Source organism: Helianthus annuus, chromosome 17 (genome assembly GCF_002127325.2).
Source record: "Helianthus annuus cultivar XRQ/B chromosome 17, HanXRQr2.0-SUNRISE, whole genome shotgun sequence".
NCBI lineage: Eukaryota > Viridiplantae > Streptophyta > Magnoliopsida > Asterales > Asteraceae > Helianthus > Helianthus annuus.
The window spans coordinates 77,708,930-77,769,877 of NC_035449.2; the positions used below are offsets into that span (position 1 = coordinate 77,708,930).

The window sequence follows — 60,948 nt, forward strand, 5'->3', positions numbered from 1 at the left end:
ATTTATTTATTTTTTTGATCTCCTTTATATATTTATCAATTAGTTCACGTTTTATTAAATTTTTATTAATAGGTACCTTAATGTTTATCTCACTTTGTGAGGAGATTATGCGGTGCAAATGTCAAAGTTTATGGATAAGAACCCGAGTGATGTTTTTATGATACTGCAGTTTGGAAGATATAGTTTTCATGAAGGTTTATACTTAATTAATAACTCTTATCTTGCTCATTAAAATTCTATATAGTTTACATTCTATTGTTGTACTTATCAATGCTTAACTGTTTGTATATAATTTTCTTCTTAACCATCTAGGTAAGGCATACATGTCCAGTTCTTTTTCAAAACAACACTTTGTATCTTAACGAAAGCATTGATGAGCTAATGGATTTCCAAAAGAGTTAAGACATACATTTTTTTAAATTAATTGTTTGATTTTAGTATTTTATGTCACAACTTTGAAAGGTTTCATAATTTATAAACTAATTATATTTATAATCATTTGAAGATTACTTGAAAAAAGAACGGATCTTGGTTCTTCAAGTCGTCCTTTTGGTTCATCTCAACCTAGCAAAACTATTCATGATGATTTTTTGGTTGAAACTGAATTCAAGAACATAGATGAGGTTAATAAAATTGATGAGGAAAAGAATGTGATTGTGCTTGGTACAGTGATAAGTTTCCCTCCCGGTGTTGAATGGTATTACAATTCTTGCAAGGATTGTAAGAAGAAGGTTACTGTTTTGTATTTTATAAGCGATGGAGAGGATGGATTAGATTTAAGTGAGGAGAAGCAGACAATTTGATGCATAAATGATGTTTGTAATTAAAAAGGTGTTTCTGTGATTCCCAGGTAAATTCCTAACTTTATGATAACTTTAAAATGTTATTTTTCAATACTATACTAATAACAATATTTCAAACATGTATAAGTTAACTTTATTATTAATCTGTTTTAGGTTGAAACTTCAAATTAGGTTACAAGATAGTACTAGTATTGCATCTCTAACTTTGTTAGACCATGTATCTCGAAAATTACTTGGAAAGAGTGCTCAAGAGTTGGTTGATAAACTTCTTGATGTATGTGCTTTGGCTTTATTATTTTCCCATATTTTATAATTTATACAATCTCATATTGTACCACTGTTTTTATATCTTAATTATTATATAGGGTGAAACAGATAATTTGCTCCCGCATGAAATTTGTAATTTGGTTGGCAAAAAGATGGCGTTTAAGATTGAGATTGCTCACTTTAATGTGAAGAATAACTACAAGTCATTCACTGTCAAAAGATTTTCTGATGATCCTGCAATCATTTCTCAGCTTGAAACAAAGTTAGGGATTGACCATGTAATTATCTAACATTATTGATATTAAGTTGTTACAATTATACCGTATTTCATCTACATTCTTGCTTTAACAATTTAACACTGCATGCTTTGTTTACAATGTAGGTTGACCTTTCAAACTCTATGAATATCACATTTGGTGATTTTGCAAGTGTTGATACTGTCGATCTGGACGTATTATTTTTAAACAAGCTATAGGATAAAATCTATTTATTCATTTACTTTTATTCATCACTATTATCATTACAAATATTGTTTATAATAATATATTATATTCATTTCAATTCATTTCAATATTAAGGATGATACCCCGATGTTACTGATTGGTTCTAGCACTGGATAAATATCTTTGGCTACAAAAAATGCTGAAAAGATAAGGGTAAACTCCGAGTTGAAGCGTAATCTTGTGGACTCTTATGATCATGACGAGTCAGCAACAAAAGCTCCTTTAGGTTGCAATGAAGGTCTGCATTTTGTTTCTATTGTTTTTTCAATCTTTTGGATTTTGTAATTCCACATTTCTAATCCAGCTTTTCTATTTAAATTAGAATTCAACATTTATAGCAAAGAGAAACGCAAGACGAGAAAACATACTACTAACCAGAAGGTATTATCTTTTTTTTTTAAACACATTCATATTTCAAAATACAAACCTTTGTGTATATTAACAAATCTATTTACTTTTATGTGAAGGATTCTATACCAGTTAACACTGATTATGAAACCCCGGTTTCACTGATTGATTCAAGTGCTGGTGGTATGACTTTATATAACAAAAGGCCAGGAAAGATGAAGCCACCAACTGAGCTGAAGCGTATTCTTGTGGAAGATTATGATTCTGACGATTCTGGAAGTAAAAATCCTTTATTTGTGAATGAAAGCTTCCTGGGTAGGTTGAAGGGTTGCAATTCCTCCCTTGGTGGGGAACTTGACAATGCCTTGGCCAACAGAAACAGCCATACTAAACTTGCTTTGGCCTGGCCTTCCTATGATAACATCGTAGGTAGAAGGCATGTTGATTACAATGAAGGTGAGTGGCTTGGTTCTCTCCATTTCACTCTCTTGAAACAAACGTCAAGTGTTAGTTGGCCCAAAGGCTTGATAGGATGTCAGCGATACCTGACTCAGCTGGCTGAAGCCTTGAACGCTCCTGGTCGCTGAGTTGGTTGAAATATTTTTCGAACATTATCTCCGTTGCTGCTCCCGTGTCGATATAAGCTTTGCTCGTTTTCAGGGTTCCCACCATGGCTTCAACTACCAAGCTTCTCTTTTTTGGTGGTGGGAAGCACAAGCATTGAAGTTCCCAAGCTTCTAAACATTGTCGCTTGGTGGGGGTTTCTTCACCAATATTCACCATATTTAATTCCTTGTTTTTTCCATCACTCATTTTGTCTTTTACCTCTTTAACAAGGTGGGCAAGCTCTCCGGATTTAACAGTTTCCTCAATTCTCTTTTTGAGTTAGAAACGGTCATTGGTGTGATGGCCTTTTTCTTCATGGAACTCACAAAACTGAGTAGAATTCTCATTTCTTTTGCTCTTGGGCAAGGGTCTGGTCGGTCGGAAGCTATGGTTAACCTCTTCGGTGGCAAGGATTTCCGAGGAGTTTTGGTTAAGGCTGTGAAGTTCACAACCTTGTCCCTGCTCGAAGGGTTCCTGCCTTCAGACCTTCGAGGGTCTGAGCCCCTGGACTATCTATCGTAAGAACCATAGTTGCTTCTCTTTCTGTTGGGGCTGTTATTCCTCCAGCTAGGACCCCTCTTTCTTTGCTCCTTGATGTCAACCGCCCCTTTCCCCCCTGATGTGAGCTTCAAACCTTTCAAGGGCTTCTTCTAAGGTTTGTAGCAGACACTTGTTAAAGTTCGTGGTAAGATACTTAGAGGTGATTGCATTCATGAAGCCTGCAACTCTCATCTTCTCGTCGGCTCTCACGTATGTCAAACCTTCTTTTTTGTACCTCTCGATGAAATCCCTGAGGCTTTAATCGTCCTTTTATTTGATTTGTAAGATCACAGTTACATCCTTAACATACCTCCTTTGTTGTGAGAAATTAGCCAAGAAGCCTTTTCATAAGTTATCGAAGGTTCGAATGCTTCGGGCTAGCAGGTCACTGAAGCAAATTCGAGCAGACCCTACGAGGATTTGCATAAAGCAAATTCGAGCAGACCATAAGGTAACACTTAGCGTTGGACCACTTCTCATTTTATTTGAATTGCTTTTACGACTTTGGACCATAGCGTAACACATTAATATGCTATTTTTATGTCTAACCATGTTAATGTCTAAATTCCTTTTACGACTTTACACAGTTGTCTAAAATATTGTTACAACTTTTCACCGCAATGAGCGAGCCATACCTTTATATATATATATATATATAGGTGATGGTTCAAATGAAAACCACTTTTATTGTGAAAACTCGAAAACTAATTAAAAAAGCCTAAAAAACACACAAAAAAAAATTTCAAATTTTTTTTATAAAAATCGCTGGTTTTTATAAATGAAAAAAAACTTTTTTTTTTCAAAAAAAAAATGTAGTATTACACATGTGTAGTACACATACACATGTGTAGTATTACACATGTGCACTACACAAATATTTTTAAAAATTTTTTTTTATATAAAAAACCTGCGAAAATTATTATGCAAAAAAAAAAATTAGTATGTTTTTTTGGCTTTTTTAGTTAGTTTTCGAGTTTTCACAATAACTAGTGGTTTTCATTTGAACCTTCCCTATAGATATATATGTATGTATATATATATATATAGAGAGAGAAAGAGAGGAGGAGTTGGGTAGAAAGTGGATTTTCCTAGAAAGTCTAGGAAGCAATCAGAATGCGGCACATGGCATTGAAGGATTTTAAATAGAAGGGAAATTATGTACTTTCACAACCTATTTTTATTTTAGGACATTATCTTCAATAACTAACTATCCATGATGAAACCGATTTCCTCCATAATTTTCGGATTTTTTTGTTTTCGAATTCTGATCTCATCTAAATATCAATCTTTCATTCGTTTTCTTGCTCACAAGATTCATCGCTGATCATAGTTTTATACGGAGAAAAAATCATGGCATCTGGAATCTATCAGCATGTTCTTGGTATTGTGTTTTAACAGTTAAAGGGTTAAAGTCAATGTTTTTATAGATCCCATAATATGAATGATGTTTGGTAACGTTGGATGATTTCTTGTCATTGTGTTTAACAACAAGCAGATTAATACTGTTGTGTTTTAACATTCATGATGGTAATGCTGGAGGATTTCTTGACGATGTGTTTTACCATTCATGTTGGTAATGCTGGATGATTTCTTGACATTGTGTTTTAACAGCAAGCAGATTAATATAGTTGTGTTATAGCATTCATGCTGGTAATGCTAGAGGATTTCTTGACGCTGTGTTTTACCATCCATGCTGGTAATGCTGGAGGATTTCGTGACATTGTGTTTTAACAGCGAGCAGATTAATACATTTGTGTTTTAGCATTCATGTTGGTAATGCTAGAGAATTTCTTGACGATTTGTTTTACCATTCATGCTGGTAATGCTGGAGGATTTCTTGACATTGTGTTTTAACAGCAAGCAGATTAATACAGTTGTGTTTTAGCATTCATGTTGGTAATGCTGGAGAATTTCTTGACGCTGTGTTTTAGCATTCATGTTGGTAATGCTGGAGGATTTCTTGACATTGTGTTTTAACACCAAGCAGATTAATACAGTTGTCTTTTAGCATTCATGTTGGTAATGCTGGAGAATTTCTTGACGTTGTGTTTTACCATTCATGCTATTACGATGTGTGACATTTGTCACGATGTGTTTTCTTGATGTTGTGTTTCTTCATGGAGGATAGAAGAAAGAGAGAGAGACGAGAGAAAGGGAGAGAGAGAGAAAAAAATCGCAAGAAATGTGGGGTGGTTCATGGAATGACATTTATTTCCAGATTTAAAACAAGTTAAATGACATATCTACCCCTGATTAATTAAATAATCCTATTTTTAAGAAACACATATTTCCAAAATGTCACCAAGATGATCTCAACCATTAAACACACCCATTGGATGACCCAGATCGATTCCTAGACTTTCTAGGAAAAACACACTTTCCGCAGGATCCCCACTATATATATATATATATATATATATATATATATATATATAAGATCATAAAAATCATTACAGAACACTAACTATTGCAAGAACAAAAATAACTCTAAATCACTATATTTTGAGATTTAAGGTTCATATTTCTTAAATTTTATATTTCTTACATTCATATGTGTATTATAAATACATAAAAAAATCATATATTTTTCCCGACACATAGTCTACATACATGTAGGCAATTTAGTTTACACATAAACTACTTGTTTTTTTTTTTTTGAACGGTCAACAAACTCAATTCCGAGCACTCTCGGGGCACCCACTGGACAAAGGGAGTACTCCGAGAGTAACCCGGTAACCCACCCGCCCGTAGGCACGACAGTGAAATTACCGGTAAAACCCGTTTGGCTCAAGGATCCAACCCAGGTTTCCCTGGGTCTCCTATCATTGTCCACCAGCGCCTCACTCTGCACCAAGTGAGAGTTGAACTTGCATCTCTCAAGAGAAATGCAAGCCCTCCACCACTTGATCTAGAGATCATTGGCACACATAAACTACTTGTGTATAGGTTATTTAAAAACTGAAGATTTTTCATATTTTGTTTTAAATTCTAGTATGAGAAACAATAAATCTTACATTTATAACATTTTCATTTACTTTTTAGGTTCTTAGGATTGAAAAAATGAGGGATTCATTTTGTTCTGCGTGTTCTCGCAATATTATCTAATGACGTTAATGTCACGAACGTACCGTGTGTAACAAAGTCAAACACGTGTAATGTCATGTGCGGACGTCACACGTTATTGTCATCATTGTACATTGTAACCACAATGTTTATACAGGTTACACTGAGTTTGATCGGATACGTCAAACACATGTTTTATGTGGTCAACGCATCACATAACGTACCGTCAAGTATAAAAAACTAAAGTGTCGCGGACGTAACGCTCTGTGTATCATAGTTTTAACGTACCTGTTATTTTAAATTCACGTTTCAACGTAAATAAATATGAAGGTGTATGGTGTTCAAGCGCGCATTAATACCTTCCCGAGCTGAATCTGACTTTAACCCTTTGTCTCGGGCCTTGACCAGATCTAGCTAGTTGACCAGGTTGACTAGTTGACTGTCGTTGACCAAAGCTTAGTACCCGAACACCCAAATACCTACCAAATCAATTCCAAGTGCCTCAATATGCACCAACTGAATCAAGAACCATCACCATCATCGTTGCCAGAGAACTCCAATAGTCGGGTTTAGTACTATATAGCGTAGATTGGGTTAGAGAAGTGACATACAATGTGGGTTTTAAGTCATCAGAGCAAACCTTTGCTGGAGACACAAAGTGTCGGAAAACTATAAAAAATAAGAAGCCTGAGACTTACCAAGCTGTCGGGTCTAACCTTTGTGGTTATGGATCTAAGTGAAAAAGAAGATGTACCTGAAAAGGAATACACTAGAACTTGGCCGGAGAGTCGTATCTGGCCACTGGAGGCGACAAAGATGCAACCTCAAACCTTAGCGCCGCCGCTGCCCCGGTTCGCGTCGTATCAACACCGCATCTTGTCGGGCTTGAAAGTCGTCTTTTCATACACTAAGCAACCAACGCTGCTGAGTTTTAGTTGGAAGCAACCAACCACCCTCGTGTGGTGCGTCAGGCCATGAACTGGCTGTCATGATGAACCAACACTACGTGTAGATTAACTCTAGGTTATTTGAGCTCCTGGATAATTGTTCAATGCTGCTGTGAAAAACATGGATAATGAGATGTTGGAATGTTGATACAAACCTCAGGTATATGAAAGATTCTAAGTGTGAAAATGATGAAAATGAAGTGTGTCATGGCTTACCATATGAGTGTTGTTCAAGAGTAACCTGAGGTACCGATTGTAAACCATGTAGGGTGTCAAAATGGTGTGCAAGATACTGCCAGGAGGGTGGTAAAGGTGTTAGAAGCAACACAACAGAGATGTAGTTGAAACTTACAAAAACGAGTGACGGTCTCCACCACCAAACAGTGAATGGGCGATGATCCAAGCCTATTTCTTGAACACCAGTAAGTATTGTCCAGCCATGTTTAAAGTGTTCTTGAGTTGCAAATGAAGAATTTAGAGAGAGACGGAGAAACCGATAGAAAGAGAGCGGGTAGTTGGAATTCTGAAATTATGCATTTAATGTGAAGAGTAAATTACAAGTTTTGTCCTTTATGTTTACATCAAATTGCATGCGCTGTCCTTTTGGGCAAAAGTTTACAGTCGGTGTCCTTAACCTTTCAAAATCTTGCACGTTTTGTCCTTTAAGCCAAACCTGGTTAGAAATCTCAGTTAATTCTTGTCATGTGCAATGCACATGGGGGTACAATAGTCTTTAAATAAATAACCACCTCTCCAATCTAATTATCAACAATAAAAATAAATTTAACAATATAAATTTAGGAAAATAAAACTAAAGCAAATCCCAACAGAGTTGTCGGAACCACACCGGTTAAAGATCTGCCGGCGGCGCTTGGTAACGGTGGAGTTGGTGTCGTGTCAGCAGTGGGAGATGGAGTGGTGCCGGAAGGCGATGGGCCGGATGTGGTAGGTGACGGCGGGCTTGATTCGGTTGGAGTAGGTGCCTCGGAGGAAGTGGGTGGTGTGGCTGGGGTGGGGGGGTGCAGCGGCTGGTGGAGGGGTGGTGGGTGCAGCGGCAGGGGCGGTTTGCTGCCGGCCACTCTACTTTCCCGAAACCTGAAATTCATCCACAATTCCAACAGATCCGTAAGTCAATCGGCCCTAGAACTCCAGCTGTTTCAGTTTGCGTTCGCTTCCGTTTATGTTGCCGTCATGGCTGCCACCAGTAATGAAGAACTGGAATTCAATTTGGTCAATTTCTGAAGATTTTAGGAAATTTGGTGTATACCCAGATGCTTCATCTTGTTGTAGATTGATCAGTAGTTGTATTAAAGCTAAAAGATTCAAACTTGCTAATAATTTGCTTCATATTTTGAAAGTTGAGAAAGAAGTTGTTTTGAGCTTTAATGCTGCCATGAGAAGCTATAACAAGCTTCATATGTGTAGTAGTTCTGTTAAGGTGTTTGATATCATGTCATCTTCTGGTATGCAATTAGATTGTGAGTGTTATGGACACATCATGGAAGCTTATCTAAAACTGGGGAAGAATGACAAAGTTGTTTTATTATTCAAATAGTTTGAAGTCAGGGAAACCGTTTCAAGCTCTAGATTTCTTCAGGGAAATGATCAAAAAGGGTTTTTAGAAGACCCTTCTTTTTGAAGCTTGTGCTGATGTACATTGAAAGGGTTGAGAGGGAAAAAGACTATTGTACTCTCATGTGCATTGCACATGACAAGAATTAACTGAGATTTTTAACCAGGTTTGGCCTAAAGGACAAAACATGCAAGATTTTGAAAGGTTAAGGACACCGCCCGTAAACTTTTGATCAAAAGGACACCACCTGCAATTTGATGTAAACATAAAGGACAAAACTTGTAATTTACTCTAATGTGAAGTGAGGAAATGATGGTATCAAAGGACTTGTAGATTGAAGAAAATGCAACTTCCTAACATAGTTGAGTGAACTCTAGCCATATGATTTGAAAAGTAAAAGTGCTGTGTGTGTACGGTCAAAGAGAGGAAAAAGGGGAGTGATGTTCAATAAAATATTTTTGAGTTAACTCTTATTTTGCTTTTTATGATTTGGTTATTTTAATGGTTTTGTCACAGTAGTTTAAAAATAGATATTTTTCTCTCTAATTTTTCTAACTTATCGTCATTAACTAGAAGGGTATTTTGGTAATTTTATAGATAAAAGCAAGGGCATGTAAGTCTTTTCACTAAATAAACCTATAACTTGTTTATTTACATGTATATAAGTAATTCTTTTCTGATCCCGCATCTTTCCAACCACTCTTTCTACCGGCCACCACCATCCACCACAAACTGCAACTACCACCTGCCGACCATGACTACCGCGACTTTTAACTAAACGTTTTAATTGAGTTAGAGCCAAGGAGTAAACTACCGAAATACCTCTACTTTTAATTGAACGTTTTAACTGAGTTAAAGCCAGGGAGCAAACTGGCGACATACTCGAAAAATCAAAGAGAAAAATGGCTATTTTTAAACTATTGGAGCAAAACCGTTAAAATGAACAAACCACATAGAGCAAAACAAAAGTTAACTCAACATTTTTTTTTTGTCTTGTGTTGGACATGTGAGTATAGCAGACATAATACATGTGCTAATACATAAAGTTCATACCTTTAAGTATTGCGACCCCTTAAGTATTATTATACACAAGAGTTATTATAGTAGGTTTCTACGAATGCATAGGATTATTTGATGTATTCGATAATATTTGAAATGTTTATTGCTCATTTTGTTGTCTGCGTGGAAAAACTTAAGTTTTCTTTTAATCTAGATGTAACAATATTTGCATTAGAATTTGGAGTAGGATTTGGAATAGAGTTCGAAGGAACACGAATGGGCAAACAGGATGTTGTAGGACTTGAGAAGTTGGATGCAAAATGGATATATAACGGTATTATTTTGCATGATACATCACTAATATGTATATATAGAGAGATTAGTTTCAAGAGTTAATACTAGTGTATTTACGAATTGGGCGAACTAATGCTGGCCATACATGTGTAAATCAATGGTCAGGATTTGATGATGAAATCCTAGTCATCCACGTGTGTAAATCAATGGTCGGGATTTATTCACTCAGTTCGCAAATACACTGGTGTTCACTCTGGAACCCAACCCTATATATATACACACACACACACACACACATATATATATAGGGTTAGGATTTAGAGAAAACGGTGGAAAGTGTGAGAACGATTATGGATCGTCCGATCAAAACAATCTATGGACTAGATTGGCGCGGTGGCGTTTTCATAAATAACATCAATTTTATTACGTGGACGCGCTTCATTAAGGGTAAAAAAGGTAAAACATCATTTCTCACATAAAACGCCATTGAAAATATAAAATGCCAAATAAATACAAAATGCCAATTTTCTCACTGCGTAGTTTTTTCTGTGTTTTTATTTAAACTCTCAGGCTACAAAAACGCCACAAAATGTGAAATGCCATAATATATAACGCCAAGCCTTACATCCGGATAAATGTTAATTACATTTTTTATTATAAAAATAATATCCCACCTAAACTACGCGCCAACAAAAAATCCTATAAATAGAAACATCTCACCACCTTCCGTTTATCACACAAAAAAAAACTACACAAAAAAACAGAGTGGTTCCTAAAAAAATACAACTCAATGTAAAACGCCAAAAAATACAACGATTGTAAACATCTTTTCTTTGATACTTAGTAATGTTCTGCATGAAGTTTCGCTGAATGATTTGTTAGGTGGATGTAGTAAGATTTTGCTGCATGAGATGGACAAAATTCAAGAAAGAGGTACTGACTATATGTCAATCTGTCTTCTTTGTTCTTGAAGAAGGTTTGTGTGATTAGAAGAGACCTATCCCAGTGTAGATGCTACTTTGGACTCGATGATTATAATGAAGACGACGGACAGATAGCATCCACCCACACGGGGTCGATCTATGTCTCCAACATCCACAAAGACACTTCAACACATGAACAAATAAAATAAACCACGCCAAACCCAAAACGCCATTTATTTGTGACGATTCTTGTAGTTTCAAAAGAAGAAAAAGACTGATGACACTGAAGATTTAGATTATAAATTGCTTCTATTTGTTTTTTTTAATTTTCTTTATCTGTTGTTTGTTATGTAATTTCAGCTAAGAAACAACAAAGTACATTAATCCTATAATGAAAAATATAATAAAACGCCAAAACGAGCAACTGCTTGTAAAACGCCATCATGTCATAAAAACGCCCCAAAAAACTACCAAACTATAATAAAATTACTTTGAACAAGTACTTTTATAAAAAGCTTAAAACAATGTGCAAAGAAAATAAAACAAAAAAAGATTCATTGTTATCTAAACGCCATTGGAAAACAAAACTCCATAATTACAGCCGTCAATGTCACACCCCCAAAATCCACCCGCGGAGTACCACCGCTTGGAGGCGTGACATGACCAGGATCAAGCCATCAATCATATCAAACATAGCATTCAATAATAATAAAAGTAATTAAGGTAGTTCATCATGACATGATTGATGTTTCAAAACCAAACATTGTTTAAGTAGCGGAAGCATAGTAATGTAATCTCAAAATAGTTATAAGTTCGATATCGTTCATGACCCGTATCCCACAACGACCTGCTCCTCCCTGTGCAAGCTCCATAATGTACCTAAGGTCCTGCAAGGCATGCAGCAAATAATCAACAACTAGTTGAGCGAGTTCACATAAAGTAAGTTCATAACAGTAATGCGTAAGTTCATCTAGTGGGGGCTTCCCATACATGTATATATTACTGGTGAGGGATTCTCACGTTTATTCTTTATAATGGGGGATTCCCATTATAGTACTTACTAGACTAGTGCAACCATGTGTTCTTCATAAACCGAGAACAGGAATACGTACTGGGTCACGTAGGCTTTACGTGACGTGCCCTTCCCCGAGGACAGTGGTACGCGTGGGGGCTACGTAGGCTTTACGCAGCGTGTCCTTCTGACCCGGAAGACAGTAGATGGTATTTGGTTACGTAGGCTTTACGTAACGTGTCCTCCCGACCCGGGAGACAAATGGCAAATACTGGGTTACGTAGGCTTTACGTAACGTGTCCTGACTATCCTGAGGACGATGGTCTATAGTCTAGTGAATGCGTAAGTACGAGTAACTCTTTCAATATCAACTTATCCAACCCAATTCCCAACCCGGGAATCCCATGCCTTGGCTGTGTGAACTCACCTTGGTTTGCTCGGCAGATACACAAAGAGTACAGGTAGCAAGTAAATGGTCAACCTCGTCCTATCATGGTTATTATACAAGTCAGGTTTTGACTTCACGTAATGCACGTATAAAACATACAAGTTAACATGTTTCGAGCACGCATAGAACATGGTAACACTTAACAGTCACGAGCATAACTTGTGCGATCCAATATCTAAGTCCAAAAGACAATCAGCCCAAATACATACTACCAAATAACATATCGGCCCAACCAGATAAGCAGTCCAATAACATACAGTCATAAGTCCAATTATTTGGCCCAATTGATTGGGCTCGTGACAGGCAGGGTCCAATACAGTGTACGTGCATAGCTGGTCTCGAGTCGCAACGGAGGGTTACGAGTCGCAACGGGGGTTACGAGTCGCAACAGCTGGTCTCGGCTCGTCATGGTCTGGTTTCGAGTCGCAACAGGACTCGCAACTATGGTTTTGGTTCGTGCTGCTGTGTGTGAGGTTCCGAGTCGCAATGGGACTCGCAACGCCGGTCTCGAGTTATCATGCATAGGTCGAGATCACACGGTTTCGACTCGCAACCGTGTTGGTCTATCAATTGTAACCATTATCCTGATTTCATGCAGATTGGTTACACGCATTTATGCAAATCAATTATCATTATCAGTTTCCATGTTTATCAAATCAATTAACAGAATCCCCAAAACAGTTAACCCAAATATCGATCAAACATGGCAATTTCATCAAGAACTCTTATGAACCCTAATCCATAACAACATGAACAACATTATCACATTCATACGGATCAATCATATCATCCAAGTATATCATTCGAGTTCAACACATCTCAGCCGATTACATCTTTTCCATCCTAATCATGACGCAATAACCTAATCAATCATAGTAACTATACATGTGAGCCGATTAACAATCATTCACTTTCATATATCAAACAGTCCGATTATTAATGCAGAACACATATAAGCCGATTCATCTTGACATTAGCTATAACACATCATCAAACAACAACAACAAACACTTAATCATACTAACCGAATTGGAGAAGGAACAAGGATGATCCGAATGAGAATGATCTTCGGTTGTAAGGTGTGTGTGTCGTCGGGTTCCAAGCAAACAAGAGAGAGAGCAAAAGTTGTCTAGGGTTTTGTGTGTTTTGAAGTGTTGTAACTAGAATGAGAGAACAACCCCTAAATGGGTGTTTGTTCGCGTGCAAGTGGAGTGGGCCGAGCCCAACTCGGTGCTTACTAATCCGAATGCAAAGTGTAGAGCCCAATAGGCTTGTGCGGTCCGAAAGGTGTTGTGCGGTTCGGATTGGGCTTGATTAATACACACATAATAAACACACATATTAAACATAGCACATATCAAATAATCATTCGCTTAGCAAGTCAAGTTCATATAGTCATAACATGTTCATAAACGTTACACAAAGATAGGTCTAAAGTTCGAGTTGTCACAGTCAAGATTAGACGTGTTACACCATAAAAACATATGAGTCTGAAAACAAAACACGGTAACTGCAAAAACAGTAAAATGAAACGCCGAAAACATAATTACTAACATTTATTATATTGAAAGCTAAATACTTGGGGAATTGAATTTATTTATCTTTTTCAAAACGCCATAATTACCTGTCATGCGCAGGAAAAAAGTCAATATAAAAAAAGACCATGAGAACACAAGCTCAAACACGCCAAAAACATTGACTAAAAACACCACATATTGTCCAAAACGCCAAAACTTCAAAAATGGCTAAGGTTATTGCATGGAGGTTTGAAAGGAAAGAGAAACGATTCATCATAAAGTTCTCTGATAAGAGAAGGGTGAAGGTAAGGACAATCAAAGTCATGCTTGGTATGAATGAAGGGGTTCAGAGGGATATCCTGGCCCTTAGGGTTCCAACGGCCAACGATTGTGAAAGAACCCGAACTGTAATAAAAAGATTGAAGAGAAAATTTCCGGCAGAAGATGATAATGAAGATGATGATGATATTGACGATACTCCTCTACCAACACTTAGCAGTTGGGTGATGCATGAAGAAGCAGGAACGGTTGAAGTGACTAATCAACATGGGGTGCAATATTCATTGCCAATGGAGGAAATATTGAAGACAGGGAGGCTATATCTCATTGAACAACTCTGTGCTTTAGCACCTTCGAATGATCCAAAATCTAGGGATGAACTGATATTCAAGAATAGGTGGCAGCAAAAAAGAGACGAGCTAATGACGTTATACGCCAATCTAAAATTTGATGATGATTAATCTGAAGAAACTGATGAACAAAGCGATGGGTACATCTCTGATGTAATCCCATCCACGGAGACTATTAGTTTATTTTGATTTCGTATTATTGTAATTTTATAAAATATTAATTTATGGTAATCAATTATTAACAAAAAGACCCAGAACGCCAAAAAATGACCTGGAAAACGACATAACGCCAAAAAAATTAACTATGTGACACAAAAAGAATTAATTCAACGAGAAGAAATATGGGAAAACAGTAAAACGCAAAGTAATTAATGATTCTAGTTAACGCCAAAATTATCTTGCACGCCAAAAATGAAGCAGTATATTATACGCAAAAATCGGGAAAGGAGAAAAATATTGAAAAGACAAAAAAACCCCTCTAACCGTGATCATGTCCCGCGCCACGTGTTGGGCCAGGATGCGTTCTCACCGTTCTCACACTTTTGGCTGTTTTCTTCTGATCCTGTTTCTCTCTCTCTCTCTCTCTCTCTATATATATATATATATATATATATATATATATATATATATATTTAGAGGAGAATGCTAAATATTGTGAGAACCGTGAGAACAAATGAAAAAACCGCGAGAACTTGGTCAAAAACGAATCAAATTCAAAAAAAAATTCTACACTTATCATTATTATTCGAATACAATGTTAAAAATTTAATTTAGACGTTTAAATTTACATTAATTCGTAAATAAAGAAAACTTACACATGTGTAAGTTTTCCATTTACATATGTGTAAATCTGTTATATTTACACATGTGTAAAAAATCTAAAAATATTGACTTTGAAAGGAGAAATGAATTATTTGATGTAAATTTTTTTTATGCTGTATCTTAATTACAATGAGGTTTGTATTAAAAGTTGGTTTTGATTGGTCTTTTCATTCGTTCTCACCGTTCTCGCAATATTTAGCGTTCTCAAGATAACTCTCCCCGAGAGAGAGAGAGGAAGTGTAGAATACAATGCGTCTTATCCTACATTACATACGCGTCCACAGGATCAAAATGTGACACCCCAGGAAAACCAGTAAACGATACAACTTAACTAGCTTCCTCAGTAACCGCATGCTAAATTTCGGGACGGAATTTCTTTCAAGTTGGGGATAATGTGACAACTCGAGTTTCCGAGATTCCACTTTTGCATTTATTGCACGTTGACTGTTCAGTTGTTTACTTGCTTGACTTGCTTGCTTTGTAACTATACACTGGATTATAATTCAGATGATTGTTGATATGCTATGTGATTTATATTAAGTGTTTGGTTTGTGAACTTGTAAACTGATTAAGACTTGAACAACTCGACGAAACACAAGTGTGTTTCGCCATAACCCATACGACGAAACAGAAGGGGGGTTTCGCTATACCCCATGCTGACGAAACAGACTTGTTTCGTCATAAGCGTGTCCGACGAAACGGGTGATTCGCCGAGCCCAGTTTCGCCAAAGCCCAGTTCGGGCCCAATACGTAACGACGGATATTTAACGTGAAACGACTTCTTATTTCACACCTTTTGGCAAAAGTCGAAACCCTAGGAACCCCTAAGTGTGTCGGCAGCTCTGTGTTCTCCCAACCCCTCTCTAGCGATTAAACTATCGTCCCGGATATCTCGGTTAGTGCGTGTTCGTTAAATCGGTTTCTTTATCCTTTGATTTCTTTATACATGTTGTGTTAAGCTTGGTTTCTTGAACGAATATGAATATAGGTGCATGATGATTCTGGATTCGTAATGTACGGTTTAATCGGTTACAAGTTCTATGTATTGAAACGTGGATTGTATTGAATGGTGAACTAGATTGTACGATGTCCGGGAATTGTCGTGTTTAAATGTTGCTAGTGTAATCTAAACGCATGAGAGTATGCTAATAAAATTCGTTGATGTGATACGGTACGGTAATCGTTTTGTGGTACTCATAAACTAGGAATCATGATAAACGTATTATGACTATGATTTCATGATGTTTAGATGATGATCTCTGTGCTAATGTTTTCCGTATGATTGCTACTTGATGATGACGGCAATTAGGGTTTCTGTGATATTTCTGTAACTGATATGTATGTGACGTAACTGATGTTTTGACGAAACACCGGATGACGAAACACATTTGGCAAAACACAAGTGTTTCGCCGAAGACATCACGACGAAACAACAGGGGTTTCGTCGAAGGGGCTTAACGACGAAACAGGGGTGTTCGTCGGATGGTTAGTTTGCACAGTAACTTGATTTAACTCTGTTAAGTGTTTAACTGGATTGATTAACTGCTGTTAGATGATGAACATGACTTGTATGAACTTGTATAAGTGCTTTGTGTTATTCATGGTTGCTGAATTATCACCACTATGATTGAATATGCAAACGTGGGCTTAGTAAATATAAACTGATTGTGTATGGGTGTATACTCTAGGACTTGATTGATTAACTGTGAGCCCATATCTTAGCATACCGAGCAAACCAAGGTGAGTTCACACTCTTACCAAGGCATGGGATTCCCGGGGTAGGGAATGGGATTGGATGATTATCTGTACTTACCTTGTTATTGGGAATTATGGATTACTGACCTCGGTTGGGAAAGGTCACTTATAGATACTGCTAGACTAGTGATACATGGGGAAGCCCCCACTACTCTTTGCACACATGCCTGTAATGGCCGCGATACTGATACTGATCTTCGCACACATGCCTGGAATGGTCGCGATACTGATACTAAACTTCGCACACATGCCTGGAGGGCCGCGATACAAATAAAACTAGTCTACAATACATGGGAAATTCCCACTAATCTTCGCAAACATGCCTGGAGGGCCGCGATGTAATTACAAACGTTATACGGGTTACTAAACAAGCAAACGTTTTACGAAATGAACACCATTACTAAACAACCCACTGTGAACTCGCTCAACTAGTTGTTGACTCTCTGTTACATGCCTTGCAGGTCGTTAGGTATACATGGAGCTTGCACTGGGAGGCGCGGTCGTTGTGGACAAGGATCGTGAATGCTTTGTTAAACGTTTATGACATTACATACTTATACTTATGTTGAGTTTACTTTTATGCTTCCGCTAAATGTTGATATTATACTTATGTTTTAAACACCTTTCATATTGGTTTGGTTGAATTACATTTACTTTTACTTATCACTTACATGTTCAATATGATTGGTGGCTTGATCCATGTCATGTCACGCCTCCATGCGGTGATACTCCGCGTGTGGATTGTGGGGGTGTGACAGATTGGTATCAGAGCCATTGGTTAGAGAGAACTTGGTTTTAATTTGGGGAAAACGTTTTTATTAAAACCAGACTATAACCAGTAGAGTGCTCAATGATCCACAACGACGCTTCGCTCCACGTGCAAGGCTCAACACCATAGGTACTACTATTCATGTTTACTTTGCCTACTTGCTAGGATTACATAGAACTATGCTCGTGGTATGCTTAGATTACGTTGCCTACTATTCGTTATTGCTTGAGAACACTTGTGTGCTTACTCTCTTCTGTCATCGCACCGTTCGCGAACGCTCTCTCACATATGTTACCTTTGCTATGAAGATCATGGCTGGACGCATTAACTTGACACAAGCCCAGTTGACGGCTCTCATTAACGAACAAGTTGCTGCGGCACTTGCAGCCGCACAAGCAGGAGGTATACCCTACAGTCGTAACTCACACTAGGATCTTTAGATCCTACACTCCTAAACTAACTCTTGTGTGTAACCTTGTCCCGTTCTTATACACAACAGGTCAACACGCTCATCCACCTGTTTGCACTTTCAAGAACTTCATGGACTGTCGTCCTAGCACATTCAGTGGCATGGAGGGAGCAGTGGGACTCCTCCATTAGTTTGGAAAGCTCGAGTCGGTGTTTGAGATGTGTGAATGCCCTGAGGATCGCAGGGTGAAATACGCCACTGGCACACTAGAAGGAATTGCGCTGGCTTGGTGGAATGCGCAAGTTCAGCTTTTAGGGTTGGCAGCTGCTAACGCCACCCCTTGGAATGATTTCAAAGAGCTGATCAAACGGGAATACTGCACACGTGACGACATGCACAAGTTAGAGGTGGAGTTCTTTCATTTGAAGATGACTGGGTCGGAAATTGAGGCATATACTAAAAGGTCAAATGAGCTGGCCGTCCTGTGTCCAACTATGGTGGACCCTCCTATCAGGCGTATAGAGTTGTATCTCAAAGGGCTAGCACCAGAAATCCAAAGCCATGTGACCTCGGCCAACCTTGATAATATCCAGGATATTCAACGCCTTGCTCATCGCCTCACAGATCAGGCAGTGGATCAGAACAGGCTGCCTAAACGTATCAGTGCTACCGATGCTACTACTTCCGCTACTCCCAGTGACAACAAGCGGAAATGGGATGGGGATTCCAGCAAGGGTTCAGCTACAGCTCAGTCTCAGGTTCAGCAGCGTAAGACTGATAACAACCAGAGCCCTGGTCAGCAAGCTTCGGGTAATCAAAGACAGGGAGGATATCGAGGAAACCTTCCAAGGTGCAATACTTGCAACAAGCACCACAACGGCCAGTGCAACAAGGGTCGCTGTCAGCGATGCCTCAAGTTTGGTCATGAGGCTAAAGATTGTAGGAGCTCACGGCCTGCGAATCAGAATCAACAACAACAACCACCTGCTCCACGAAACCAGCAACAGCAACAACAGCGAGGCAACAGGGGATGCTATTAATGTGGTGCTGAAGGCCACTTCAAGCGTGACTGCCCCCAGTTAAACCAGAACCAGAACAACAACAACAATAATCAGGGAAATGGAAACAACAACGGCAACGATGCTAGGGGTCGTGTGTTCGTGCTGGGGCAGGGTGACGCAAGGAATGATCCTAACGTGGTTATGGGTAAGTTTCTTCTCGACGAGTTTTATGTTACTGTTTTGTTTGATTCGGGTGCGGATACCAGTTATGTGTCTCTAAAAGTTAGTCAAATGTTAAAACGTACACCAACGCCCTTAAACACCAAACATGTCGTAGAGTTAGCCAACGGTAAAAGTTTAGAGGCCACACACGTAGTCAAGGGTTGTAACATCGTCTTAGCTGGTCAGACTTTCTCCATCGATCTCATTCCTATAGTTCTGGGTAGTTTCGACATCGTCATTGGTATGGATTGGTTATCCCAACAACAAGCAGAGATCTTATGCAAGGAGAAGATTGTTCGTATACCCCGTTCTGGTAAAGAACCTCTCGAGGTTCAAGGCAACAAGAGTGGTGCCGTGGTTGGCATCATCTCCTTTCTGAAGGCTCAAAAATGTTTGCGAAAGGGTCACACTGCCATTCTGGCACTTATTACAGACGCATCGACAAAAGAAAAGAGACTAGAGGATATACCAGTTGTACGCGATTTTCCTCAAGTGTTTCCTGAAGAGTTACCTGGGCTATCGCCACATCGCCAGGTCGAATTCCAGATTGAACTAGCTCCGGGAGCAGCACCGATAACTCGTGCACCATATCGCTTAGCCCCAACAGAACTTGAAGAACTGTCCAAACAACTACAAGAGCTCTTGGATAAGGGCTTTATTCGTCCTAGCTCTTCGCCCTGGGGAGCTCCAGTATTATTCGTGAAAAAAAGGACGGTACCTTCAGGATGTGCATAGATTATCGTGAACTCAACAAGGTGACAGTGAAGAACCGCTATCCTCTTCCACGTATAGATGACTTGTTCGACCAGCTGCAAGGGTCGAGCTATTATTCAAAAATAGATCTAAGGTCAGGTTACCATCAGCTGAGGGTCCGGGATGAGGACGTCTCCAAAACAGCATTTAGAACTCGCTACGGCCACTACGAGTTCCTCGTCATGCCTCTCAGGTTAACAAACCCACCGGCAGTCTTCATGGATCTTATGAACAGGGTGTGCAAGCTTTACTTAGACAAGTTTGTGATCGTTTTCATCGACGACATCCGGATTTATTCCAAGAGTCAGGAGGAACACGAATAGCACTTGCGACTCATTTTGGAACTTCTTCGAACAGAACAACTGTACGCCAAGTTTTCAAAATGCGACTTCTGGCTTCGTGAAGTCCACTTTCTAGGCCATGTGGTAAACAAGGATGGGATTCATGTCGATCCATCCAAGGTAGACTCGATCAGGAACTGGCCTGCACCGCGTACACCAACGGAAATACGCCAATTCTTGGGTTTGGCAAGTTATTACAGGCGGTTCATCAGAGACTTCTCAAAGAGTGCCCAGCCGCTTACATTACTGACACAGAAAGGTGTTACTTATCGATGGGGTAATACACATGAAACAGCTTTCCAACACTTAAAGGATAGATTATGCAGCGCACCTATTCTTTCATTGCCAGAGGGCACAGACGATTTTGTGGTCTACTGTGATGCGTCGATTCAGGGTCTTGTTTGTGTATTGATGCAAAGGGATAAAGTCATTGCCTACGCTTCGCGACAACTTAAAGTTCATGAACGGAACTATACTACGCACGATTTAGAACTGGGAGCTGTTGTTTTCGCGCTTAAGATATGGCGACACTACCTGTACGGTACCAAGTGCATTATTTACACCGATCACAGGAGTCTCGAGCATATCTTCAAGCAGAAGGAATTGAACATGCGTCAACGTCGATGGGTCGAGCTACTGAACGATTATGAATGCGCGATCAAGTACCATCCAGGCAAAGCCAATGTTGTGGCTGACGCTCTCAGTCGAAAGGATACTGTACCTAGACGCGTGCGAGCATTGCAACTTACTATTCAGTCTGGTCTTCCCGCACAGCTACGAGACGCTCAGGTAGAAGCACTGAAACCGGAAAACGTCAGGGCTGAAGCCCTACGCGGCTCACGGCAACGGTTAGAACGAAAAGAAGACGACGCCTATTACGTAACAGGACACATTTGGGTCCCACTATATGGCGGTTTACGCGAGCTTGTAATGGATGAAGCGCATAAGTCCCTTTACTCGGTACATCCAGGTTCGGATAAAATGTACCACGATCTCAGAACTACGTATTGGTGGCCTAGTATGAAGGCCCACATAGCAACTTACGTCGGCAAATGTTTGACCTGTGCGAGGGTAAAGACAGAATATCAGAAACCATCAGGCCTACTTCAGCAACCCAAGATACCGCAATGGAAATGGGAAGAAATTTCCATGGATTTTGTTACCGGCTTACCTAGATCCGAGCGTGGGAACGATACTATTTGGGTGATCGTGGATCGACTCACAAAGTCTGCTCACTTCTTGGCTATCAAAGAAATAGACAAATTCTCTACTTTAGCAGATGTGTACTTGAAAGAAGTTGTTTCGAGGCACGGAGTGCCAACCTCTATTATTTCGGATCATGATGCACGATTCACTTCAGAACTGTGGCAAGCAATGCACAAAGCTTTTGGCTCATGATTAGACATGAGCACAGCCTATCACCCTCAGACGGATGGGCAGTCTGAGCGCACTATTCAAACTCTTGAAGACATGCTTCGGCCATGTGTTATCGATTTCGGCAACAGCTGGGAAAAACATCTCCCGCTAGTGGAGTTCTCGTACAATAACAGTTACCACACCAGGATTCAAGCCACTCCATTCGAGGCATTATACGGACGTAAGTGCCGGTCACCTCTCTGTTGGGCAGAGGTGGGGGATAGTCAGATCACCGGCCCAGAAATGGTAGTTGATGCTACTGAACGGATTGCACAGATACGACAACACATGGCGGCGGCTCGTGACCGTCAGAAAAGCTACGCTGATAAGCGCAGGAAACCACTCGAGTTCCAAGTTGGGGATCGGGTGCTACTCAAAGTCTCACCCTGGAAGGGTGTGGTTCGTTTTGGTAAACGAGGCAAACTTAATCCGCGGTATGTCGGACCGTTCGAAATCATTGAAAGGATAGGCAAAGTGGCCTACAAACTGAACTTACCAGCCGAACTCGGTGCAGTTCACAATGTTTTCCACGTGTCGAATCTGAAGAAGTGTTTGTCAGATGAGACCCTCATAGTTCCTTTGAAGGAACTCACTATTGACGAACAGTTACGTTTCGTCGAGGAACCAGTTGAAATCACGGACCGGGATGTTAAGGTCCTCAAGAACACCAGAATACCTCTTGTTCGAGTTCGTTGGAACTCCCGTCGTGGCCCAGAGTTCACCTGGGAACGAGAAGACCAGATGGAACTCAAGTATCCCCAGTTATTCCAGAACAATGCAACTACTACTGAGGCTGAAGCTACTACAGAATTTCGGGACGAAATTCCAAATCAACGGGGGGATGATGTGACACCCCAGGAAAACCAGTAAACGATACAACTTAACTAGCTTCCTCAGTAACCGCATGCTAAATTTCGGGACGAAATTTCTTTCAAGTTGGGGATAATGTGACAACTCGAGTTTCCGAGATTCCACTTTTGCATTTATTGCACGTTGACTGTTCAGTTGTTTACTTGCTTGACTTGCTTGCTTTGTAACTATACACTGGATTATAATTCAGATCATTGTTGATATGCTATGTGATTTATATTAAGTGTTTGGTTTGTGAACTTGTAAACCGATTAAGACTTGAACAACTCGACGAAACACAAGTGTGTTTCGCCATAACCCATACGACGAAACAGAAGTGTGGTTCGCTATACCCCATGCTGACGAAACAGACTTGTTTCGTCATAAGCGTGTCCGACGAAACGGGTGATTCGCCGAGCCCAGTTTCGCCAAAGCCCAGTTCGGGCCCAATACGTAACGACGGATATTTAACGTGAAACGACTTCTTATTTCACACCTTTTGGCAAAAGTCGAAACCCTAGGAACCCCTAAGTGTGTTGGCAGCTCTGTGTTCTCCCAACCCCTCTCTAGTGATTAAACTATCGTCCCGGATATCTCGGTTAGTGCGTGTTCGTTAAATCGGTTTCTTTATCCTTTGATTTCTTTATACATGTTGTGTTATGCTTGGTTTCTTGAACGAATATGAATATAGGTGCATGATGATTCTGGATTCGTAATGTATGGTTTAATCGGTTACAAGTTCTATATATTGAAACGTGGATTGTATTGAATGGTGAACTAGATTGTACGATGTCCGGGAATTGTCGTGTTTAAATGTTGCTAGTGTAATCTGAACGCATGATAGTATGCTAATAAAATTCGTTTATGTGATGCGGTAAGGTCATCGTTTTGTGGTACTCATAAACTAGGAATCATGATAAACGTTAGTATGACTATGATTTCATGATGTTTAGATGATGATCTTTGTGCTAATGTTTTCCGTAAGATTGCTACTTGATGATGACGGCAATTAGGGTTTCTGTGACTGATATGTATGTGACGTAACTGATGTTTTGACGAAACACCGGACGACGAAACACATTTGGCGAAACACAAGTGTTTCGCCGAAGACATCACGACGAAACAACAGGGGTTTCGTCGAAGGGGCTTAACGACGAAACAGGGGTGTTCGTCGGATGGTTAATTTGCACAGTAACTTGATTTAACTCTGTTATGTGTTTAACTGGATTGATTAACTGCCGTTAGATGATGAACATGACTTGTATGAACTTGTATACGTGCTTTGTGTTATTCATGGTTGCTGAATTATCACCACTATGATTGAATATACAAACGTGTGCTTAGAATATAAACTGATTGTGTATGGGTGTATACTCTAGGACTTGATTGATTAACTGTGAGCCCATATCTTAGCATACCGAGCAAACCAAGGTGAGTTCACACTCTTACCAAGGCATGGGATTCCCGGGGTAGGGAATGGGATTGGATGATTATCTGTACTTACGTTGTTATTGGGAATTATGGATTACTGACCTCGGTTGGGAAAGGTCACTTATAGATACTGCTAGACTAGTGATACATGGGGAAGCCCCCACTACTCTTCGCACACATGCCTGTAATGGCCGCGATACTGATACTGATCTTCGCACACATGCCTGGAATGGCCGCGATACTGATACTAAACTTCGCACACATGCATGGAGGGCCGCGATACAAATAAAATTAGTCTACAATACATGGGAAATTCCCACTAATCTTCGCAAACATGCCTGGAGGGCCGCGATGTAATTACAAACGATATATGGGTTACTAAACAAGCAAACGTTTTACGAAATGACCACCATTACTAAACAACCCACTGTGAACTCGCTCAACTAGTTGTTGACTCTCTGTTACATGCCTTGCAGGTCGTTAGGTATACATGGAGCTTGCACTGGGAGGCGCGGTCGTTGTGGACAAGGATCGTGAATGCTTTGTTAAATGTTTATGACATTACATACTTATACTTATGTTGAGTTTACTTTTATGCTTCCGCTAAATGTTGATATTATACTTATGTTTTGAACACCTTTCATATTGGTTTGGTTGAATTACATTTACTTTTACTTATCACTTACATGTTCAATATGATTGGTGGCTTGATCCTGGTCATGTCACACCTCCATGCGGTGATACTCCACGTGTGGATTGTGGGGGTGTGACAGATTGGTATCAGAGCCATTGGTTATAGAGAACTTGGTTTTAATTTGGGGAAAACGTTTTTATTAAAACCAGACTATAACCAGTAGAGTGCTCAACGATCCACAACGACGCTTCGCTCCACGTGCAAGGCTCAACACCATAGGTACTACTATTCATGTTTACTTTGCCTACTTGCTAGGATTACATAGAACTATGCTCGTGGTATGCTTAGATTACATTGCCTACTATTCGTTATTGCTTGAGAACACTTGTGTGCTTACTCTCTTCTGTCATCGCACCGTTCGCGAACGCTCTCTCACATATGTTACCTTTGCTATGAAGATCATGGCTGGACGCATTAACTTGACACAAGCCCAGTTGACGGCTCTCATTAACGAACAAGTTGCTGCGGCACTTGCAGCCGCACAAGCAGGAGGTATACCCTGTAGTCGTAACTCACACTAGGATCTTTAGATCCTACACTCCTAAACCAACTCTTGTGTGTAACCTTGTCCCGTTCTTATACACAACAGGTCAACACGCTCAGCCACCTGTTTGCACTTTCAAGAACTTCATGGACTGTCGTCCTAGCACATTCAGTGGCACGGAGGGAGCAGTGGGACTCCTCCATTGGTTTGAAAAGCTCGAGTCGGTGTTTGAGATGTGCGAATGCCCTGAGGCTCGCAGGGTGAAATACGCCACTGGCACACTAGTAGGAATTGCGCTGACTTGGTGGAATGCGCAAGTTCAGTTTTTAGGGTTGGCAGCTGCTAACGCCACCCCTTGGAATGATTTCAAAGAGCTGATCAAATGGGAATACTGCACACGTGACGACATCCACAAGTTAGAGGTGGAGTTCTTTCATTTGAAGATGACTGGGTCGGAAATTGAGGCATATACTAAAAGGTCAAACGAGCTGGCCGTCCTGTGTCCAACTATGGTGGACCCTCCTATCAGGCGTATAGAGTTGTATCTCAAAGGGATAGCACCAGAAATCCAAAGCCATATGACCTCGGCCAACCTTGATAATATCCAGGATATTCAACGCCTTGCTCATCGCCTCACAGATCAGGCAGTGGATCAGAACAGGCTGCCTAAACGTATCAGTGCTACCGATGCTACTACTTCCGCTACTCCCAGTGACAACAAGCGGAAATGGGATGGGGATTCCAGCAAGGGTTCAGCTACAGCTCAGTCTCAGGTTCAGCAGTGCAAGACTGATAACAACCAGAGCCCTGGTCAGCAAGCTTCGGGTAATCAAAGACAGGGAGGATATCGAGGAAACCTTCCAAGGTGCAATACTTGCAACAAGCACCACAACGGCCAGTGCAACAAGGGTCGCTGTCAGCGATGCCTCAAGTTTGGTCATGAGGCTAAAGATTGTAGGAGCTTACGGCCTGCGAATCAGAATCAACAACAACAACCACCTGCTCCACGAAACCAGCAACAACAACAACAGCGAGGCAACAGGGGATGCTATCAATGTGGTGCTGAAGGCCACTTCAAGCGTGACTGCCCCCAGTTAAACCAGAACCAGAACCAGAACAACAACAACAATAATCAGGGAAATGGAAACAACAACGGGGGAAACAACAACGGCAACAATGCTAGGGGTCGTGTGTTCGTGCTGGGGCAGGGTGACGCAAGGAATGATCCTAACGTGGTTATGGGTAAGTTTCTTCTCGATGACTTTTATGTTACTGTTTTGTTTGATTCGGGTGCGGATACCAGTTATGTGTCTCTAAAAGTTAGTCAAATGTTAAAACGTACACCAACGCCCTTAAACACCAAACATGTCGTAGAGTTAGCCAACGGTAAAAGTTTAGAGGCCACACACGTAGTCAAGGGTTGTAACATCGTCTTAGCTGGTCAGACTTTCTCCATCAATCTTATTCCTATAGTTCTGGGTAGTTTTGACATTGTCATTGGTATGGATTGGTTATCCCAACAACAAGCAGAGATCTTATGCAAGGAGAAGATTGTTCGTATACCCCGTTCTGGTAAAGAACCTCTCGAGGTTCAAGGCGACAAGAGTGGTGCCGTGGTTGGCATCATCTCCTTTCTGAAGGCTCAGAAATGTTTGCAAAAGGGTCACACTGCCATTCTGGCACTTATTACAGACGCATCGATGAAAGAAAAGAGACTAGAGGATATACCAGTTGTACGCGATTTTCCTCAAGTGTTTCCTGAAGACTTACCTGGGCTATCGCCACATCGCCAGGTCGAATTCCAGATTGAACTAGCTCCGGGAGCAGCACCAATAGCTCTTGCACCCTATCGCTTAGCCCCAACAGAACTTGAAGAACTGTCCAAACAACTACAAGAGCTCTTGGATAAGGGCTTTATTCGTCCTAGCTCTTCGCCCTGGGGAGCTCCAGTATTATTCGTGAAAAAGAAGGACGGTACCTTCAGGATGTGCATAGATTATCGTGAACTCAACAAGGTGACTGTGAAGAACCGCTATCCTCTTCCACGTATAGATGACTTGGTCGACCAGCTGCAAGGGTCGAGCTACTATTCAAAAATGGCTTGCATGGGGAATGTGAAAAAATGGCATGGGTGTGTAGATGGTGAAATCGCATGGCGTAAACACGAAATCACACGTTGTTTTTTTATGGGATGAAATCGCATGGGAGATGAAGATCTGACGGCTGGGGTTATCGCGTACTAATGTACGATAAGCCCTATTGTACGTTAACTAGCCTATATATATAGATATATGTAAGTATCTATAGAAAACCCACTTTAGTTTAGAAAACCCGGGAAACTCAAAGCTCCCGATGTTTTTTTTTTTTGAAAAAATTTACACATGTTATATACATGTTTTTAAGGGTTTTGGGCAAAAAAATTCAAAAAGGCACCGAGTAGATATTTAAAAAAAAATAAACAAGTTTTGGTGTAACACATGTTACAAATATGTCAGAGGAAGGTAACATGTGTTACACCAAAACTTGTTTATTTTTTTTAAATATCTACTCGGCGCTTTATTGATTTTTTAACATGCGATTTCATCAAAATTACTACATGCGAAATTGTTACAAAAAACCAACATGCGATTTCATCAAAATTATCACATGCGAAATTGTTACAAAAACCAACATGCGATTCATCAAAATTATCACATGCGATTTCATCCATGCTATTTTATAACATGCGATTTCACATCGCGTACGTAGCGTACGTTAAGGAATATTGTAAAGTACACTTTCTATATATATATATATATATATATATATAGGGTTGAGTTATTGTAAAAAAGACCAAAAGTGTGAGAAAGGTAAGAAAGAATCTCAACCATTAGATCTAAATTAACTGAAAAGGGTAAGATTGTAAATGCATTAACAAATTCAAATATGGTAATCCTTGATTTAAGGATTTGGAGAGAGAAAATCCTTGATTTAAGGAACATAAACGTCCATAACATCATTCATTTTAATTTTTTTTGCATCATTCACAGAATCATAGCCATGTTCATGACATGGTGTTTTAAAAAATTCATAGTTCAATGTATGGTGTTTTTACGAAAATTATATAACACCATTCAGTAAACAAAAATATAACACCATTCAGTACACAAAATAACACCATTCAGTACAAGGTATAACACCATTCAGTAAACAAAAACATAACACCATTCAGAAACAAAATAACACCATACAGAAACAAAATAACACCATTCAGAAACATAAAAACACCATTCAGAAACAAAATAACACCATTCAGAAACAAAAAAAAAACATCCAGTAAACAAAAAATAACATCATTCAATAAACAATATAACACCATTCAGTCAATAATATAACACCATTCAGTACGAATAATATAACACCATTCAGTAAATAAATATAACACCAATCAGAAAAAGAAAATAACACCATTCAGAAACAAAATAACACCATTCAGAAACAAAATAACACCATTCAGAAAAGAAAATAACACCATTCAGAAAAGAAAAAAAAACACCATGACTGAAAGAAATATAACACCTATGTATCATCTTCTCCACTTCCGGCACCGTTCGATGTAGAGAGAGAGATCGCACGACCACCACCACTGCCATCCATCATCTCCGACATTCTCCGGCCGTCGTATGTTCAGTTTCATATCATACATCGCTCGATCCGCCGGATTACACAACGTAGCATAAGCATCATGAATCTCATTCTTATGATGAATCCATGTTCGTGTTCAATTATTGCAGTTGTTCTTCTCGTACTTCAAGGATTTAGTGGGCCGAGAAGTCACGGTGGAACTGAAGAACGATCTGGTGATACAAGGAACTCTTCATTCGGTCGATCAGTACCTTAATATTAAAGCTCGAGAACACCAGATGTCACGGCCCCCGACCCGGTTTGACCCGTTTCAGGAGCCGCGGGACAGGAATCCTGTGGTATTTAATTTAGGTGACAGCGGAAGTCTTTTTAAAACAGGATCTCTTAATAATTTAAACTGCTCGTTCATAATTTAGGGATAAATTCCCGAAATTTACAGTAATGTGATTTCTCAGGGAAATCTTTATTTTCAAAACATGTTCATTTATTTATTTACATTGAGCCACTTTTCTAAGCTGGGAGTGCTCCACGGCACGTTTCTTTGCTCATACCAGATCACCTGAAACATGTTTGAAAAAGGTTTTGTCAGCGGGGAAATACTGAGTGAATCATTCATTTTACTGAAAACGACACATTTGTTATAATCTACAGTATTAAGGGGAATTACAATGTTTCTGATATCAAACCAACTACCCACAGTATTTGTCACTCGACCATCCATTGGCTAGCCCATTTGTCCAATGGTGTCTGTGACTATGGTCAGATCACCCCTTGGCCACCCGTTTGTCCAAGTGTGACGGGAAATAAGTAATGTATACAAAACCCCACATACCGGCTGTAACTTGGTGATTACATAGACTTAATCACTGTAACTATAACTTTAAAAATAACTTGGAGTTTTGTAAAACAGTTTGATAAAAAGAGAATGACTCACATTGCAGATTTACGAGCAGAGTATAAGCTTTACCGATTAGCCTTATAACCTAATTTAAATAACAATGCACACACACAAACGGGATTAGTAACTAATTCAACAGTTACGTCAATTCACGAGATTAAACCCTCACAACTATTATCAAGTGCGATACTTAACAATTCAATGGATTCACAACGAATGACAGAGCATAGTCCGAATTCGAACAGCACTCAAACATTCAAGTCGAAATCACAATGAATAACAAAGTACAAGCTCAATTTGAGCAGCACTCGGACAATCGTTGGATAGTTATAATCGATTGGACGTTGAATCGTAATAGCGATCGAGTTATTACCCTGATTGCGGCAGCACCTCGTGATCGTGTGTGTGTGTGGTGAACTGATTTCAGAATATCTCAACATTCACAGAAGGTTTGTGCAACGTTTTAACACCTCTGTTCTAATGCCAAGGTCGGCTATTTATAGCAAGTTTTGGGACTCCCTTACGGACCGTAAGCCTGACCCTTTACGGTCCGTAAGCTAAGCAGTCTAATTCATAGGCTGCCTAGACTCGGGACTAGCCTTGGTGACTCAAGAATTCAACCAATCAGAACTGTGCAACGTTTTAATTTAGATAATTATCAGCTAGGGTTTGCCCCCCTCGAGTTTTAGGGGCCCTAATCCTGATTCTGATCATTCTGAAAATTTTAGGGCTAGTGCAGAATTAATTGGGTGTCTCAATTAGGGTTTTCTTATTGACTAATTATCGTCCTAATTATAGATTTTAGTGACAGTTGTTACATCCTCCCCACCTTAAGAAAAATCTCGTCCTCGAGATTTACTGAAATAGATAAGGGTACTTTCGCTTCATCTCTGATTCTAGTTCCCAAGTATACTCTGGTCCTCTCCTGGATTCCCATTTGACTTTTACTAGTACTAGTCGTTTGTGTTTGAGAAACTTGATCTTCCGGTCTTCTATTTGTAAGGGTTTCTCTACGAATTTCAGCTTTTCGTTTACCTCTATATCTTGAAGAGGTACTACCAGGGATTCGTCTGATAGACATTTCTTGAGATTGGATAAGCTACTGGTAGTTGTAAACGATAAGCTACTGGTCCTATTCGTTGGATCACTGGGAATGGTCCAACATATCTACATATCTGGGACTCAGTTTTCCTTTCTTACCAAATCGTACTACTCCTTTCCAAGGAGATACTTTTAATAGTACTTTGTCTCCGACTTGGAATTCTAATGGCTTGCGGCGATTGTCCGCATAGCTTTTCTGGCGATCTCTAGCAGTCTTCAGTCTTTCCATGATTTGCGATATCTTGTCAGTAGTTTCTTGTACAATCTCTAGACCTGATAACTGATTTTCTCCTATCTCTGCCCAACAAACGGGAGTTCTGCACTTGCGTCCATACAGTGCTTCGAATGGAGCAGCTTCGATGCTCGAATGATAACTATTGTTATAGGAGAATTCAATTAATGGTAAATGGCTATCCCAATTACCACCAAAGTCAATTACACATGATCGGAGCATGTCTTCCAGGGTTTGTATCGTCCTTTCACTTTGTCCGTCCGTTTGAGGATGATATGCAGTACTCAAAATAAGTCGAGTCCCATTGCTTCTTGGAAACTTGTCCAGAAACGGGAAGTAAAACGACTATCTCTATCCGATACAATGGAGAGTGGGACTCCATGTAAGGATACTACTTCATCTACATACAACTTGGCTAACCTTTCCATGCTAAAGGTTTCCTTCATTGGTAGAAAATGAGATGATTTGGTTAATCGATCCACAATTACCCAAATAGCATCATTACCTTTTCTGGTTTTGGGTAACTTAGTAACAAAATCCATTGTTATGAGTTCCCATTTCCATACAGGCATTTCTAACTGTTGTAGTAGTCCTGAAGGTTTCTGATGTTCGGCTTTAACTTGTGAACAGGTTAAACACTTAGATACGTATTTGGCTATATCCTTTTTCATTCCTATCCACCAAAAAATATTTCTTAAATCTTGGTACCTCTTATTATTTCCTGGATGTACAGTATACCTAGATTTATGAGATTCTTCTAAAATCTTATTTCTTAATTCTCCTTGCTTAGGTACCCAAATTCGTTTCTTGTGGAATCTCCATATTCCATCCTTTCCTTGTTCTAATTCCTTTAGGTAACCTTTCATTCCTTCGGCATCGTCCTTGATTGCCGTTCCCTAAACTTTCTTCAATTGTTCCATTAAATCTAATTGTAGATTTAACCTAAGAGCACGGACTCGCTTTTGCTTTTCATGATATTTACGACTTAAGGCGTCTGCGACTACGTTTGCCTTTCCTTCGTGATATTGAATATCACAGTCGTAATCACTTAGGATTTCCATCCACCTTCTTTGCCTCATATTTAACTCTTTTTGCCCAAATATATACCTTAAACTCTTATGGTCCGTATAGATAGTAAACTTACTTCCATACAGATAATGTCTCCAAATTTTAAGGGCGAAAATTATGGCTCCTAACTCTAGGTCATGAGTTGTATAATTTTCTTCGTGCTTTTTCAATTGCCTAGAGGCATACGCAATTACCTTTTTGCGTTGCATCAACACACATCCATATCCTAATTTTGAAGCATCACAGTATACTTCAAAATCCTCAGTTCCTTCGGGTAAAGCTAAAATTGGAGCATTTGTCAATTTATGCTTTAGAATTCTAAAAGCTTCCTCTTGTCTAGATCCCCATTCAAACTTAACGGCTTTACAGGTTAGCTTAGTTAAAGGTACAACTATCCTAGAGAAATCTTTAATAAATCGTCTATAATATCCAGCTAATCCTAGAAAACTTCTAACTTCCATAGCCGTTCGTGGAGCTTTCCAATTCGTGATTGCTTCTATTTTAGCAGGATCTACGTGAATTCCTTCGTGATTCACCATATGACCTAAAAATTGCACTTCTTGTAGCCAGAATTCACATTTCGAGAATTTGGCATAAAGCTTTTCCTTTCTTAACAAAGTTAAGAGTGCATGCAAGTGCTCACAATGTTCTTCCTGACTTTTGGAATAAATAAGTATATCGTCAATGAAAACGATCACAAATTTATCCAAGTAGGGTTTACAGATCCTATTCATCATGTCCATAAATGCGGCTGGAGCATTTGTTAATCCAAAGGGCATGACTGTAAACTCATAATGACCATACCTAGTTCTGAAAGCAGTTTTAGGTATGTCCTCCTCTTGTACTTTCAATTGGTGATATCCAGATCTTAAATCTATTTTAGAGAAATACCTAGCTCCTTGCAATTGATCAAAAAGATCATCAATCCTAGGTAATGGGTATCGGTTCTTAATTGTAACTTTATTCAATTCCCTATAATCGATACACATCCTCATTGATCCATCTTTCTTTTTCACAAACAACACTGGTGCACCCCAAGGGGATGAACTAGGTTGTATGAATCCTTTGCTTAGTAATTCATCTAATTGCTTTTTCAATTCTAGCATTTCGGTAGGTGCTAATCGATAAGGTGTCTTAGCTATTGGTGTAGTACCTGGAATTAAATGAATTCTAAACTCTACTTCCCTATCAGGTGGTAACCCAGGTAATTCTTCTGGAAAAACATCTGGGTATTCTAAAACTATAGGGATGTCCTGGAGTTCCTTACTTTAGTGTTAATGATTACAGAAATCATATACACCATTTCTTGTTTCCTTGAATAACTAGCCAATTTCATTACTGAAATGAATTTTAGTGGCTTCCGAGGTCTATCTCCTGTAATTAGAATTACTTCTCCTGTGGGGGTACGGATTTCTACGGAATTCTTATCACACAGGATTCGAGCATGGTTGGTTATTAACCAATCCATTCCTAATACCACATCGAATCCGGCTAAATTCATAGGTAACAGGTTTGCAGAAAACTTATGACCTAACAATTCTATCTTTACTTCTTGCAAAACCTTGTCTATGTTAACAGAATTCCCTTCTGCTGTTTCGACTGTATAAATCTGCCTAAGGGTAGTTAGAGGTAAGTTAAGAGCTTGGCAGAATGCAGTATTAATGAAACTTTGGTTTGCACCAGAATCAAATAATACTTTTGCATAGACGTTATGCACTAAGAACGTACCCGCTATCACGTCTGGAATGAGTTCGGCTTCTTGAGTGGTCAGCTGGAATGCTCGTGCATTTTTCTTAGTAGTTCCTTCAATCGTTTTAGCTCTACTGTCTGCTGGTTTAGCTAACTTAGGACATTCAGACTGGAAATGTCCTGTTTCTCTGCAGTTATAACAGACTCTTGTTTTCCTTCTGCAGTCTTCTTCCCGATGTCCTTTCGCCTTGCAGAAGTTGCAAAATATATTGCACTGTCCATAGTGTTTCTTTTTGCAATTTCTGCAGAAAGAGGTGATGAGGATTGCCATGTTCCCCTCTTTTTGAACTTATTGTTACTATTACCCACGCGAAGTCCTTGGGTAATCTTCTGAGCCAATTCCTTCTTGCGATCTTCTTCTCTGGTGCGGACTAGTTCATCGGTTAAGGTATTAGCTAATTCCACAGCATCGTCAATCGTGCGTGGTCTCGCAGCTTTAACGATGTTACGGATTTCTCCAATTAATCCCCAAATATAACGGGAAATAAGTACCGGTTCTGGCGAAGCCAGGGAAGGTACCACTCTCGCATATTCGAAGAATGTCGAAGTATATCCTCGACAGTCTACACCTAACATACGATGACTCAGGAACTTGTTTGCCATTTGTTCCTTCTCGTATTCGGGAGAGAATTTTCTTTCTACAAGACTCTTAAATTCTTCCCAATTCATTGCATAGGCCACCCTTCTTCCTTTTGCTTGTAGCACCGTGTTCCACCATTCTAGCGCCCCTTCTTTGAACAAGTTTGATGCATACATCACTTGATCTTCTTCAGCACATTTACTTATTGCAATTACTGCTTCGGTTTTCTCTAACCAACGCAGTGTTGCAGTTGCCCCTTCATTACCTGCAAATTCTGCGGGTTTACAGGCAAGAAATTCTTTGTAAGTGCAACCAGGCGTTGCAGCTTTCATTCTCTTAGGGAGTGGGGCCTGTTGCGGATCATGATCATCATGATTGCCGCCTCCATTTATGCTGTTACTGCCGTTATCTTCCGGAATACGTTTACTAGGAATTAATTGTGGTTCAGCAGGTTTCTGAACAGCAGCCACAATTTCTGGAATAGCATTGGCTATCCCTTGAGCAATAAAGTTCTCAATATCTTGTCTAGTTAGATATTGATCTTCCTGATTTTGCTCAGACTGATTTACTTCATTAACTGGTTCACTATTAGCGTTTTCCATCTGCTAATTAGTATTAATAGAAATTATTAGTGTCTAATTATTGATAACAAAATCACAGATAAATACACAGATCATTATAACATGCAAGCATAGCAAAATTGTCGATGCCTCAACTTCTGTTTTGTTTTATATATTATACCTGCTTCAATACACACTTTTTATCTTACAGTGTTTTATTGCCCATTTTACAGAATCAGTTTTACTATATTAGTTATAATACAAACAAACTTCTCCAAACCCCTCCTATCTTTTGGTTTACTGGCAGTTTCAGTAACGACGCTCCCTCTCGTCGTACTTCCAAGAGATCTGCTCCCCCATTTCCCGGATCCTATTCCCGGTGCCTATCAGTTCTTCACCAAACTAACGTAGTTCAGCTAAATTTTCATAGCTCATTGGCGGATTAGGGATAGGTTCTGGATCAAACTGTGGGAGAAAACTATAGGGACTATTAACTATGTTTTGGAATTGCCAGTCATTGGTCCACCATTCCTCCATTTGGCCTAATGGTCGGGTGTGAACTAGTGGGTCTGGAATAGCTGGTCCTAGGTTTATTGGAAATTGGGCTGTAGCAGGATAAGAGAAGAGATTATCGTTGATAGGCTCTAGAACATCACAATTATCCAGTAGGCGATCTATTTCGTCCTGGAATGTGATTTCCTCAGACTGTTTAGAGCTTTCTCCGATCTCTATTCCTTTTTGCTTTAGATCTATCCCTATTTCTGCTGGCTTAGAACTTTCTCCAGTTTCTATTTCTTTTCCCTTGCTCACACTCACAGGGTTTTCTATTTTAGGGATTCTCCTAGGTTTCCTTCTGCGCACTTTTCGCCACCCTACATATCTTCTCTTCTTTTTAGGTTTTGCTTTTTCCAGCGGTGGAGCTTGGAATTCCAGAGGTTCCTCTATGTCAGCAATGTAACCAGTGAAGTTGTGGGAGACTTCAATTGGCACAGGATAGAGGTTGAGGTTCTGAAATGCTTCCGACATCTCATTCATGCTGTACGGCATATATGCAAAATGCACAAAATGCTAAGTTAAAACTTTGGAACAAAGCTTAACAAATAAACATTTTTATTGCACATCAATTTGTACAACATAACAGCAAACATAACATACTCAGATCTATTTATTTATTTACTGGGAAGTACTTATTTCTAGATTTAAAGCTTAAAGATTTGCATTTTCTGCTACAGTAGCGAGCAGATACAGATTTGCCCATTTTTCATCTAAGTTATTTTCCCCTGGTGGATTACTGTTAATTTCCTGAATTTCTGGGTTAAACCTTACTCTCTTGGTTTGGGGTTTCTTTTTCTCTTGACCTTTCCTAATAATCAAATTCCTTTTCTCTGTAAGTGGATTTTCATAATTTGCCTTACGGACAAAGATTCCTTCCTCTAACTTGACGGAAGTTTTGGAGGAAGAGGTTCCTGTTCTTTAGGTGTACTATCTAATTTGCGGTAGATAGCAGAAATCTTTTGTTTACTCATACTGTAATTTTAACAATTAATCAGTTAATAAGCATATATTCATAGAATGACAAATAAGATTTTCAATAAACTTAAATTAATTAGAACAGTGAGCTTAATCAGTAAGCTTAAAACAGTGGCTCTGATACCACCTTTTCCTGTCACGGCCCCCGACCCGGTTTGACCCGTTTCAGGAGCCGCGGGACAGGAATCCCGTGGTATTTAATTTAGGTGACAGCGGAAGTATTTTTAAAACAGGATCTCTTAATAATTTAAACTGCTCGTTCATAATTTAGGGATAAATTCCCGAAATTTACAGTAATGTGATTTCTCAGGGAAATCTTTATTTTCAAAACATGTTCATTTATTTATTTACATTGAGCCACTTTTCTAAGCTGGGAGTGCTCCACGGCACGTTTCTTTGCTCATACCAGATCACCTGAAACATGTTTGAAAAAGGTTTTGTCAGCGGGGAAATACTGAGTGAATCATTCATTTTACTGAAAACGACACATTTGTTATAATCTACAGTATTAAGGGGAATTACAATGTTTCTGATATCAAACCAACTACCCACAGTATTTGTCACTCGACCATCCATTGGCTAGCCCATTTGTCCAATGGTGTCTGTGACTATGGTCAGATCACCCCTTGGCCACCCGTTTGTCCAAGTGTGACGGGAAATAAGTAATGTATACAAAACCCCACATACCGGCTGTAACTTGGTGATTACATAGACTTAATCACTGTAACTATAACTTTAAAAATAACTTGGAGTTTTGTAAAACAGTTTGATAAAAAGAGAATGACTCACATTGCAGATTTACGAGCAGAGTATAAGCTTTACCGATTAGCCTTCTAACCTAATTTAAATAACAATGCACACACACAAACAGGATTAGTAACTAATTCAGCAGTTACGTCAATTCACGAGATTAAACCCTCACAACTATTATCAAGTGCGATACTTAACAATTCAATGGATTCACAACGAATGACAGAGCATAGTCCGAATTCGAACAGCACTCAAACATTCAAGTCGAAATCACAATGAATAACAAAGTACAAGCTCAATTTGAGCAGCACTCGGACAATCGTTGGATAGTTATAATCGATCGGACGTTGAATCGTAATAGCGATCGAGTTATTACCCTGATTGCGGCAGCACCTCGTGATTGTGTGTGTGTGTGGTGAACTGATTTCAGAATATCTCAACGTTCACAGAAGGTTTGTGCAATGTTTTAACACCTCTGTTCTAATGCCAAGGTCGGCTATTTATAGCAAGTTTTCGGACTCCCTTACGGACCGTATGACCCTTTACGGTCCGTAAGCTAAGCAGTCTAATTCATAGGATGCCTAGACTCGGGACTAGCCTTGGTGACTCAAGAATTCAACCAATCAGAACTGTGCAACGTTTTAATTTAGATAATTATCAGCTAGGGTTTGCCCCCCTCGAGTTTTAGGGGCCCTAATCCTGATTCTGATCATTCTGAAAATTTTAGGGCTAGTGCAGAATTAATTGGGTGTCTCAATTAGGGTTTTCTTATTGAATAATTATCGTCCTAATTATAGATTTTAGTGACAGTTGTTACACCAGAGTTGTTGATCATAATCTTCCGATTGATTGAACATGGAAGAAGAAAAGAGAGAGAGAGAGAAATTGTGATCGTGTGTATGAGAGAGAGAATGGAATTGCAGGGATTTGATTTACAAAATGAAGATAAAAAGACACAATTGCCCCTATAAATTTCAATTCAGTCCAAATTAACAAAAATATTTGCAATTTGGTCCCTATTGATCTCAACCATTAGATCAAAAGATCTAATGGTTTGAGATTCTTTCTTACCTTTCTCACACTTTGGGCCTTTTTTTACAGGATCCTTTACCTATATATATATATATATATATATATATATATATATTTAGAAGTTGGTGTCTTTCCATAATATAAAAATTGTAGGAGACACAAAACTCTCATGCAACCTAGTTAGTTGAAACGGTGAATAAGTTTAAAGTGAAACAGTGGAATAATATTGACCGGTGAATAAATCTTTTATGTTTAATTAATTAATTGTAACTCTGGTATGTGAATATAGTTATACAGATATGTAGGGTATTGTAAGTTTTTGAAACTGAAAAACTTATATGTTTAATTGTATATTTATTTTTTATATAGGGATAAGACTTAGTTTTAATCTATTATATATAATAAACAAGAAGATTTGGGTTGATGTGGCACGTTCTTAGAGCATCCTAGATTCATTTTTGGCGGGAAAATGAGCTGGGTTATTTTTTGTTCGCGGATCCCTGTTTTGATGTGATCTGACCCGTTTTTATGACCCGGGTATATAAATCACCTAAAAACCTAAATTCCTGTTGCCTCATTATTTTCCTTCACTGGTTCACACCGAAACCCTAGCCTCCGCCTCCGTCTTCTTCTTCTACCATCTGAGATGTTCTACAATATTTTCTTTGCTAAAACCCTAGATATCTCGACTACTACGCTTTCTCAGATCATATTGGATCTTCAACAATTTCTCTTCATCTCAATCCACTTCGTCACTTCCTTCATTCTCAACGGATTTTTGTTTAGATTTATTCATCAATTTGATGTTGAATTCAATTTTGATCACACAAACAGGGTATCGCCACAGGTATATGTGTTTAGAAGATATAGATATACAGAAGAAAAACACACACAAATTGTCTCATCTCTATCGTTCATTGATTCTTCTAACAACCGCCAATTTCACACCAATTTTATTCTCGAATCTCTTCCAGATCTTCTTCACTCAGGTACACATCAAACTGTATATATCCTTTCATTTCTCTTATTGTATCAGATTGTTACATAATTCTTATTATATTAGCCTCTTGATTATTGTTTATTGGATGTTGTTGTTGATAGAATTTGCTATAAAGTTGCTCGATTTTTAGTGTTTTTTTGTAGTCACGAACTTTCGTTATGTGTTTTTATTGTTTTGGTTTTGGTTTTGGTTTGAAACAGAAGGTTTTTATAGTTATTAGGTGGGAAAATTAACCTCTAATTTGTAATTGGTAATGGATGAGCGGTTTAGGTTTAGGGTTTTTGCAGAATTGGTGGATTAATTTTTAACGTTTTGGGTTATTTCGTGTGATTTAGTGTTTTGCACAGATTAGCGAACGACTGTCGTGTTGATAAGCTGGTATAATCTGTTTGAAGTGTTAGGGTTTTGCACAATAAGTGAATGACTGTTTATTTAGTTGCTACAGTTTTCTGTAATTTGTGCACTAAGAGATTCATCTTTATAGAGTTGAAATGTACTTATGGTGTATGTCTAGGGTTTCGCATCTTAACGAAGCAGTTTGGTTTATTTGTGAAGCGTTATCCGTTTACGTAGTTGCCGAACTAGATTATTTGGGATAATGAAGGTTGTTATAGTCCGTGCATGATGGAGTTGCCCTACAGTTTGCTCTGTGTTTAGTAGGCTATCGATAACTAAGTTTACAAAATGTACTTCTTTTTTCATTTGTTTCTCGGTTTGGTTAGGGTGGGGAAGGTTGTAAATTTGTTTATGATAGTTTTTGTTGATGCATTTATTTAACAGATGTTTGAAAATCTGAGATCATGGCTGCATTTGATAATTTGAAATTAAACCTACAAAAATGTTTATTTTATTGTATCAGTGAGTTGCTAATTTAATTTGTGGAATTATTACTGGCAATATTCAGTCGACTAGCAGAAGGTATGTTTTTCTTTTCTATACGGTTCCTAAAACGGGTCAGACCAGGTATTATTTTCGGATCTTATATAAACACTGCATCCTAATTTTCTGAAACCCTAAACTATCATACGCTTCTTCTAATTTCTATCATAATAGGTCCAATCTGCGACTAGGAGAGATCTAAGGCATGGCTAATTAGGAGTATGATACATACGTTATCAAATGGGTAACACGAATAATTTTATGACTGTTATTTGTGCATTCGATACTTGTAATATTACATTATTTTTGACAATGTCTTTTGTTATGTATTGTAGTTACCAGAATGGCTTACCATTATTGGATATCTACGAATAATAGGAGTATATAGTGAGTATGGAATGCTCCTAGATGTATCTTTATTGTATCTAACTATTTACTCAGTTAGTCTTCGATTTGGCATCATTTTGAAACAATCCGTTACTTACAAACCTAATTTATTACCATATAATTCCATCCTTCTTGCAGTGAGAGCCCGTGTTAATACGTTTTCACAATCCTGGTGTAGAAGAAAATTGTCACTACTTGAAGGTAAATCACTCTTTATCAATTGTTCCACTTACATAATATAGTTTGACTTATTTATTTGACTAATTGAATTCAGGAAGTTGAAGATGCTTAGATTAGGAGGAATGTAATAGATTGCTTTGAAAAGGCAAGCTTACCTACTTTGAGTGATGATGAGAGGAAAAGAATTCTTTAATTTGTTGTTATTGGATGTTAGTTGTGGTTCCAGTTGTTGGTTCATTGCTCTATATTTTTCTACTTATATAAATTGTTATTTATTAATTTTTTCTAATTGGATTTCAGTCACCACATACAAGGTTATCCATCTATTCGCATATTGCGTAAGGGCAGTGACTTTAGGTAAATAACTTGTGTATTCTTTTTATATACTTGCCAATTTCAGCATAATAAATCTTTTACTTTGAAGTTTGCTTTATTTAAAAGCTTTATTTGTTGTATTTGCTGTATTTTAGAAATTATGGTTCTAATTTGGGGTTTTTCATTACATGTAGTGTTTTCATAGTGCTCTGCAATCAACTGTCTTCTATCAGTTACAAGATCTCTGTTTTAAAATTGCTGATGCAAATTGTTGATAATTTAAATTGCACACTGTTTAGGTCTTGAAATTAGGTGTTTAGGTAATTCAAATATCCTTTCTATTTCCTGAAACTAATTGATGTCTCTTGCGTAGGTATATTGCATCTGATGTAAGACTGTTCACCACTTCGATTTCATCTTAAAGGTATCAACCATCAAATTCAAAACATTAAATATTATTAATCTTGTGTTTCTTGATTTTCACCATATTTGCCCTTTGAATCTAGCGATGGATGTAGAAGACAGCTGTGTTATTACTCATGTTCAAGATAACCTCTTTCGTGTTCATGTGAGCAAGAAGAGAGGAAGACACAAAGGAGGTGTGAAACATAGTTCAGATGATACAGGTTCAGGTGTCAAATCTGTATCATGTGAACTGTGTTTGACACATCCTTTGTGTCTTTCTCTCTTCTTGCTCACATGAACACGAAAGAGGTTATATTGAACATGATTTTATCTATTAAAGGAGCTTAGATGATGACATAGAATTGGCTACGTGTCAATCTCTCAGGTATGCTATGTAGTCCTCGCTGATGTCATAATTACGAAACGGTATCCTTTAGTGTTGTTTTCGCTCAAGTTTGAAACGGTATTGTTTAGTGTTACTCTACCTTCAAGATAAGTCCAAAGAGCAGTTATCTATATATAAAAATTTTGCCTTCAAATTCTTTCTAACAAAACAATAGAAACGTTGTTGATTATTTGATTTTTTTTTCATTTTTTGTAGCTATGACAAGGTTTAAAGCTATTGAATGGCTTGAAAGTGTAGTTAGGTCATTGGAGATACCAAAACAGCTATCAAACTTTTTGATAGGTCAAAGCTTTATGTTTCCAACAACTAATGGTTGTTCTATCCTAAAGACTTCTGGTATGTACTTTAAGCATAAACTTTATATTGTCATTCATGGTGTTAAACAATGTGATTAGAGTAGAAGTTCAACATTGCTATCTTGTAACTTAGTTTCAGTTTGAATCTGTTTGTGTATTTCCGAGGCCTTTTTTAAGCAAGCCGCATAGTATAAACTCTAACTTTTGGGTGTTGTAGACTGTTTTAGGTTGATTTCTAGGATTATTTAGGTTGAAGGTAACCTTCATTAGGGTTTTTATTGTCATCTTTTTGTTGTAAATTAGGACGAAAATCATGTTAAATGACTACACGGTTGTTTTTCTCATTTTACCTGAACATGGTTTCATAAAATTACTTTCTTGCCTGTTATACGTCTTTTTCTAATCTCAGTGCTATAAAATTATTTTCGTGTTCACCTTCGTTTGTTATCAAAATATGTTGTTAAATAAACGAACATATATTAAAAGATATAAACTTGGCTTTATAAGACTAGCATATTGAGTGCTGCTGTCCCTAATGGATCTTTCGACTTTTGCCCTAGAATAATATATACAACTACCAAACAATCTTAACATAATCAAAATTCAGTTAAAATTTACTTGGGTTTATTGAAACTGTTTGGCTTCGAGAATTGTTAAAGGAGAAAATTAAATAAAGATTAAACATTGTTAAATCGAAAAGTTTAAAAAGAAGTAAAAATAATACGATCATCCATATAAAGTATTTAAAAAGTAACAATTACATATAAAAAACAAAACTAATCAGACACTTAAACTCTAATAGCAAGAATCAAGAAACTTTAACTTCAACTCCATGGAGCACTGAACTTCACGATGTATGTCATTGATCTTTCTCATGAACTCAAGGTCTCTATCTCCACACTCTATATTACTCGCAATACATAGGTCACGAACGGAAGTAGTTGGCATCGCCCTCAGGTTTCTCGAAACCTGGTCTCTTGTCAGGAGACCAAGTTGTAGTCCGTTAAAACACCTCTTCAACTCTTGAAGAGTAGACCTATCAGCCAAAACTTGCTCTTCGATTTGTTTAATAAAGCGTTGCTTGAAATCGTCAGAATATGACTCCATTCTAATGTATTTATAAGAACTAAAGCAAACAATAACAATTGATCTTTGGGTTTCAGTGAATGAATCTGTGTATGATAAAACAACATTTGAATTGTCAATGGTATTATATAGAATCTGTAACAGGCCAAAGGTCATTTTTAAATGCAATCATTAAATAAAAATTTATATTTAAAAACCATGTATATTTAATGATTTAATGATTTAATGGTAAAACGTGTATAAATTTAAACCTTCAAAAAAGGTTATCATAATTAGGAAATGTCTGTTCATTTACCACATGAAACATTTTACACACTATAAAGGTTCATGATTAGTTTACTTGAAAACATCAACACTTCATTTTTAAAAAACCCTTCACCCTAAAACAAACTGTCCAAAAAACACTAACACTCTTTCTAAATGGCAAGCAAAAGCTTCTACCACTGGTCTGAAACTGCCGATCTTAAAATTGAATTTTTAAGATGGTCACTTGAAGAACAGAGAAAAGATGAAGAACTCAACAAAAAAGTTGCTATGGTGAGTGATAAATATTATAAGCAAACCTGGAGTAGCATTGCACTGCTGGATGAAGTGGTCTGTTCCCCTCCATCAGAGTTTAAAGAAAAAGCAGAAGAGTTTATCACACATCTGCTGAAACAAGATCAAAAGACCTGTGATATGCTTGCTGATCTGCAAATTAAAACAAACAATGAAATTGCATGGAAGAAGGCGAGAGAACGAGATATCTTATTAAGTGTTAATTGTAATGTATAATTTTTAATTTTTACTATTTTTCAAAATCAGAATTTTGTAATACTATTTAATATCGAATGAGTTGTATCGTTTTTCTTTTTATTTGTTTTATTTATACATTTAAGTATGTATTAATCATAATTCATAAATAGTTTTTAATATATGGAACTTTCTCGAGCTCGGGAAGGGTCGAGTCGGTCACAGGAAGAAGGTGACCCGTTAAGAGGAAGTGAGAGTGATATGGAAACAGATCCTTTGTGGGTTGGAAACAAATGGAATAACTCAACTTGTAAAGATGAAACAAAAGTGTACATTTTGACTTTTTGGTCATTTTTTTACTTTAGAGCTGATGTGTTTTGTGCTTTTATCAGATTATTTTAATTGTAGTTACAGCTTAATATATTACCGTTAAATTACTAGCTTTACCCTTTTCAGTTCTTAATTATGTATCTTACGTACGTTTAATAACAGGTACAATCCATTTCTCATGGCTTGCTATGATCCCGACACTGATGACACTGATGAATATCAAAGTGTCTGTCGTGTAATGTCCGGCTTCTCAGATGCGTTCTGTACAGAGGTTTGTTGTTTTTGAATGACATGTTTTAAGAAATAATGTATTAATATAATAAAAAGACTAACTTATTTAAGTAATGTTCTTATTTGTTATTTTGGTATTGAAATACTTGAAGATGAGAAATTGTTAAATCTCTTGATGTTGAAGATGGTTATCTCCCGTCAAAGCGTTCGGATTCTTGGTTAAATGTTTGTTTGCTTTATGAGTCGGTGTTAAATTATTTTTAATACTCAATTGGTATAATATCATTTGCAGGTTAAGTGAAATTATGTCGAAGGTTTAAATGATTTATTGGGCTTGGTTCCTATTGGTGCTTGGTACGGGAATGGAAGGAATGCTGGATGGTAACAACTTAATATAGTACCATTAAATTAATAGCTTTACCCTTTTCAGTTCTTTATTATGTATGTTATGTACGTTTAATAACAGGTACAGTCCATTTCTCATGGCTTGCTATGATCCCGACACTGATGAATATCAAAGTGTCTGTCGTGTAATGTCCGGCTTCAGGAAGGTGAAGATGGCTTCTGGTGGTCAAGATTTGATATGGCCTCTTTCTCTGTCTCCACTCTCAAAACCCTAGCTCCGCACCATATTCTTAAAAAATGAGGGTGGGATGCGACATAGATGATGAGAATCCGAGTCTAGATTCGACTTGCTAGGTTTGTATTCATCTTTTAATCGTTATATATGTTTTTAGGGTTCTTACGTGTGCTTTTAATTTAGCGAGTTTATTCATATTAGAAGAAATAATGAAGAAATTGTTCTTGATTGATTTTTGGGAGCCGAAATTCAGTGTCAATTTAGGGTTAGTTATTGTGTAAAATCAACTTTGTTCATCGATCAATCATTTTGTTTTGAAATTAGTTGAAATAAGGGATTGTTTATGTGATAAACCAATGTGTGTGTAGAATATTTTGTGCAGTTGCGTGTTTCAAAAGCGAAGATGAAGGAGCGGAGGTGAAAGAGAACACAAACAAAATTTTAGCCGTCTTTTTTGCTGAATTTGGTATCACAAGTGATGCAGCATTGAAGGTCGGTATGTTCGAGTTGGGTCGCGTCGGGTCATTTGTTTATTAAACGTATCCCGTGTGGGAATTGAGTTTGGTTAGGATGATAAGTAGTGGAGTTCTGTTTTTCTTTAATTTGTTGATCACTCAAATGAAGCTGCTTAAATTTTTCGCATTTTTATGTCATTGAATGACACTATTTACTTAAGTTGTTATTGTTAACATCTATGAAGACATTTTTTAATTTATTATTGTATTAACAATTAATCAATGTTGTGTAAAAGTTTAATGAAATAATATGTTACATTTTAACGAAAAAAACATGTTTATTAACTAATAAAAATAAACAATGTGGGAAGCATTCCCGGGTGATAACATGTTAGTTATTTTTTATCATTTTATTTAAGTATTTATTGCTTATAAATAATAAGTGACATGTATAACTTTCTTGAGCCCGGGAAGCATTCCCGGGTAATAACCTAGTAATATTAATATATATAAATGACATTAAATGCACTAACTATTGAAACGGTGAAAAAGTAAAATTTTTATTTCAAGTGTAAGGGTAGAAGGATATTGAAACGGCAGCAAGTTGGTGGCAGTTATTTCTGTCGTTTTGATCGGTCGCAACTAGGGGTGTAAACGAGCTGAGCTGAGCCCGAGCCTGACTAGGCTCGAGCCCGGCTCGTTATGTTTTTATGAAGCTCGAGCTCGAGCTTAGCTCAGTTCGAGCCTACTTCTCTGAGCTCGAGCTCGGCTCGCGAGTAAAACCCAAAACTCGAGCTATTTCGAGAACAACCTCAAATGAGCTAGAAACTCGGCTCGAGCTTGTTTCAATAGCGATTAAGCGAGCCAAAGCTCGGCTTGAGCTCGGCTCACCAATGTTATCATCATCATTATTATATTATATATAAAAAAACTAAAATTTTGCTTAGGCTCGTTTGGGCTCGCGAGCCTAAACGAGCTTTGTATTTCAGGCTCGAGCTCGGGCTCGATAACTAAATGAGCTCTATTTCAGGCTCGAGCTCGGGCTCGTTAAGGCTCGACTCGTTCGAGCTTTTAACCAAAACTTAAGGCTAGTTGAGTGAAATACGACATGAGCCGATCACGAGTAGCTCTCGAGCCTCTGGGTTTGTCTACCCCCTAGTCGCAACCTTTGAGAACTCAAGTCACAGCCTTTTAAAACTTAAGATGGCCTTCTTTAATCAAATTTTTAATCTTTGAATCAATGCGTCTTTTAAACAAACTAAATACTTTTTTTTCGAAAAAGAATGGGTGACAACACTTCTTCCAAACCATTGTGTCTTAAGTTGTTTTAAAAAAGAATAAGTGGTAACCCTTCATCTAAACCATTGTGATGTAATCAACCCACCTCTTCATAAGGTGGTTGCTTATTTTGTTTTTTTATAAAAAAATTCGATTCAGTTAGCAACGTTTAGGACTGTTCAAATTGCTCGGTGCTCGACGCTCGTTCGATGCTCGCTCGAAAAATGCTCGGAATTTGCTCGTTCGATTCAGCTCGATTGAAAAAATGCTCGGTTCGGATCGGTTCGGTTTGTAAACGAACCGAGCACGAGCAAAGGTCCGCTCAGTTCGCTTCGGCTCGATTGGCTTGATTTATTTTTTAATATATATATATATATATATATATATATATATATATATATATATATATATATGGGAAGGATCCACTAAAAAGTGGATTTTGTCTAAGTAGCCTAAGAAGGATTGTGATAATGACATGTGACACTCCTAATAAGTAGGAATGAAAAAATAATGTCGTATAAAAAAGTTATGAACGTTAAAAAAACGAAGGTGGAATATGCATGTGCCTTGCATGTGGGGAGAGAAAGTCAATAAATAGGATTTTCCCAAGATACCTTGCACTTCTCCTTTCTCCTACACTTTCATCTTAACCATTGATTTGAAAAATGAATGGTTAAGATTCCTTCTCATTCTACTTAGGCAAAATAAACTTTTTATTTGATCTTACCCCTATATATATATATATAGGCTAATGCTAGACAAAAAACCCTAAAAATTTAAAAAAAAACTCTAGAAAACTCAACCTCCCGACATTTTTTTTTTGAAAAAGATAACACATGTAATATACATATTTTTAAGAGTTTTGGGCAAACAAAAAAAAATAGCGCCGAAGGATATTTAAAAAAAATAAACAAATTTCTACAACTTTCGTGACTAACATGTGTTAGACAAAAAATGCTGAAACTTGTTTATTTTTTTTAAAAACATTCCTTAGGCGCTTTTTTGTTTTTTTAGCCCAAAACACTTAAAAACATGTATATTACATGTGTTATTTTTTTTCAAAAAAAAAAAAATGTCGGGAGGTTGGGTTTTCTAGGGTTTTTTAAAATTTTTAGGGTTTTCTATATAGCCCTACCCTATATATATATATATATATATATATAGGATAAAGATCCGTTAGGAACCACCCTTTATTGCGAGAACCGCGAGAACCAAGATTCCTTCTCATTCCTTATTTCTATCCCCCGTTCACGACAGTCTTTCACAATCTAGGGTTTCATCAGAGATCTTGCATCCATCGACTACGGTGATCTTACAGCGGCGACTGATATCCAAAGAATAGCATAATCTTCAATTGAGTTTTACTGTTTCTATCTTTCACCAGTCCTCACACCATTCTTCAATCGGTTTTGGATTTATATGATACCATTCAAACGTAGGAATACCTAATTTTCATCTGATTTTGGATTCTGCTTCGATTTTCTTCATTATTCACTGATTTGTTCGATTTTCTTCATAATCTGCAGGTTTTAGTTTTCGAATCCAATTCAGATGTTTATGCTATGATTTCAATTTATGATTTGCCCTTGGTTCGAATCTCGTTTTGAAAGATTATTTGGTTGTTCTGGAATCGAAACAAGTTGCAATGACAGGACGATGGCTGCTGTAAGTAATTCAATTTTACGTATAGCATACTCCAGCAAGTTTTATTCTATTCGAATCCTAAATAAATCAGGCATTCTTGTTTGGTGTTTGGTAGTAGTTGCAGGTCAGAAGTGATGGTGAATTTTTAGCCAATTGGTATCTTCTCAGGTAAAAGGTTTATATATAAATCTTTAGTTTGTCAATAGATGGTATTTTATATCCATTTTATGTAAATTGTGACTCGTTCAATGATATACTCCTTTGCAGCATGTTCACAATTGTTTTATGATGTAAAATATGATTACTCAATATTATATGCACATGTGCATTGTGTCAATTGCATCATGTTTTATGTTGTACATTATGGTTACTCAATATTATATACACATATATTATATGTACATGTGCATTGTGTCAATTGCATCATGTTTTATGTTGTACATTATGGTTACTCAATATTATATGCACATATATTATCTCCACTTTGGGGTTTCGGTAGTTCACCAGCACCAGTTCATGGTCTTCTCACTCGGCCGAGAGGCGGTTCACGGTGGCGGAGAGCCGTGCACGGTGGTTTTCATGGCATATAGATAGTCGTGTTCATGTACTTCATGGCGGTTGCAGTCGGCACGATGTTTACAGTTGCATATGGCGTCTTCGTGTCGATCCTCGTATATCCGATGAACCTCCTCATATATTGTCTGAATATCATCATCATACAACATCTGATGCCGACTTTGGTGGTCCATCTGTTGTCAATCCCGTTGATAGTCACAGAATTATGTCTAAAACTGTTGAAAGTCGACATACCCTTCATAGGTTTGAAATTCAGACTCTTGACTCTATGTCTACATCACTTTGACAACACATACAAATACAGATCATCAAGAGTTACAATTCATTCGATTTGTGACTAAAGGTATTATGTTGACTGTAAACGATGTTTATACTTTTGTAAATGATATTGTATTAAATGATGTGCACATGTGCATTATATTGACTGTAAATGATGTTGTATTAAATTATATGCACATATGCATCATGTTGATTGTAAATGATATTGTATTAACTTATATGCACATGTGCATTATGTTGAAAATTATACCATGTCGTTGATGTATGGATTCTGTTTATGTATGGATTCTGAACAGGTGCCTTATGGATGACTATCCAATTATGTACAGAATGGCATTAAACAAAGGGTCTTGGGTGGCGGACAACTACAAAAAAAATGGAAGAACAAGCCGACAACCGGGGAGGCATGGTGGAGTTTATGCATCTTATGGCGTGCTGAGAAACACCAGAGTGAAGACGGGTCAATATGGGTGGGGTTGGCACTGATGTTGATGTTGAATTCCCTACTCTAAATAGAACGTTTAATCGCTAGGAGGACATATTGTGATGATGTACAACACTTATGATACAAAAACTGGATTTTCCACACGCAACTACTTATATATTGATTGTCACTTGTTTTTTTTTTTACATTCATTGTTTATACTTATTGTTTATCTACTTAACGGTGTAATATTCATTGTTTTATTCATGTCCATTTAATATAAATTACCAATATGTCCACTGTTTCAACACATGCACATGTGCATTACCCAACGCGTGCATTTTCAACATTGAAACCGTAGCATCTAAACTTGTTGATTTACTGTTTCTAATGTCATTATGTTTTAAGTGCATGTACTCCATTTTCAATCCACCTATTATACATTGCAACGTATACATTATACACATGTGCATTGCCACCATATACTATGTCAAACAACATTAAACATTACTACCTTTACGTTATGCACATGTGCATTGCCAACATTATTTATGCCACACATTATATCACATCAATATGTGCCTGGGCATTTCCAACATATATTATAACATACACCATACAAGATTGTAAACTACATATCCTAAGTATTATTATTCTAAATAATGCATATGTGCATATGACATATCACTTAAACATAACCTATACAAGTTCATTTCCATCTACATTACCATCCGTGGATATATTACTAACATGTTTACCAATTTCAAATTATGCACATGTGCATACAAAAACCTCCTTACCATACCAAATGTATAAAGATATTACCAATATGTATACATTTTCAAATTACACACTTTGACTCTTTTTGTTCCACCTACTTTTCAGTGTGATAATATTGGAGTCACATTTCATCTACGAAATATCATGTCATTGATTTCAACTTTATTCAAGATATAGGTTCAACAATAATTTGTGGGTTTCTATTGGACCACGTATGTAACCAAAACCTAGTTACAATGTTTGGCAAAACTGTCGGTTGTAACAAAGATTAATTACAATATCAGATTATGATTCAAGTCATGTAAGTGCAGATATGACTGCATCAGTAACCTCTTGTGTTGTGATACTTCCACCAAGATCTTTTGTTCGGTATTTACCCTCGTATATAATGCGTTTCACTGCAGTTTATAAACGATTTGCATAATTAGGAAGCTGAATATGTCTCATCATCGTGGCTGATGAAAGAAGCAGAGCCACTGGGTTTGCTCTCTTTTTCTCAACCATTGATGGTTTCCCAACCTTCCCGGCTGATGCACCTTGTTCAAAGATCGCGTACTCCATGCCAACGTTACCTGTAAGTATGATTGAAAAAACTTTATTACTACAAAATCATCGTTACAAAAAAGGTTTAGGGATTTAAATATATGGTTTTTGACTATGTACCTCCTGGCATGACCCCTGTACCGCCAGCAATACCAGCAGCAACGTTTGCAACTAGGTTTCCATACAGGTTAGGTGTCACCTGCAACATTTAATCAGTTAACACCCAATTGGAAAAAGAATAATCTCCTGTGTGCGTTTTAAAACTAGAACTTGTGTACAACTTAAGCATTTACAGAAATAATAAGTAGTGTCATTATTAATGTAACAATGTATGTATTTTCCTATATTTATATCTGCATATTTACTTGTCCTTTGTATGTCTTTTCCTATATCTACATCTGCATATGGTATAATATATGGGTTTAAATGAATGACAACATCATTTAACATAAAAACTAAAAAATAATGCACATGTGCATCTCTACCCAATTGAAACATTAAATATTAAGCAACCTATTCTAACTTTTTGTTTCAATATTTAGTCCGTCCTCGTCCTCCGTAGCATCTCACATTCTTTTTGATCCTTACTCCCTTTATTTTATAATAAATGGAACCTTTTTTCGTTTTTTCCATCGTTGATCTACAATAATAAAAAAATCATATAATTTACCAAACCTACAAACCTACCGCATTTTTGCATTCCACACAACGATGCACATGTGCAAAGAAAACAAAACATGTTATAAAATGTTCATACATACTAATGCACACCTACATTTATAAACTTAATGTGTTTACACAACTTATAATATTAACAAAAAAAAGTAATACAATGTTGCACATGTGCATAAACTCAGATTTAATTACTAAAAATTATAATAATACTAAATAATCAACTTCTAACCTTTTTGTTTAACATTCACATATTCGTCTTCCTTTGCGTCCGATGCGTTCGGCATTCTTAATGACCCTTCATCCCTTGACTTCAATACAAATGTTACTTTTTTTATTTTTTTTCCATTGATGATCTACAATGAACACGTGTATAAAAGTTAAATACCTTACTAACCTATTATGACAAATTATGCACATGTGCATATTAACATATTTTGTCAAGCTATGCACATGTGCATATCTATATATCGCATAACACTACCTTATTAACATAATCTAACATTAAATACAAATGTGCATAACTATACATCATACCAAAATACAACTAAATACCTTATTTAATGTCATATGCATCAACATTAACTACCTTATTCACATGTTATTGCACACTATGCACATGTGCATATTGACTTATTATTACAATCTATGCACATGTGCATAACCACATATTACACAAGAATTACCTTAATAGCCAATTCTGCTAAACCTATGATGTCAAAATATGCACATGTGCATAGCTATATATCACACAATACAAAACGAAGCTTGAATCGACAAATTATCTATCATATAACAATATAAACGAATTGTATAAACTTGCAAAGGGTGTCTCGATTAATATGACAATATCTATATTACCAATCCGTCAACGATTTCATTGGCGGCGGCGATTTTGACGGCGATTAATTCCGGCGATACCGTCTTAGTGACACACTCATTGAATCATCTATTCTTATAATCACTGGACGAATTTTGGGAACTAACCTCGATTATATGACGAAATATGAAATATCTGCTGGTAAAATCGCAAATCTGAGATAGAATCTCAATCCAGATGCTTTAATATGGTGAACTGATGATGGTGAAATGATGATGTATTCCAGACGATGATGAAATCGATTGTAATTGACGAATTCTTGATAGATTCAGGTTGTTGAGATACTTGGATGTAATCAGAGTTTGGAGAGTGGACGTGAAGATTGTATTAAATATAATTTAAGTTTTCTTTGAAGTCCGATAATAAATGGAAGCAGGTAAGCGGGTTTTTTAAAGTTGTTTGGTATTTACAAAATTGCCCCATGTTAACATTGGTTCTCGCGGTTCTCGCAATAAGGGTGGTTCTCGCATGAACCTTACCCTATATATATATATATATATATATATATATATATATATATATATATATATATATATATATATATATATATATATATATAGTAGGAGTTGGGTGGAAAGTCAATTTTTCCTAGAAAGTCTAGGAAGGAATAAGAATTGGATTTGTGTCATTGAGGGATTTTAAGTAGAAGGGCTATCATGTAATTTCGCATTTTAATTTTATTTTTGGAATGTATCTTCATTAACTAAATTCCATGATTTTCGGAATTTTTATTATTTTCGAATTCAAATCCGGAAGTCAATGTGTTTATCTGAAAACTATCAGCATGTTCTTAGTGATGTGTGTTACCAGTCAGAGAGGTTGAAGTCAGTGTGTTTTAACACTCTGAAGTGAATATATAATCAGGTTGTGTTTTAACAGTTCTTTTGCATTTTAACAATCTGAATGTGTTTTATGTTATTGTCTATGTCATATTACATCGCATATTCCATTGTTCAGAAGATTACTGGAATTTATCAGCATGTTCTTGGTGCTGTGTTTTAACAGTTTACAGGGCTAAAGTCAATTTTTTTTATAGATCCCACAATATAAAGATGGTAAAACACAGGGTATGAATCTGATTGTTGTTAAAAACAACTGTATGAATCTGAATGCTAAAACACAACTGTATGAATCTGAATGCTAAAACACAAGTGTATGAATCTGCTTGTTAAAACATAACTGTATGAATCTGTTTGCTGTTAAAACACAACTGTATGAATCTGAATGCTAAAACACAACTGTATGAATCTACTTGCTGTTAAAACACATATGTTTGAATCTGGATGCTAAAACACAACTGTATGAATCTGAATGCTAAAACACAACTGTATGAATCTGCTTGCCGTTAAAACACATCTGTATGAATCTGCTTGCTGTTAAAACACAACTGTATGAATCTGTTTGCTGTTAAAACACATTTGTATGAATCTGTATGCTAAAACACAACTGTATGAATCTGCTTGCTGTTAAAACACATCTGTATGAATCTGGATGCTAAACCACAACTGTATGAATCTGCTTGCTGCTAAAACACAACTGTATTAATTTGCTTGTTGTTAAAACACATCGTCAAGAAAACAGAGATGATAAGAACAATATTTGAATGGTGATAATGAACTCGGAGATGGTGGAGATGGAGAAGTGTTTTAATTTGATCCGGTGCTCTTTATCGTTTCTAAAGTTATCTTCTTCCATGATTGTAGTTATTTTTGGTAGGGATTGGGGTTTCCAAGATGGGTTTGGAGAGAGAGAGAGAGAGAGAGAGAGGGAAAATCGCTTGAAATTAGGAACTGGGCGGTTATCTAATTGATTTAAAACACGGTCATTGACAAAATTACCCCTACTCATTTAAAACAATTAATTAATTAAACTCAAATATTACAAGATTGCCATTCATTTAATCTCAACCCTTAAACACACCAATCAGATGGACCAGATCGCTTCCTAGACTTTCTAGGAAAAACACACTTTCCGTGCGAACCCTACTCTATATATATATATATATATATATATATATATATATATATAGAGAGAGAGAGAGGCGGGAGGTTCATTTGAGAAGAAATTTAATATGAGAAGAAAAAGAAGAAAGGACATATTAGTAAAATATTATTTCATTTATAACTCATATCATTAATTTTTAACTCTTTAATTAATTAGTCAACTAATCATTAATTATCCTACATATAATCTACAAAACCTACACATATCAAACTTTTCCTACATATACCCTACACATTATACAATTTTATCCTACACAGTCGAAATTTATCATACACCTCGAAATATATCCTACACAACTCATAATTTATCCTACACAACTAGTAATTTATTCTACAATTTAAATTAAGTTGTTTTTTTAATTTGAAAAAAGTATATATTTTGAAAAGGAGTTACAAATTTGATTTAGTTAGTTATTAAAGGGGAAGAATACAAATTAATGATTTTTGTAAGTTTACCAATATACCCTTATATTAAAATTAAATGCAAATATTAAATGAAGTAAAATGAAGCATTCTTATTGATTGAAACTTCTTCTTTTTTCTTCTTACAAAAAAAATTCTTCTCATTTGAACCCTCCACTATATATATATATAAATATATATATATATATATATATATATGTATGTGATGTGTGTAAAATGCAACATATAAATTACATCAAATGAGGCATAAAACCGACCATTTTTAAGTACTAATGTTGGAAAAAGAGTGCTTTTGTCTTCCTTTTGTATTTTCAGGATTAAATGAGCTCAAATTAACAAAAGAAGCAAAAAGACAGCTAAATCTAACATAAATACAAGAAAAGGAACATAAGTGGATTGCCCGACCCCTCGACAGCATCCTCCCAAGCAAAACAGAGAAGGCAGAAGACTGAACACGCCCCGTGCTCAGCCAGCACGGGGCCGTGCCCAAGAAGAAGCAGATAAGACAAACCTATAGAAGCTTCTATTGCCCACCACGGGGCCGTGCCCAGTGAACACGGGGGTGTGGCGAAAGTACTGCAGGCGCATTAATTGTAATTGCGAATTACAATTAATGAGGAGAGAGATTGTCAGACAGGCACGGGGCCGTGTCCAGCGGACACGGGGCCGTGCCCAGGCTTCTGTTAAGCCTATAAATAGGAGTGCTTGGTTTCATTGCAACTCATCCCTTGGCACACCACCTCTCTCACACTTCATCCACCACCCACCACCATCACAACACCATCATCCACCACCATCATCCATTGTCCATCATAGAGTGTGTGAGTCGTCTTGGGATCCAAGATTGATCGTAAGAGTTCTTGACAATCAAGGTCATGTTTGCCTAAGTCTCTTACATCACTTGGTGAAGACAAGTGTTTAGTATAATACTTTTTATTTTTAATCTTTTGCACTTTTTATTTGGTTTTGTATTAATGACTTTAATAACTAGTTGCTTATGTTGAAGGTGACTTTTCCTTATCGTTTGTCTGTGGTGTCTTGGCATTATTTTACTGTCTATATAAAATAAAAGATTTTCACCATTCATATCTCCACGGTCTATATGGAGGTATGTTGGCTACCTGGTCGGGGGTTAAGGGAACGGTTTAGTAAGGGTCTTGCCCTTGTTCAGCGTTTAGAGGTCCTGCAAGGGACCTGGGTCAAATTTAGTAGGGTCTCCTTCAATACCCAAAGGTATTGGATGGCGGGGATCCAAACTCTTTGAACCCCTCATAAGTTAACTACTATTAATACTATAACCCAGCTATTTAGGACTGTATCCCTGCTGACTCAGACTACTTAGTCGACGGTAACGTCACCTCCAAAAGAGGGGCCTACCATAATTTGCATTAATAACTTAATTCATTATCTTTCAATAATCCGACCCTTTAGGATTGTATCCTTGCTGACTCAAACTACTGGGTTGAGGGTAACGTCGCCTTCAAAAGAGGGGCCTACTACAATAACTAAGATAATCTCTTAAACAAGTGCAAAAGTGCGAAAATAATCAAAGGTTATACTAATACACGAGTCGGATCCAAGTGATTCATCTTGTCTATCTGTTTTTTATTTTTATTTTATTTTTCAGCATTTAGTTAGTTTTATTTTCTTAGTTTAAAAATCTTTTCTAACATTTTGATTTGGTTAGACGTTGAGGATAAACCGGTACTAAAAGCTCTTGTGTCCTTGGACGACCTCGGTATCTTACCAACACTATACTACGTCCACGATGGGTGCACTTGCCCATATGTGTGTTTAGTGTTAGTAAATATCGTGTTTTATAAATTTAAAACTTGGCTAAAAGTGTAAAAAGGGCTTAAAATATACATCTAAAACATATACACACTAGCACGCATCAAGTTTTTGGCGCCGTTGCCGGGGACACAAGGATTTTAAGAAAGCTTAAAATCGACGGCCTAATCAGTTTTTCAAAACCTTTTTAAAACGCGCGCACATTTTTCTGCATTTTAGTTTAGTTTGCATTTACAGTAGCCTGAACACGGGGCCGTGCTCACTGAACACGCCCCCGTGCTGCATATTTTTAGTTAGATACCCAGATACAAAGTCTGAACACAGGGCCGTGTCCACCGAACACGCCCCCGTGCTCAACAAGACCAGTAACTTTAATTAAAACGCCCAGATACAAATCCTATACACGGGGCCGTGTCCACTGAACACGGGGCCGTGTCCAGCTTCTGTTTCTGTCTTTATTTTTGTTTTCTGGTCCCGAGACTCAGTTGTGGTCTGTTGAGTGATTCTTATGGATCAATACTCAGGAGGTTACAACCACACCTATGAGGAGGATGATTATATGAGAGACTATTGCACTAATTGTGGTAACCCGCACTCGGTACAATATTGTAACTTGTTTCAACCGTCCACTTCATACAACCACTATGAGGAACCCAGGTACGAGCCATCAACTTCATACACATCCTATGAAGACCAAAGGTATGAACCTCCTTCCTCATACTCGTATTTTGATGAACCAAGGTATGAGCCTTCATACTTTCACTTTGAGGACTCAAGATATAAGCCAACACCTTCATACTCTTATTATGAGGAACCATGGCGTGAACAACCCACCTCATATGAGTACTATGAAGAACAAAGTTTCGACCCTTATCCATCATATACTTATCATGAAGAACCATGGTATGAACCATCTACTTCATATGAGTACTATGATGAGCCAAGGATCGAACAACCGGATTCAAGCTTTGAGGATCCCGATCCTTACTCTATCGCCGACATAGCCGATAGGATAATAGAAAAACTCAAATTTATCGAAAGATGCATAAAAGAATCTCGCGCAAGGGAAGAGGAGTCCCGCGCAAGAGAAGAATTAAAAAAGGAAGAAACGATAATTGAGGAATTAAAAATGGAAGAACAAATAAGTGAAAGACCGACTCATGAGCTAAACAACGAAAAAGGTGAGGTTGATAATGATAAAATTCGAGAAGAGTCTAATTTAGAAGAAATTAATCTCTTGTCACCTTCTTTTGAAAATCATTATTTAGTTACCCCTCATGCTAAGTTTTTAAAAGAGCTAAACACTAATACTAAAATTGAAGAAATGGTAACTGTTAAGTTAACTAATGATCAAACTTCACTAATAAAAGAAGATCCTTTTGAAATTAACATTACACCGGTTCCATGTTTCTTTCAAAATTCATTTATTAGTAATGTCACCATCGATAAAGATCTTTATGTTAACATAATGCCTAACTACATTTTTGAAAAGCTAAGCATTAGTGATTTTGCTCCACTTCAAATACCCATTTTTCTATCCAATCGAAAGGTAATAAAATCAATCGGTGTAGTTGAGGATGTCTTGGTTCAAACAAATCAAATGGTTATTCTAACCGACTTTGTCATCCTCGATGACGCTCCTCTAGTCTTGGGAAAACCTTTTGTAAAAACTCATGAAGCTTTGAAAAACCGGAAATTTAACAATCTACCTCTTCAATCAGGGGCATTCAAAAGGAACATAGATCTTGAGCGTTCAATGAAATATCCTTTTGGCAATAATGACCCCCTAATTGAAGATGAAGATGAGCCACCCGATACAACTGAAGAAGATGACCACTTTGTTGAAGAAGAGGTCGCCATAGAACAAACCTTTAAGGTTCTTGATCTAGATGAGCCACAGAATAAGGTGTCTCCTAAAGACCCACCCATTGAGCTCAAAGAACTTCCTAAGGGTTTGGAATATGCTTTTCTAGACAAAGATGGTAATTTACCTGTAATTATTTCGTCTAAATTAAGTAGCGTAGAAAAAGAAAAATTAGTTAATCTTCTTAAAAAACACAAAAATGCGATCGCTTGGAAGCTTGTAGATATTAAAGGAATAAATCCTTCCATGTGCACGCACAAAATTCTAATGAATGATGACTACAAAACAGTAATACAACCACAACGAAGAATAAATCCCAATGTGCAAGAAGTGGTTAAAAATGAGGTCGTCAAGCTACTTGACGCCGGACTAATCTATCCTATCTCTGATAGTCCATGGGTAAGTCCCATCCAAGTAGTCCCAAAGAAAGGAGGTATGACGGTAATAACTAATGAAAAAAATGAATTAATACCGACAAGAACCGTCACAGGATGGAGAGTTTGTATAGACTATAAACGATTAAATGAAGCAACAAGGAAAGACCACTTTCCTTTACCCTTCATTGATCAAATGTTAGAACGACTATCCGGTCATAAATTTTACTGTTTCTTGGATGGTTTTTCAGGTTACTTTCAAATTCCAATAGCACCTGAAGACCAAGAAAAGACAACTTTCACATGCCACTACGGAACTTTCGCCTATCGACGCATGCCATTCGGTCATTGTAATGCACCAGCAACATTCCAATGTTGTATGGTGGCCATTTTCCATGACATGATAGAAAAGACAATGGAAGTCTTCATGGACGACTTTTCTATCTTTGGAGATTCATATGACCAATGCCTCGATAACCTTGAATGAATGCTATCCCGATGTGAGGAAACCAACCTCGCCCTTAACTGGGAAAAATGTCATTTCATGGTAACAGAGGGAATAGTACTCGGTCACAAAATCTCAAGCAAAGGAATGGAAGTTGATCGATCAAAAATAGAAACTATTTCTCGATTACCTCCACCATCCTCCGTTAGAGCAATCAGAAGTTTCCTAGGGCATGCCAGATTTTATAGAAGGTTTATCAAGGACTTTTCAAAAATTTCAAGACCTCTAACAAAATTACTTGAAAAAGATGCACCTTTCATCTTTGACAAGGAATGCAATCAAGCATTTCTAACCCTCAAGGAAATGTTAGTCAATGCACCTATCATGATAGCCCCTGATTGGAAATTTCCTTTCGAAATCATGTGTGATGCAAGTGACTTTGCTGTTGGAGCAGTCTTGGGACAAAGAAAAGAAAAGCATTTCCACCAATTTATTATGCTAGTAAAACACTTAACGATGCACAAGAAAATTACACAACTACTGAAAAAGAGTTACTAGCTGTGATATTTGCTTTTGATAAATTTCGTTCTTACCTTGTTCTTTTATAAAATTGTAGTCTATACAGATCATGCAGCTATCCGATACCTCTTCAAGAAACAAGACGCAAAACCCCGTTTGATCAGATGGATTCTACTCCTTCAAGAATTCGACATTGAAATCAAAGACAAAAGAGGAGCAGAAAACACTGCTGCAGATCATCTTTCACGCCTAGAAGACCCAGCTTTAGAGGCAACCAGGAACGAGCAGATCAAAGAAAAATTTCCCACAGAGTCCTTGGAAATGGTGGAAAGCAGACAAGAACTATGGTATGCCGACTATGCTAATTACTTAGCTAGCGGTATAGTCACCAAAGGATGGCCACATCATCAAAGAAATAAATTCTTTGCCGATGTAAAGCATTACTTTTGGGAAGACCCTTATCTTTTCAAAATGTGTGCCGACCAACTCATCCGAAGGTGTGTCCATGGTAGCGAAGCGCGAAGAATTCTCCGCCACTGTCATGAAGGTCCATACGGAGGACATCATGGTGCCGCTAGTACCGCATGAAAGGTATTTGATTCAGGATTTTATTGGCCCGCCATTTACAA

At 37.6% G+C, this 60,948-nt stretch overlaps 1 long non-coding RNA gene across 1 annotated transcript; it reads left to right on the plus strand.

Moving 5' to 3' along the window:
- The first annotated feature begins 44,748 nt into the window (after window positions 1-44,748).
- On the plus strand, window positions 44,749-45,422 carry LOC110922352. The gene is made up of 3 exons (XR_002583088.2): window positions 44,749-44,829; window positions 45,082-45,170; window positions 45,256-45,422. It is a non-coding gene; the product is annotated as an uncharacterized LOC110922352 (long non-coding RNA).
- The last annotated feature ends 15,526 nt before the right edge of the window (window positions 45,423-60,948 follow it).